A 70112-nucleotide genomic window follows, 5' to 3' on the forward strand; every position below is an offset into this window, starting at 1 on the left:
TAGAGTTTTCTTAACTTTGGGCATAGAGATGTCGCCTAGATGTGGATTAGATATCACTTGTTCATGACAACACACGAAGGTTTTTTGAGTGATCCCACATGTTAGGTCTTAAGGCTTGTTCTCTTAATCAAGCCAACGTATCAAAGACAAATTTCAAACCCATGTCACGGTGGAGTCCATTTAGATGATCCCTCAAGGAGTTGACCTTCCTCTTGCAAGTAGTTTATGACATCAAAATCATACAAAAGCAACAGAAACAGTTACTCTCGATGTGATTATTATAGCATAGATCTCTAATTTGACTAATTTAATTGATTACCCAATCTTTTAACTATAAAATAAAAATCCCAGCGGCAAGCGATGACTGTTTTACGTAGAACCGCTCTCAGACTGTAAGGCGGGAACAAAATCCAATTTCCCTCCATAAATCTCTTTCCTCTCTCCAGATAACGTTTTATTTTACACTTTCACTCTCCCACGCTGGCGATGAAAAAAAGTCCTAAACTATAACAACCGAAAGATTTAAGAAAACCCTAATTGTGCGAAATTATAGAATGGATCGATTAGCTGAAGAAGGCAAGCTTGAGTCTGGAAGAAGGAACGTTCGGCGGCGGTTCGTTCAGTCGACTCTGTTTCCGCAGAAATCACCCAAACAAGAATGTGACGGCGGAGATCAGATTGCCTACAAGGAATGTGATGTAGAGGGTGATAATGAAGATGATCAGGAATTCTGTTGTAGTAGTCAGGGCAAGAAGAGTAGAAAGCGAAAGGGAAAGGCAACGCCTCCAGCGACTAAATCTTCTAAAAAGGCAAGTTTATATGCAATTATAAATCATGTTGTCATTTCATTAGATCAATTAAAAAAATAATGGATTAATTACTTGAATTGTTGTTTCGTGTCTAATTTCAGTTGAATCGATGCTGCTAAGCAAAATAAAATTTTGCCTTTAATTTAATTTTTTTTATGTGTAGATGAAAGGTAAGTCTCCAAACAGCTCTACGCCGAAGAAAAACGGGGTTCGTAGTGGGAAAGTATTAAACAATGTCATGGAGAGTGAGGAGCCATCTCCTCCCGTCCCTAATTTAAGACTAGAAGCTAAATTGACTGCTGAGGTTGGTAACTGTGCATAGTTCTGTCCTATAGTTTAATTAATTGTTTCAAATATTGTTGCAGTCTCGATCCTTTTGGATGAATATTTATCCCTAGTTATTTTATATATTCATTATGTGCGTAGGTTGTGTGCTGAATGTTGTGTATGTTTATCATCAAATTATCAGTCAAATTAGAAGTAATTATTGGAAATTGAGTAACATAAAGACTTTGTTTTATGGTGTAATGTGTTAGTATGGAATTTGTATTGCCTGGCTATAGTGAGAAAAAACAAAAGAAAAAAATAATGGATGAGATTATGCAGTATTTTACCTTGTAAAAATCTTAACATTTGCTTGCTTTATGATTGAAGGATGTAATACTAGCTTACAAACTTTGTCACATCTTTGATTAGGAAAATTTGCGGATTTTTGCTGGAAAGCAGATACATCCTTTTTTTGCTGTAAGGAAACAGGAAAGAAAAATCTGGAGATGACCGAAGTAGACAGTAATTGTTGTTCAATTGAAAGAAAAGATAAAAACCTTAATATTGGTCCTATTCATGTATTTGAAAGGAGTCAGGATGAATTTGTGTCTATTAATTGGGGAAATTGGACCTTTTGTGAGAAAACATCTACCGGTGGAAGTTGTTATATGGAGGGCACAATCTCCACTGTGTTTGAAAGCTCTGTTGAGTCCTTAAATTTAGAAAAGCTTCCCCATGATTCACATCCCGGAGATGAATCTCTTCTTCAAGACAGGATATTGTTGGATCAATGTTTTGTTCAAGGAGAACATGTGGTTGAAACATCACCAAAAGTCTCAGTCATGTTAGTTGATGAGCAGGAGGCATGCTGTCAGATCTTGAATGGATCAGATGCGGTACATATAACATCTTAGTTTACACATGTTCTTTCTTGACCAGTTCCTGTTTTTCTTAGAATTATGTCTGCAAGGCATTTTCCTTTAGCTCTTTTGAATCTTATGTTTTGTACTTCATATGTTATACTATGATCCTGAGTCATCCTAGTGATATCATTAGCAGGACCATCAGCTGGATGAAACTAGATTACCTGGAAATGCTCCTTCTGTTAGAAAATCTGATGTGGAAGAGAAATTTATATTTCCTCAAGAAAGGTACAGATTTTCTGGGTAACAAACTTACTGGAAATCATATTTGCGGCAACCTATTTTACCATCCATCTTTTATTTTTTCATCTCTGATATAAGAAACACATTCTATTTATCCGTTAGCTTGATTCTCACAAATACTTTCAAAGTTAGTCAGTACTTCTATTATTTACATGCAAACTGCTCTTAATATTTTTGTAGCTTACTTTGCATGTTCTGAAACATCCTACTTTTAAGATCAAGATAAGGTTTTTGTGCTTTCATGTTTTGTTTTATGTTTTTCACTTTACCAACAAATGCTACTACATGTCCTCATACTAGTCTCAAGTTTTGCTTAATACTAATTTGCACTGTGGTCATTCACTTAATGCATGTTTTTATTTAATATGTTTTTTTTTTCTGTTAGCAATCTCTAGTTGCACTGTTCAGTCCATTGATTATATTGTTGCACTGGCAGGTTAATGTCATGCTATAATGGTTGCGGTAGTCAGCTGAAGGATAGCCTATGGATAGACAAATACCGTCCGAAAAATGCCATGGAGGTTAGCTATATTTAATAAACTACTTCTTTTGATCCATTTTGGTGCTAAATCAAACAATTTCCTGCAGGTGTGTGGAAATAATGAATCAGTAAAGTTTATAAGTGACTGGCTGCAATTTTGGCATGAAAGAGAATTTCGGGTCATCAAAGATTCCTCTGGTAGTGACAAATGCAGTTCGCAAGGTGATTATGCAATTGAGTCTGATTCAGAAAATATAGATGAAGATGGCTTGAAGAATGTTCTTCTAGTTACAGGGCCTGTTGGGGTATGTTTTATTTTTTTGCTACTGTATTATCTTTAATCAATTACTGTTTGAAGTTTGTATTGTGCTGTTTTCTGTTTGTGAACTTACTTTGGGAACAGTCAAAATTTTATTTAATGAGTATCTTCTTTTCTTGTGTCACAATGGTCCAATGATACTTCTTTGGATATGTGATAAATTCATGTTCAATATTGTTTAAGTTCCTTGATAGTTGATTTTCGAATCTACGACATTCACAAAAGTGATGTCTTTTTCCATTTTCCTTTTTTTTTTCTCATTTGGTTTTGATTTCAAATTGAAAAATGTACTAATCTGAGAAACTGCTTTGTAGACAATCACCAATGGAATTGAGTAATTCAGATGGTTGGTTATGAAATACAAAACACTTTCCAATATTGTTCTATAATTTGCATTTCCATTGCTCAAGCAGTAATTCTCTTCGGTCTATATGCATTAGATGAGTGTGGGAAGGTTTGTCCACATTGCTGTCTTTTGGTAATCTACATTTAAAGTTCCTTCTTATTTTTTTAATGGACATAGTTGCACTATGGAGTGATATATAACTGGACTATTTTAATATATGTTCAATGCAATACTGTTTGGTTTATATATAGATGGTTAAAGTGTCTTCTTTGTTACAGAGTGGGAAATCTGCAGCTATTCACGCTTGTGCAATTGAGAAAGGATTTAAAGTTCTAGAGGTACTTTTAAACTTACAGAGTATTGTTGAATCATTTTTTTGCAATCTTCCTTGACCAGCTTAATGATCCTTACATGAATAAACTATTAATCAAAACGCAAAGATAGTTGGTCATGTGGTGGAACTTTTAAATGCTTATTGAATATTATGTTCTTCATCATAACCCCTCTCAGATCCCTTTTATTATGCATATTTTGAAACTGTACTTGAACCTGAAGTTTCAAGTACAGTAGGGGAAAGGAAATTGCAGAATTCTTGAGAAATCCAGTTTCTTTAGAAAATAGAATAATCTTTCATTCCTTTACATATCCAAATTAAGGGAAGCCATATTTGCAGTATTGCAAAAAAAGTCAGATATAACTGCTCTATCATTGTTCCATATGGTTTGGCGATATCCTATTTGGTATTCAGTGTGGACTCTTTCATTCTATCATTTGACTATCTAGTCGTTTCACTAAATAAAAGGAGTGCAATATGATTGTTTAATGTTATGACAATGATCTTTGACTGAAAGGTTAAATTTGAATTTGATTGATCTACTGTGTTTTATAGAACAATGCATCGGATTGTCGATTAGGAGCTGTTGTGAAGCAGAAATTTGGAGAAGCTTTAGAATCGCATTGCCTGAACAGGTTTTTCCCTTCGTGATCTGCTGTGATTCTTTTTACTTTTTCTTCCTGGTAGTTGTACGGGGCTATTTTTTATGAAAAATCGAAGCTCTTTCAAAAATCAATTATTAAGAATATAATTGTCTATCCTACATTATACAGTGTATTTCTTCCAGGTCAATGGGAAATCCTCTGGATTTGCAGAATAAGAATACCATGGAATCTACCAAAGTTCTGTGCAATGGTGAAGCACTGCAGCAAGTTGATGATGAGATGATCAAAGTGTTTCGCACATCAGATAAAGAAAATTCTCATGACGTCTTGGGAATGTCAGAGAAGTATGTCTGCAAAGAGAAAACTATCTATGATAGAGCAGATGTCAAACCCTTGATTCTTTTTGAGGATGTGGATATTGTTTTTGCTGAAGACCGTGGTTTCATATCTGCCATTAAACAAATTGCGGAAAAAGCTAAGGGGCCTGTAATACTGACTAGCAATAGTAAGAGGATGTTGTCTAAAATTATTTTTATTGTCTCTATACATTTTTTCTAGTAGATTCATGTTGTTGCTCATTGTTTGTGTTATTACCCAGGTAACGATGTCGTTTTGCCAGACAATTTGAACAGGTTTGAAATATCTTTCACCATGCCATCACCAAAAGATCTGCTTTCCCATTTGTTTAAGGTATGTGCTGCTACTGCTACTTTTTATTTAACTGTGCTTTCACTTGTGAAGTATATATTCACTTGACTTCATTCTGTTATTGCTCTATAGATCTGTGCTGCTGAGAAAGTGGACATTGAACGTCATTTACTAGAGCAGTTGATTGGATATTGTGATACAGATATCCGGAAAACCATTATGCATCTTCAGTTCTGGTACCAGAATAAAAGATCTAGAAAAGGTTATTCATGCAATTCATTTATGCATTATTCGATAGGACAGGCATTCATGCTTATTATTGTTGTGCTTTATTTTTTTGTTTCCCCAAATTATGAGATCTGGGAATTAGTTTCGGATATTGCTATTTCAAGAGATTTCATATAAACCGTTTTCAGTGGTATTCTTTGCTCTTCTGTTTAGGTTAGTTTGTGTCTGGGAGTATTTTGACTAGTAGATCAATCATAAAAGAATCCATTCTGTTTGTTTAATGGATTTGTGACTGCAAAGGCTTTTCCCAAACAGTTGGAATGTTTTTTTGTTATGCTTTTTTCAAATGCTGGCCTGTTGCATGAGAATCACAAAAATCTCTGATCAAGTACATGGTTTGCATGCATTTTTTTTTTCAGCCATTAACATTGCATAGGCTTCAGAGAAAAGGCCTCTAACCTTTAACATTAACTTATTCAATTTTCAGATAAAAGAATGCGGAATGTGTGTTGTCCACTACTATTTGATGCTGAGGCTGGTCATCAATTGCTTCCGAAGATAATCCCTTGGGATTTCCCATCTAGGCTATCTGAACTGGTTGAGAAGCAGATCTCCAAGTCACTATCCTTGATGGAAGAAAATGCTGTCTTGAGGGAGCTAGCAGAGGGGGGACACAAGGAAATGCTAAGTAGGCAAGATATGCATAATATTAAAACAGACAGCATAGAGGCCAAGAAGGAAGCAATGTTAAGCTTGAATTGCTCTGTTCTCACTAACAATGAATTTGGAGATCCTCTGAATACTGCTTGCGGGCTTTCCAGTTTCCCTGGTGCCCCAGTCTCATTTGCTCGGCGAGACATTAGGAGAAGAGTCAATGTAGTTACATCTTCTGATTCTGAAGATAATCTCTCCCTTGGTATATGTCCTCCAATGGCAGAGGAGAGTACTAACAAAGAAATATACCCTGAAGATTATGGTAGTTTTCAAATTTCAAATACACATAACTACGTAAAACCAACTGACAAGCTGCTCCATTCTGAAGCAGGAAACATTGAGGAAAAGCATTATCAATGTTCAGAAATATCAAACAGCTATATTAATGGTACATGCAAATTAGTTGATGTATCATGTGTCCCAGAATCAACGTTTGTTCCAGAAACTGAAACTGGAGTAGAGTTATCCGGGACAGTGTGTAGTGTGATGTTGCGGAAACTGTAGAAGTTTCTGTTGGAAATGGGTTCGATCTTAACCTTGTGCCTGTTGAAGCTTATGATGAATCTCCAGTCAGATTACATGATTTTTCAGATATATTGGGAAATATTTGTGATGTTGCAGAACCATCTCAAGGAGAAGATGTGGAAGATTCCCAAAACAAACACGGGGAGGCTGTGTCAAGAGGGTATCAAGTTTTGGATGAGTGTAGCCGCATAGATCTTGAAAAGAGATCTGATCCCGTGGAGAAGATTAGGTGCTGTGTGGCAGTTGATTTAGTGAAAGAATCATGGTATAGACTTCGTCAAAGTAAAACAGACCTAAAACAGTACGTCACCTCAGAAAAGACAGATGCTTTTCAAATAGTAAAACTTGCTAATGGGATGTGCAAACTAATTTCTGATTCTGACCTGTTACTTTCAAAGTGCCAAACTCTAGTAAGTTAAATTATGATACTATAAAGGAGCATTTCGTTTTTTTATTTTTTTGCATTTGTGGTTCATGTTAATAATTTGTTACTTCTGCAGGATTTTTTGGAACTGTCAAAGTTTCCTTGTGAGGAATCAGATCCATACAGCTGGCGTGATGAACACTCACAGATGACTTCCACAATAGCACAGCATGGATTTCACTTTACTGCAAAAAGTGTTTCAACTGTAGTATCAAATCTAGCCACAAATAGAATGAAGGATTTGAGTTGGGAAATGTTTTCTTGCACAACTGATATGAAGACATCCAGTAAATTACTCAGGTGGGGTGATGAAGTGGGTAGGGCATTACGTTTTGGTTGTGGTTTAGAGACAAACCCACACGAAAGTAAAGCATTGTTAGAAAGGTACGTACATTTACCATCACGCTTGTAATATCATTTGCATGATTTGAATGTTTTGACTTGGATGAACATGAATCCAATATCGTGTTTGTCCTACCTCGACAACTGAGAAACATTTTGGAGAACGGGGCTTAACTAATTTTTTTCTAACCTATGATATCATGTAATAGAAATAACAATAAAATTATATATATCCAGTTTTGAGTATCTAATTGAGTGTTATCATGTGATTGAGTGATTTCGAATTAAGGATAAAAAAACACTTAATTATATAATAACACAAACCGGATATTCAACTAAATACTCAAAACTGAATGTGTATAACATTATTCATGTAATAAAGCTGCACATATTGAGTGTTTCTTGAATGGAAATTACGCAGTTGAAGTTTACATACTAGTGGTAGTATATGCATTTTGGGGATACAATGCAATCACATCTGTAGCTTCTCTGGTGGTTTGCAATGCAGTGAGGTGAAGTCAAGTCTTTTCAATACAATTAAGTCCGTTGTTCCCAAGAAATCTTACTTAGCACTGAAAGGTAATGCATTTCATGAATATCTTTCTTCATTGGGCTGCATTTCAAGATCAGAAACTTCCCGTTTATCAGAACTCACGAGCAAGACTAAGAGACGGAGGTGCTTTTGATTTCTGATTGGCATTCTTTCGAATTCTAATAGATTATAAATTATTCATGTAAAATCTTGGCTGTTGCTTTCAATTTCATTAACTAAATTTGTATTACAGGGCTCGAGGTGCTCGGCATTACTTGAGTAGTGGTGCATTAACGTTATCTCCAGAAGATATTTCACTACTGGGTCAATCTTATACGGGAAGAATGGATCCCAATTAAAGGGATGATGGTAGTTTCAGATAGAGAATAATGAAGCTAATCTAACGGAATCGACTCACTAACCTTTCAAATTTTAGTGTGATTTAGTTGGTGCGGCCAAATATCCACCGGGGAGAAAAGAGAGCTGCACAGACCTCTATTCATTGTATAGCAACAGTTACAGGGTTCTCCTTGCATTGATAACAGTATTTAAAGCAAACTGATATTCAAATAAAAGGCATTTGATTCCATTTAACCTCACCGAGGATCCGGGTAGAGACCATAACACATACTGGAGTTTGAGGACTCAGCAAATTGCTCCCAATTCCAGTTGAACTTAAGCTGAATTTTCCCTTATTTGTTCTAGTTAGTCTAAAATGCAACAGTTACTATCTTCTGACCCATTTAGTAAAAAGGGATGGGTAAAGAGGAGCTATATTGAAAACTCTTTTTGTCTTTTTATTAATTCTAATCATGTTTATATTCAAATGAGATGTGATGTAGTCTCCCTGTTATCTATAAATATTCTTGTTTCAAAGGTTTTTAGTGAAAGGGGTTGATTTCACGCTCATTAGAAACAAAAATGCCTTCAATTTGAGAAATAATCAAATTGTCTTTATATATAAATCTTATATTTTCTATAGATTTATTGTTCAAATTCAGAGAAAATTTAGATCTCTTATGGGCATAATGAGTTTTTGTTTTTTCCGTTAATTTTTCATGTTTTTTGATAATCGAAAATGACAAATAAGGATAGTATATCATATTATTTCTTATTTGAATTAATTTATTGTTAGAAGTATTGAGATTTGAGAGAGGTTTTGTGGTTTAAATTTTTAGGGTTTCGATTTTGAATAATGCATAAAATGTTTTGATTCTTGATTATTTTGTTTGAATTTCTTGAGGGGTTTTATGTTATTGGATGTGTAGATTTGATTTGTGTTAAAATTAGAGACTGAAGTGATGATTTTTGTCTGGATAATAGATTAGATTTGTTGACGTTACGATAATCTCTCACAAACGCCTGTGGGGTGGAGAGAAATTTAACGTTTTCAAAATTTTAGGGGAAGGGGGAACAGTGGGAGATCTACAGGGGTCGGTGGAAAATTTTACACTAAACCGTGAGGCAGTCCGTGAAAACCGGGTTGGATGAAAATTAACGCTTTTAACACTATAGGGTCTATATGAGACAGACTTTGAACGACCATAACTTTTTATCCGGGAGGAGTTACGGGCTTGTAATATATCAACGCGAAGCTCGTTTCGAGCTCTATAACGACAACCAGCTTTGCTGGTTGCGTCGAATTTGGAGGCCAAAATCAAACAAGAAGTGAGATGATGTATTAACCTCAAAATTCACTTTTTTCTCTTGAAATCTAACCACTTTCTCTGGCGACGGTTGACCACTAATGGAGGAGTTTTCATCCAGAGGTCGACCTCTGAACGATGATCGTCGTTTAGTGAAAGTCGATGAGCATTGTTCAAATCTAGACAACATTTGTCACTCTCTCTCTAACCATATCATCGTTAGTCGTCGAAGGGAGAGTGAAAACAAATTAGAGATTTAGGAGGGTAAAAGTCACTTTTTAAAATTTAGATATGAGAGTAAAATATTAATTTTTAAAATTAAAAAGAGAAAATATGATAAAATTATATAATTTTAATATAAAAGATAAAATATTATATTTAATAAAAATTTAATAGTTATTTAGAGATGGATGAATATTTAAATTTTTTATCTATTATGAATATATTTTTAGCGTAGGAAATAGTTCTTTTCCCTTGGGTACTACCAACTGCATAGTTACGAGACTTGAAACTAACAAAAAGCTGGCGACGAATGCCATTTCGTCTCTTTTCTCTGTTAAGTCTCGTCTTTTCCTGTCCATATTTAAATAGACGCAATGGATTTTTAAACAGTGTTCATAGTTTGGCCTTTTCTATGGCCTGCTCCGTCTCAAGTTGCGCAAAAATCTATGACCCAATAAAAAAAAAAGGAAACGCATTTGGATTGTCAGATGATTCCGTGATGCCTCGGACTTTCATTTTGTGTTGTTAAGCCTTGTCAATCAACTCACTCACACAACCCTTAAACCATTTTTGCCGGAATGGTCTATTATTCCACAGTCAACACTCTACTTATTCCTTTTCAAAGCCTGCTCTTCCCAGTGTAAGATTACAAATTTTAATTTTAGACCATTTATAATGTGGGGGTGGACAAAGGAAATAAATGTTATTCGCAGTTGCTAGTCAAACTCAAAAGGACAATGAAAAAAATATGATTCATTATGTACTTTCATAATAATTAGATATGATTTTATCTTAAAAAAAATTAATTATTATTTTTAATTTAATTTATAAAGACTTTTAGGCCATACTAAACTAATCGTACACACCCTCCCAAGCAAAGAATTTATGCAAAATATATAATTATTTATATAGAATTTAAAACAACTCCTTTATCACTTGTAATTTAGATGCAAGTTCTTGTTGAAGCCACCAGACGGATCAAATTTATTTCGAGTGAAGCAGGAAAGAGGATAAAAAAAGGATATAATGGTAATTTCGGCGAAGTATCAGGAGCAATTATTTGCGTGTACGACTAGCCCAAGAAGCCCAATTCACGAGGGACCCAATTCTGACATTTCCCAAAATTTACATTTACCATTAATTAATTAATTAATGTACATAAAATAATAATAAATTGATGTAATTATAGACTGTCTGTCTCTGTCATCTCTGTGGGTCTGATTTTTCTGTGCAGTCAAGTCACTGTGACTAAGGAGAAGCAAAGCTGAGTGGGGGAAAAAAATCCGACGGATAATAATAAAATTTATAATAATAATAATATTTTATTTTTAATTTAAAATTATCTAATTATTTAATAATATAAATTAAATATATATTTATTAATTTTATTTATTTTTTAAATATATAACAGTTAAAATTTTTATATATAAATCAAATAGGAAAATTTTCTTTTTAAGAATCAATATTATGTTGGTAGCTGCTTTTGGGGAATCTTAATAGGGCAGACGCAATCACAAATTCAGTTAAATTTCTCTGTTCTTTCTTTCACCTCCCATTCTAAATTGGGCATGATTTGGAAGAGTTTCAAGGCTGTGGTTCCTTTTGCATAGCATAAAAGGGAACCCATTTTCAGCGACTCTTAATCTAAAGACTAGGAACCATCAATCACAAGTTGCATAAGCCGCCTGAAAAGTAACTGATCAACTTCAATGGAATAGCCGCCACTAGTTGGTCCGCCGGCTGTGGCCGAACCCCAAAGCCTGCCTAGAATGTTGTTACGGGCTAAAATTTTCCCTTGCCCGCACAACATCTTTGGTACCATATTTTGGATAATCTATCTTATAACCGCAGCCTATATTATAGTTTAAAATCATTAGTTTTGTTATGTTTTAGATTTCTTAGGTTCGATTAGTTTATATAAAGATGACTTAATCCTCTTTTAATGTACCTTCGATTAGATTACGTATGTCTTAGGATTAGAACACCTCCAACAAATAATAATTCATCAACAAAACCAACAATTACATACACACTCTTACATATACACCAATCAACTTGAGCCCCTCACTCACTTTGTATATAGGTTATTTATTATTTTAAAGAAATCATTTGTACATTTTCTATCATGACCTCGTTAATAAAAACATAAATTATTCGAGTTTAATTTATATTTTAAACATGTTATTTTAAAGTTTTTAATCTAAAACTTATTAAACACATGTTTTATATATATTTTTTATTAAACATGCATTTGTGTCAATTTTTTATTATTTTTTTAAAGTGAAAAAATAACTTTTATATTTTTAATTAATTATTATAGTATTATAATTATATAAAATAAAAAATCAATTTTTTTGTAATTTAAATCTCTAATCACTTCATATATTTTTTTAATAATAATTGAATATTAATTATATATTATATTATATTAGTTTTAAAAATGATTAAATATTTTATATTTTAAATATTAGCTAAAAATTTATTAAAAAATATTTAAATGGTAAATTTTTAATGACATTTTATTAAAAATATATTATATTAAATTTATATATTTATATATATATAATTTATATTTTTTATATAAATTTTATAATTTTATTTATAAATATATTTTTACACTTTATTATATTATATATATATATATATTTCATTCACGTATTTATTTACTATGTCCATGAATATATATATTAATTTAAAGGATTCGTACAAAAGAAATCTAATCATGAATTTATGTAAAGTACTGAGATTCCTCTCTTTCATCATAAAAAACTGAAGACGGATTATTTACTATTTTTTTCTCTCAACTCGTGCCACAATTTATCTTGCAGTGATTCCCGTGAACTGAAGCCTGCACAAAGATAAAAGGTCTTGGCTTTGCATCATCACCTTACCTCCCTATTCATCGCTCTTTTTGTCCTCTCTGATCTCATCTGTTTTCATTTTCGTTTCATCGCTGTCTGCACTATTAAAACTCACAACTTCCCAGCACAACCAACTCAAAACACTCTCACTTTTACTCCCTCTTCAGTGCTTGCACATGCATGGTAGTTTACACCTGTGAAGCATTAAATTTTCTCTCCACATTTGGTCTAACTGTGTAGGAAAATGTCAACTTCTGTTTCGTCTTTGAGGCGACTTAGCGGAAAAGAAGATTCGAGATCATCTTCTTGGAGATGGGGAATAGGTGGTGGTGGTGGTGGTAGCAACAACTACTGTGGAGAAAATAGGGACTGCGGGGAGGGAAGTTTGAAGCAAATGGAAGGGCTGAACATTTACGGCGGTGGAGATAATGGTGGGTTGGTGATGAGGAAGAGAGTGATGGTTTTAGTGGATCAAACTTCTCACTCCAAGCATGCAATGATGTGGGCTCTTACTCATGTAACCAACAAGGGTGATTTACTCACACTTCTTCATGTCATACTTCCTTCCGATCACCATGACTCTTCTTCTAATTATTCTCCTTGCCTCGCTAACTCCCTTGGCTCTCTCTGCAAGGCCTGCAAATCTGAGGTATGCAAAATCTTTGTTTATTCATGTCAGAGTTTCTTGGTTAATCAAGATAGTAAGCACTTTTCTTGAATTTTTTGTGCTTTTGTTTGATAGATCCAACATTATAATTAGAGAGGTCCATTTGGGTTACTCTTTTTGCCTTGGAGTCTTACTAATATTCTTCCACGGGAGAAGAGCAAACATGTTCACCCGCCACATTAGTTTGTTCAGCCTTATCTTTTTCTTTCTAGGATCCAGGATAGGAATCTGGGATTTCTTTTTCAGTCGCTTTTATCTCTTTTTATTTCTTCTTTTTTTCATTCTACATTTGGTTTTCCATGAAAAAGAGCGATAGCATGCATTTCTGTCTCTTTGTTTAAAGTGGTGTTGTGTTTTCTCTACCTTTGGGGGCAAATATACAGGTGGAAATTGAAGCACTGGTGATCCAGGGACCAAAACTGGCCACAGTGATAAACCAAGTTAAAAAGCTAGAGGTATCTGTGCTAGTACTGGGTCAAAAGAAGCCTTCTCCACTCATTAACTGGTGGGTGTAAACCTAACTAAAGTGACCCACTTCCTACTTGCTTTGATCTATAATTCTTTATGATCTTAATCTCTGATTTAGATCCATCTGACGGTGGTGGGTTTGTTTTGTAGCTTCTGTGGCACGAGCAGAACTGAGGAGTTTGTGGAGCAGTGCATAAAAAATGCTGAGTGCTTGACTGTTGGTGTGAGGAAGCAAAGCAAAGGGATGGGTGGATACCTTATCAGCACTAGATGGCAGAAGAATTTCTGGCTGCTGGCCTAAACTCGTCAAGGCTCTACTGGATAATGTATTAAATTATAAATCCTGAGTCTTAAAATATTAGGCCTATATATCAACTAAGCATATGGGAGTCTGTAATAATAATAGAACATCTAATCCAATATTAATATCTGAATCTACTTTCAACTTTGGCTGTTCTCTCTTGAAAATGTTAGAACGAAAACTGATTGACAGCAATGATATGTTTGCGTGGAGGTGCTGGCCTTTTTGCTTGATTTTGGGGTTACTATGTGGGGAATTTTCTGTCCCAATAGGCCTAAGGACTTATTCCTGCCGGTACGGTGTAATCTCAAATTGATACTTGCCCATATTTTTAAACTAAAGTAGTATTTATGGGATAATTTTTATTAAAATTTTTAATTAAGGTTAAATATAAAATTATTATTTTGATGATAATATTAAAAAAAATTTTAATTTTAAAAATTCATCATTTTTCTTTTAAAAGTTGGGGGTGTTTTTTTCTTTGGTGAGTTCCATAAAACTTTATAATTCATTTTTGACTCTAGATTCGTATAGATTGAATAAATTTAGATGATCTAGATGATAAAGATATCGACAGTTGATGCTTTGATTGTCCAAACTAAGCATTGGTTAGAAAAATCTTTCCCTAGCTAATGCCTAGTTGGACGATGAAAGCATTGCTAGATGAAGGTGAACGATGTTTTTGTTGTTTAGATTGTCTAGATTCTTTTATTCTTTTAACTTATACAAAGGCAATGGTTAAAGATGGGTAAAAGAATTTTATGGATGTCATCGATTGTCAAAGATATCGTCAAAGAAAAATGAAAAGAAAATTTTATATTTTAAGATAAATAAAAAGATTTTTAAAATTTAAAAATATAAATATAATAAATCTTATATATATTTAATATATTTTAAAAATAATAATTTTATTGTTACCCATATATTAAAATTTTGAGGGTTATCATGTATCATTACGGGGTTACAATATACAGCTTGCGTGGGAATAAGTCTTTTGGCCGTCCCTATATGCCATGGAGCCGTGTGCATCGGTTATGTGTCTGGTCTCGGATTAACAAGTAACCGGGTTTTGTACTTTTATCTGAAAAAAAAAAAAAAAAGGCCCAAAATGCTTATACAATGAATATAAAATGTTGTTTTACTCAATCAAAATTTAATCAGATTGCACAAAATTCTCCTAGTATATTATAATTAACATAAATTATTCGCTCTTCGAGATTTTATGGGATATTAATTAAAATCGATAAAAAATTTTGTGTATAAATATTTTTAGGTAAATATATAATAGTTTTACTTTTATAAGCAAATTTTTTTGTAACTCCAAAAATACCGTCTGACTTATTACGTCATTTTCAATCATTCCGTGTGTGAAATATCAAGGGTCGTACAAGATACGTGAGTGCGTGAATGTGTGCGGGTGCCTACAGAGTGCGTGGGTGCATAGGGAGTACGTACAGAGTGTATAAGTGCGTGCGGGATGCATGAGTACGTGCGAAGTGCGTGAGTATGTGCAGGGTGCGTATGCACCCTCATATATATATATAACAAAACAGAGTGCGAGGGTGCACGCACTCTCGCACTGTTTTTTTTATTTATATATATTATTAAATAATATAATATATATTTAAATATTATTATTTATATATATTATATTAAATATTATAGGTATATTATATATTATATTAAATAATGATGCCTATAATTTTACTCCGTACACACCGCGCACTCCGCACCCACTTAAGCATTCATTCATGCGCCTACGCACCCTGTATGACACCTACAGAGCTAGGAGGGTATTTTTGAAATTACAAATAAATTTACTTATAAAAGTAAAATGACTGTACGTTTGCCTAAAAAGGTTTAAGCAGATAAAATTTTACATATTTTAATTAATATCTCATATTTTATAGTAGAAATTTTTTTATATTACTACAAGGAGAAATTTTCGGTACTAACTTTTACCTCAAAGTGATTATTGTGATCAAAACCATTATAATAATAATAATAATAATTTTATTATTATATATTAAAATTAATAAAATTTATTAATATTATAAGTATGATTATTATTTAATTAATAATATTAAAAATAATTTATTTTATTTGTCTACTTTAGTTTTAACAATTAATAATTTTCTCATTCTAAATTTTGAAAACTTACTTTTTTTTTGTTAAGATTTTATTTCTTTCATCCTTTCTCCGATTGGCAACCCATCTTATTTTTTTGCCTACACTCCCTCTTGCCTCTCAAAGACAGGCAAATCAAAGATGGCTCAATGGAATCGATCGAAGACAAGCGGATATTTAGATTTTTAAAATTTAAAAATTTGACAATAAGGTAAATCTTGGATGAGAATAAGTCCTTTGCCCCAGGAATATGGAGTAAATAAAAGGAGCAATGTTATATTTACCCCTTTTTAATGCACAAATGTGTACATATACGGATATTTCATTATATGATTTTATGTTATTTTATTATTTAATAAAATAATATATACTTATTTTAGATACATAAATAAATACATATTTTATGTGTATTATCATATGATGGATTGATTACGAATTAAAAATAAAATAATACAAAATCATCTAATGACATATATAAATATGTATATATTTATATATATAATAGATACGTATAATATTATTTTTTATTATTAATTTAAAATTACATAATTATTTTATAACACATTAATATATATACACATTTATATAAAAAAAGAAGGTGTAAATATAGTTTTATTGAAATAAAAGGATTCACACATAATTTTGAATTATGATTGGGGGAACACAGTGTTTTTGTCTCGGAATATCTTCTTCCAAATTTAACAATCCACCCGCCTAATTTCAACGAACCCTCGTAAATTAAACCACAACAACTGCCACTTTTCACCACCCTAACAGCAACCCAAACCGAAACATCTTAAACCAGCCGTCCTACCGTCCCAGAGGAAGAGAAGGATCTTCGAAAAGGTCCCTAATTCGCGAGACCTTTCAATAATATGCTCTAATACCACTACACCTGTAGACTCGTATAGCCTTTCACCGTTTCTTTTATCCAATTCAACAACTTTCATCATTTTTTTAATTTCAGATCCAGGGAGATATAGCTTAAAAAACTATTCTCGGGGTCTCTAATTCAACAAAACGGAATTCAGGGGTTCCCGCTTGATGAATGCGACGTCGTGAAGTAGCTGAGTCTTCGACGTCGACATTGGAGAGCGGTGACGTGGCGAGTTGTAAAAAAAAGTCGTTTCGATATTGAAGTTGCAGTTCTAGGTTTTTGAATCTTCCGTCTTATTATATTTTTTATTTTATTTCTTGTAATTTTTAAATTTTCTTCTTTTAAAATTTTTTAAACGAGGGAAAAGTCGGATGTATTTTCGCTCCGTTATTTAGCTAACGTCTGTCAGGGTAAATGAGGATTTTTAAAGTAAACTATTAATGTGTCCTCCTCTAGTGAACCAAAAGTATTGATTTTAACCCTTAATTTGATTTCACTTTTTGAGCGAAGCATGGAGGATCACAAGTCAAATGAGCTGCTGATACTATACGCCTCGCAAACCGGCAACGCATTGGACGCCGCCGAACGTGTTGGCCGTGAAGCCGAGCGCAGGGGTTGCTCCGTTGTTATTCGTTCCATGGACGACTTTGATGCTGTAAGTCTCAATTTAAATTTTAGATTTCTCGGATTCGTTGAGAAAATTTTAGGAAAAGGTGATTTATCTTTTCTCTTTTGTTTCTAGAATTTTAGTAACTAAAGTGTTTTTGTATTTTGTTACATAAACTTTCACTTCGTTTCATTGGATTTAGCTACAGCAAAGCCTGTCCATTGTATATTGTACTAGACAGCTTATTGAATTAGGTTTTCATCTTACCGTCTTTTGAGCTAATCACTCTGCTTGCAACAATATGTTCGAAATTTTCCATCCGGTCACAAAAGAACTATGATACTGAGATAGTGATACGAGCTAAACCTTAAGAATTTACTGGAACCAATAGTCCTACACGATTGTTTCTGATAAGACATGCCCCATAAGATTATTATCAAACTAGAGAAGAAAGAGGATGTTATATTTTGCACAGGTTGGGGTTAATATTTTATATTCATCGAGGATGTATAACTTTATACAAATTCTATTTTTGTTTAATTTAATTCAATTATTGAATTTTGTGCCTGTCACACATTTCATGATGTCTAGGACTCTACATAGAAGTTGTTAGAAGGTTATAGTTCCTCATGGTAAACAATCTACTAGTTGGATTCTTACAAGTGTCATCTATTACTAACAGTGTCATGAACTTTAATTTTTCTTTTTGGCTAATGATTGCATGATAGGTTTTCAGTCCTTTTATTTACACATTACGCATTTCCTTTTGTCTTAGGGATCCTTGCCTCAAGAGGACACTGTAATCTTTGTTGTTTCTACCACAGGCCAGGGAGATACTCCAGATTCAATGAAGGTTGGGTAGAATTATATCATGAATGCAAGTTGCTTATGCTTCCTTTTCTGCTGCATGCCACCCAAATGTTTGATGCCTTTCTATCATATGGATAGGTGTTTTGGAGGTTTCTTCTGCAAAAGACCTTGAGTAAGCAATGGCTGAAAGGTGTTCATTATGCTGTATTTGGATTGGGTGATTCTGGCTACCAGAAATATAATGTAATAATTGCTTGAATTATGTTTGTGCTTAGGAAATTTTTGTTATTTTCTTGTGTAGGATTTTGAGAACTATAATTAAACCTGCCTAGGATATATGTTTCTGGCTTCTCCTCACATTTCAGTTTTATATTACAAAGACAGTTTTTTTTTTCTAAAGAAAAAAGGAAAGGCTATGTATATCTGATTTCTCAATATCACACTCATCTGTTTTCTGCATCATGAGAGGAATTCGTTGTTATACCAATTCTTTGTACATTCTTTATTATTATTTTGTGAAATGTTTAATTGTCTGTTGAATGGGGTTTCCTTTATGTCAAAAATACTTGGATTGTATGTTTTCCATTCTATGAAAGTCTAATGTCTTAAATATTGATGCTTAATGCTATACATTCCAAGTTCTTTCACAAACTTTTATATTGTTAAGTAATGTGGCACAAGTCAATCATCTTCATATCCTTTCTCATATTATTTCATCATCTATGTGGCCCTAAACAATTAATTGCATATCTCTTTGGATCTTTGAAATCATGATACAAACATGGAATAAATATTACTATTCAATTTGGAAAATTTTGGTTGACATAACATTTCAATTCTGATAAACTTGCTTGTTGGTGCTGCAGTTTGCTGCAAAAAAGCTTGATAATAGACTTTCAGATCTTGGAGCTATGGCTGTCGTTGAACGAGGTTTAGGAGATGATCAGCATCCTTCTGGGTATGGTACCAGTTTACTTTATTTTAAGGAAGATATTGCTTGATTGACAAGGTTCAGGACTATTTTCCATCTTTCAATTTTTTTCCTGATTTGAATTTGTTTACATGATACAGGATTTAGTGATTATGATTAGCTGACACTTATGTTTGATAATACAATTTGTCATTTGGAACATGGGGAATTTATCTTTTATTGATCAATTGTATTGAAACCTTATGTGTGTGCCCTTATGATGATAATTACATGGAATTGGGTGATCTTTATGATTAATTATCAACATATAAAACTTTGTTTCAATTTTCATGAAAGTTATCCTTTTGCTGCAATGACTAAGCCCATCAATTTGCATAGAACAGTTCTCACAAAGGCTAATTTTGGTACAAAGCAACTAGTAGTTTCTTGATTGACTACTATATCTGACTATTAATTGTTAGAGAACTTTTAAAATGCCAAATGTTGGGCTGAGAATGGTTAAATTTTGAATGAGATGATAGTCATTTACGTGATCTGGGCAAATTTTGGACCTGTGTATTTTTTTACTTGTTTCTTACTATTGCATTCCAATGTAACCGTATAGAAGTTAAAATGCACAGGTATGATCTATAATATTATTTCTTGTGAATTATCTGATATAGAGATCAAAGTGAATTTTATTTTTTTGATGTAAATTGAAGTGGTGATATCCGCACTTAAAAGCAGCTCTTTTAATTTGAATATATATCTTGTTATTTAGCTTTCGGGTCTCTAGCATGTGGTCGGCACTATTTTACTTGCAAAGGGAGCGGATATGTCATAAATTCCATTTCTTCTTTTTTTCCAACATTTGCTGCAACAAAAATGTGTTTGATTATTCTTTTCCCAAGTTAATTACAACTTCTGGGATGAAAAAAATTTTTGAGAAGTGTTTTTTCCTTCCATAGCTATGAAGGTGCTTTGGATCCATGGATGCTATCTTTGTGGAGTAGGTTGTATCAAGTCAATTCCTCATTCTTCCCACAAGGTCCAGATTTTGCGGTACCAGACACAAAATTAATTGATCGACGAAAAGTTTACATCACATATCATAACATTAGCAATGCAGATTCCCATATATCTATTGCCTCAGGTAACTAAAATTTTTAGAGTTTCTTGGTGATTGCCAACTACATTATATTATATATAATGTGATTTGTTTCTTGTTTATAATAATTTGGTCACCTATTCTTATGAGAGTGGGCTGCTTCATTTATTCTTTCCGGTAAATGATGTGTGTTTCAAAGTCATTACACTTGTAAGGAGAAGTATTATGGTTTTTTATATGCATGTGTTGTTTTGAAGAAAGCAAAGAAATATTACGCTTTGAGGTTCTGTTTTTTTAGCATTGTGCATCATTTTATTTTTGCGGCAACACAAATTTACCACCTTAATTTTGTGTGTCAATTTGTCATCTAGCTACATTCTTTTAAATTTGGCATCTTATTTTGTTTCTCATTAGTTTATTTTCTTCTTCCCTATTTTGCTTGGATGGTCAGTTGTTTAATTTTAAGTGAAAAAATTTGATTAGACTGTTTAGCTGTCACACCATGTTATGACTGTCACTTTGTGTTGGGAAGAGTTGTGATTAGATGTCAACTTCCTTTGTCATAGCCTTTCGTCAATATCTGTGAAGCTATTTTCTGAATTTGAGCAATGGTTTTTTATTTGTAAAAATGTTTATATTCATTTTAGAATATTTAACTTCTAAGTTATATTAGAGTAACTATTTACTTTGAACTCCCTGTTTTTATCTCAGATTTGAAAGGTATTCAGACAAAAATTGAGGCCGCGCGTTCCATGTCTTCTGGAAATCTCTCCAGTTACAAGAATAGGCCTGATTGCTTTCTTAAAATGGTATTGCTTGTATGATCTATTTTGGTTATTCAACAGTGTGGTGTCATATTCTAGTCACTCTCAACTGTGTTATACTATACATGGCGTTATGTTTTTGTTTCTGAATTTGTGCGATGTTTTATGTAACACCTTAATTTTGAGTATTATTCTTCTTGTTTACTTTGTCGTGTGCATCATGAACATCTTTGTATATATTTTAAAGTCTAGTTATGTATATATTTGCAACGTGTTTGCTCTCTATCTTTCTTTCCACTTCTTAAATCAACTAACCAAATTATTTTCTCATATCTTTTTTGTTTTTAATTTTCATCTTTTAGGTTAAAAATCAACAATTGACTAGAGAAGGGTGTGGAAAGGACGTGCGTCACTTTGAATTTGAATTTGTTTCAGAGGTAAGTTATTTGTCATGTGGTCAATTTAATTTCACAACTTCTCACCCGTTAGGTCAAGCCTTTCTATACCGCTTGATGTTGAATAAAGAAAGTTTATTGTTTGTTTCTTTGCAATTGATTCTTCATTCTATTTTTCAGGTTATTGAATATGAAGTTGGTGATGTTGTTGAGGTTCTCCCTTCTCAGGACCCTGCTGCAGTCAATGCTTTCATACAGCGTTGTAACTTGGATGCAGAAGCATTTATCACCGTAAATAGTACTTTCCTGTTTGATTAATTTTCTTTCTTTTTCTTTTTGTGAGGACGGGATCAATATAAGTATTTATGCATGTTTCAGCTTTTGGCTTCAGTGCAATTGCTGCAATGAACTTTCACGGAAATGTATTTTAGGAGAACAAAAAAGTTACCTGACATTTTGAATCTCGTTCATGCATTCATATTCTCATGTAATGAAAAATTCTGTCTTCTATTATACTGTACTAATCATACTGCAACATAGAAGTAAGTCTTTACATTGACATCCATCTACAGTGAATTCAGTAGCCTTCTTAGGTTCCTGTTTTCATTTACATGCCCTTAGAGATTATTCTATGTTTTCATTTGGCCATTAAGTGACTGTTTACTCAGTTACAGAATCTACATGTATATTATACTCCTCCAGCAATTAAGTGGGATTTGTCACTGCCATGTCTGTTTGTCTTTCTCTTTGACACATACATAACATCTGCATATGCTTTTCCATTTTTCCTGGGTCATGATGCGTAACACATGCGCAGTCTGCTTATTATGAATCTAACAAATACTCATAAATGTATGTGCTGGCATGTGTGTTACCATTCTGATTACATAGCCAAAACTCATATATGTACATTAGTGCATTTGTGTGCACATTTATTATTTATCTCTTTTGCCTCCTTGATGGGACTAATCTTTTGGTATTCTGAATTTTTTATATATAAAGAAACTGAGTGAAGTTGTTTTGCACTGTGCTAACCTGTATATGTTGACTCACGCATGTTTCAGGTTCATTATAGAGAGAGAAATAACAATCTTCCTACTATAGAAATCCCTATAAAATTAAAAACTTTTGTGGAATTGACTATGGATGTGGCATCAGCTTCCCCTAGACGCTATTTCTTTGAGGCGAGAATCCTTGATATTTTTTATTTCATTCTAATCATGTCTATTCTTGTTCATGCCTTTTGAATTCCTGTTTACTTACTAGTTTTCCATACTGAATTTTATTTTTCAGGTTATGAGTTTTTTCGCAACAGCTGAACATGAAAAGGAAAGACTTCAATATTTTGCCTCACCTGAAGGAAGAGATGATCTGTACAAATACAACCAGAAGGAAAGAAGAACTGTTCTGGAGGTAAAATTGAGAATGTAGTTGATGCTTTAAACTGTTTCCTGCCTTTGAGAATGTAGTTGACGCTTTAAGCTGTTTCCATCCTTTTTTTATTCATATGTTGTTTCATTGATCCTTGTTTAATGCTTAAGAGGAAATCCTTCACACGGCAAATATAGCTTATTCTAATTGCTGACAGCATATTTTCTCCTTTTCAGTATTTGATTTTCTTACCTTGTAATGTAGGTATTAGAGGATTTCCCGTCGGTGCAAATGCCATTTTATTGGCTAGTGCAGTTGGTTCCTCCATTAAAAACAAGGGCTTTCTCCATTTCTTCTTCCCTTTTGGCTCACCCCAATCAAGTGCACTTGACTGTCAGTGTCGTGTCATGGATGACACCTTATAAGAGGAAGCGGAGGGGTCTCTGCTCAACGTGGCTTGCAAGTCTTGATCCTCAACAAGGTATGGACACAGTTAAATAATTAATCTTGCCTATGAAGATTATTTCAGTGATTCAATTATTTATCTTATCTGTGGATTTGCAAAACTTTATTTTGCTGTAAGCAGGAACATACATTCCATCATGGTTTCATAAAGGTTGTCTTCCACGGCCAGCACAATCAACTCCCCTCATTCTTGTTGGGCCTGGAACTGGATGTGCGCCATTTCGTGGATTTGTAGAGGAAAGAGCCATTCAATCTCTGACTGGTCCAACTGCTCCAATTATCTTCTTCTTTGGTTGCCGAAACAACGAGAATGACTTTTTGTACAGAGATTTTTGGTTGTCTCATTCAGAAAACAATGGGGTACTTTCAGAAGCAAAGGGTGGAGGATTTTATGTTGCCTTCTCAAGAGACCAAGCAAAGAAAATTTATGTTCAGCATAAGATGCAGGAACATGGTCTGAGAATTTGGAATTTGCTGCTTGAGGGGGCATCTATATATATTGCCGGCTCATCAACCAAAATGCCCTCCGATGTTTGGGCAGCCTTTGAGAAAATTGGATCGGAAGAAAGTGGCGCTCCAAAGGACTCTGCTGCAATCTGGCTTAAGTCTTTGCAAAGGGCCGGTAGATACCATGTTGAAGCATGGTCCTGAACTATGCTTTTATTTATATATTTTCTTTAGGTTATCGGCTATCCTTCGAATGTGAAAGTGAAAGGTAAAGGAGATATTATAGAGTATCGTAGAAAGGTTGGGTAATAATAATAGGTAAATATTGTAAAATGGCGAAAACAAACAGTGCAGATTTGTCATGGGCTAGAATTTTCGACCGGCCGTGCAGAACCTTGAGCTGTGACAGGAGTCTTCTCGGAGGGAATATTTATTTGTCCATTGCTAAGATTAGGCTTTTAAGTTTTATTGTTGTAAGCCTGAACTCAGGTTCGTTATTCAGTTTTCATTATTCAGTTCAGAAATTGTTAAAGTTATATTTTGGACTGATATGGAAGATTCTGTCTTTTTTATCATTATTTAAAGACACCAAAATGTTCTCATGATTAATTTTTATTTCTTTAATTCCAGTGACAATTGTAATAAAATAATAATTATTTTAAATTTCTTTTATAATTTAAGAAAAACAAAGAGTACATCGAAATCAACTTATTCTTTTCCTACCAAAAATACCAGCAAATTTAAAATTTAAAAGGCTCCACGTATTCATCACACCCAATAAAGCAGCCCTCAGCTTTTCTCCTTACTGGATGTTAGTCCTTTTGGTGCTGCAGCTGAGAAACAGAGAGAGACGTTGAACTTGAGCTTTTGCTAAAGATATATTAGCCTGCTACTTTCATGACATCAAAAAAATTGCAGGGGGCAACGGCAAATGCGAAGCTCTTGCACATTAAATCTCAAGAACCTCAATTCTTTTTTTCTTTTTTTTCCTATTGCTAAACAAGTGAAAAAATATATAGTAAAAATTCTCAGGTGATCTAATGTATGGTCAAACAAACAAAGCTCTGGTATCTGGTTTTCTGAATTTTCTCTATTGTGTAATACCCCATTTCCATCAGCTTAGAACCTCATGTATGCCCTGTTAAATTAGACCTTATCATCTAATTTATCATTTACAAGGGGAAGTAGTTGTTCCATCCTATTCCTTGGTGTTCGGGGTGTACGTGGAGTTCCGGGTGCATGCTGCTGTGTAATCAAGTGTCTCACATATCCATAGAATGTACATCCGACAAGTGTAATAGCACATCCAACAGCATTCAAACCTGAGATCGGATTCCTGAATATCAACCAGGAAACCAAGACAGCAACTGCAACCTGTACAGAATAAGAAATACTCATAATGTAACATCATAATCGGCATTCACAACATTAAAAATCATTAGCATCATCTAGAAGCACAAGTCTTAATGCTATCCAACAACTTATAGGTTTGCACAGAATAATGAATGGAAACAAAGAATGTGAGAAAGTCAATGAATGTGAAGAAAAGTTAGAAACAAACTAAAAAAAGTTAAGGAGTTCCGTAGGTAAGCTGGGAACACAAGCAAGTTTGGGAAATGAAATTTAAGGATGGATATTTATATGTATGGCTAACTTCAGGGGCAGTTAAAATTTTCAGAAACAAAGTAATCAGAAAAGGTTATATATATTAAGCAATGAATCAGTACGACATAAAGAATGATCACACCCTTCCAATTCATCTTACCTTCAGATTTCCAGCAACATTAAATGTAACGGCAGTTGTGGAGTGAATCACGTAAAAGATGGAGAAATTAAGACAGAACGCCAGCACCCCAGAGCTAAAAATGATTATGAAAGAAGACAAAGAAGATGGATGGGTGTTGAGCCAATCCAAAACCCCATTACCTTCAAGTAACAATGCTGGAATTCCCAAGATCATCGTGGCAAATGGTGCCATGTAGTACACTGTGTTTATGCTTAAGTGCATCAAAAAGAGAGAGGGATAAAGGAAATCAGCATAAATTGTACAACGATTAATCATGACAGAGAGCTTTAAGCAAGCACAGAAATCCACACAGTATTATAAAATAGAATGATCTCAGATAAACATTTTGAGTAATCAGCAACTGCATAGTTATCTTAAGTATCAAAAAGAATCTAAGTAAGCACCTGCGACAAACAAGTATGATTTCCGCACGAATAAGACTATCTTTAAAAAAAATCTTGATTTCATTATACTTCCTCCTAACTGTAAGCATATTTGATCAGCCCAGGAACATATACTTTAATGGTGAAATTTAAGTAGAAGGTTTAATGGCATATTACTACACAGGCAATATTTGACAGATAATACAGTCCACAATCGCACAACATTACACAGTCATATAAATAAAATAATAGGGGCTTGAACATCTTGATCTAAACAAAGTGAAAAAATTTCAGAGGTAGCTTCCCCAAGCAGCAAAAGAGGCAGAAGGATGATAAAGGACAGACATTTGTGAAAGCAAAAGTAAAAGACACTACCTGTCAAACTTATATCCGTGAAGCAGAGATTCTGCAAGGATAGTCTTTGTAGATGTGGCCAAACATCCAAACAATGCAGCGCAAAATCCAAGCATATTAAAACTCAGCTCTGTGACGGATGTGAGAAGTATTCCTCCAACTATGGGTATCAAAGAAGCCCAAATTCGCCAATCAAAATACTTTCTCCAAACCATCCACTGTAAAACAACTGTAGTCCATCGAGATCAGGTACTATTATAGAGCAACCATACGAAATTTACTAGAATGCGTAGAAGAGAGATAATAATTCATGATACACATTTTAGAATCAGACCTGTAGTGGCCGGAGTAAACGACTTAATTGTCTGCATAAAAGAAACCGGAATGTAGCGTAAACTCACATTCCCCAACACAATGTTGATACAAAACACAAATGACATGGGAAAAATCCTTCTCCATCTATCTTCAGGGTCAACCACTATCAAGGGTTTAAGTTTCAACACCTTGATTACAATATACGCTCCAAGGGAAGAGCATATGAAGTGAACACATGACACTGTTAGAGGAAATTTGAAGTCCAATTTCTGCAAAAGAACCAAATCAAGAAAAAGGATACCATTGTCAAATTAATGTAGGTCCAACAAACTTCATACATAATAAGCAATCCCTTGACCTAACAATCAACATTTCGAAGCTATACTTTAACTCTGAAATTCTCTTCCCAGACAAACTTCTCATAAGCGAACAAAACAAACATCCCAGCCGTGAGTTGTTTTCCTCCGCATAGAGAACAGTGATTCCCGGGCATCAAGATCCCATAAGCAAATATAAAAGAAATTCAACGATATGAAATATAATTATAAACCATGAACAGATCAACCAAAACTCAAAGCACCAATAGAAATGAAGGAATAAATTCTTCGATGGATCCAAACAAATAAACAGTGTCTACTTGTACGGGTTCAAAGCTTTCAGTCTTAAATTGAGAGGAAATGAACACGCCATCCCTCTTTTTTTTAAATATATATATATATAACAGCTAATCCCATGAATTTCAAATTCCGTGCAGACAAACACAGCCTTAGATGAATTACCAAATTTAGAGATCAAAACCAACAAAAAAGGAGCTTAAACATGATGACATACACACACCAAAAATCGAGATCACTGTACAATAACAAGATAAACTGATCAATCAAAAGAATCACTTGAGAATTACAACAAAATCAATCTGAGGCACGAAAAAAACTCCACAAATGAAGAAAAGTAAAGAATTCACACAAAATTAAACATGGAGAGTCAGAAAAACAAACCTGAAAGATCCACTTGTTCATGATAATCACGGTAACGTTGAAAAACCACCACTGAAGAATGGCCAACAGAGATCTGAACACACTCCACTGACACAAACCCTCCTCCATATCTCTCTCAAACTCAAAACGCAGAAAGCAGATCAACCCAGAAATAAAATAAAAAAATCAGGGCAAATATATTATGTAAGCGCAGCTACAGGCAACTGCTGCAATAATAAGAAAGAGAGAGAGAGAGAGAGAGAGAGGAGTGCAAATAGAGAGACAGATGCAGGTGATTTTATATTAATTAGAATAATTAACATTGATTTCAAATTAGGGAAAAAAAACAAAAACCCAAAGAAAAATTAAAGAGATATGTGGGGTCCACTAACTGTTTAGGCAAATCGCCTTCTTCCACGTAATATTGTTTGTTGTTAATCAACCCGGCCCGCTCTCACAGTGTGTTATTGGATATGATTTACACCGTTATAAACGTTTTTGAAAGCATTTCTTTCGTATAAAATATTTAAAACTTATTATTATTATTAGTAGGATGGCAAAGAACTTATTCCCACCCAAGGTTTGTTGACATCTCCATGCGGTACCTATAAGTATTAAAATGACAAATTCTCACTCATGTGCTATTAAAATTAACAAAATCAATTAATTTTAAGAGTAAAATCACCATTTAACCAATAATATATAAAAAAATAATAAAATTTTATCTCATTTTATTTTTTATTTGAAAAACTAACAAATTTTTTCAAAGATTAAACTTTGAAAAGTTATATTTTCTTCTATTAGGTTTCTATTTCTCCAATGACTCCCCTTTTCTCGGACCTCCCCCTTCTCTACAAGCAAAGATGATACGTCTTTGTCTCTAACAAAGACATCAAAAAATAATTGATGGTAGATTCAAGAGAGATTACATCAAGAGGTAGATCGTTGATGGCAAAGAAAGAGAAGTCATGATTGGATTTCAATCACCGGATAATAATGTTTTAAAAATAAAACTCTAGAGAAGGAAATATAATTTTTTAAAGTTTAATTATAAAAAAAAAAATTGTTAATTTTATAAACAAATAAAAAATATAATACAAACTTTTATATTTTTTAATATTAATAATTAAATAATAATTTTACTTGTAAAACTAACTAATTTTATTAATTTTAATAGTATATAGGTTGGGGTTTGTCATTTCAATACTTAATATATATCAATTTGAAAGTTCAACAAACCTGGGGTGGGAATATGTATTTTAGCCTTATTATTATTATTATTATTATTATGTAGGTGGCTGGGGAAGCGACGAGAGTTAGAAGCGAGCCGTGTGTAGTGGGGTATTTGGGAAGGGTGTGTAGTGGGGTCGGAAAATCGTAGCCGTTGATGAAATGTAGCAATTTTAGACATTGAGCGTTGAATAGACTTTTCTAAAATCCCGATGGCTGGGGAAGGTGGTTATGGACAGTCATATATGTCGTTATAGACTTGTCAAAAAGGAGTAAATGTAGGATTACTGTAGAACTTAACAAATAATTATTTAATTTAATCACCTATAATACTAAGATCTTCTAACATAAATTAATTAAAACGGTTTATGCGACTTTATCTAACACTTTAACGGTTTAGTGCAACTATTTATACAAATAATCTACATACTTTTATATATAAATAATATATAAAATTGAGTGGTAAAGTTATTCCTAGGTGAGAAAACCTTATTTATCATGGTGCTTCCCTAGGAAACCAAATTCTGTCTCATTGTATTTGAAAAAACATAGAGTGAAGTTTTATATCAACATATGTTATAGTTAGATTCAAATCGAGCTCTTTGAGTTTAGTTTAAACAAATCCAAAACGAGTTCGAGTTTAAGTTTGTAACTTCAATATTTTTGAGCTCGAGCTTTGGAATGTTTAGCTTGTCAAGTTCATGCGATAAAAATTTTGATACAAAATAATATCGTTTTGATTAATATATATTGAAATGACATCGTTTTAATAATAAATTCGAATTAAGTTTGAACTAAACTCGAGCTTGAAATGATTTGAATTTGAGCTTATTTGAAGCGATCCAACCCACATGATCTACCAACCAAGTTTGCTTTTTGTATAGGAGGTGATAAACAAAATTTGTATGAATCAAAAACCACACCCACATGATGTAGTTGCTTCTCTTAAGGGACATTGTTTTTGGTCCATATAAATTTCGTATATTAATTGTTCTGCAAAATGTGAAAGAGGGAGATGTTGACTCGAATCAAACATGTTAATATAGAATTTTAATAAGAGTTAATTGGAATATTATATATTTATAAAAGATTAATGTCATTAATAATGAGCACAACAATATTATTGGTCATCCCTCCCACAATAACAATGAAAAAATCAGTAAGAGCCAAAGCTCTTAAATAAGGTATCTTTCAATTATTTTTGTGTTCACGAGCTGCGCTGCCACATCACTACCCCAAACTCATGGCGAATCTCTTCAATAAATTATAAATATTTTTTATAGTGATTTTTTAATGTTTTTTATTCTATACAGGTTTGAAAAATTCGTTATAAAATAAATATGTTTTCACTGTAAATCATTTTTTGTATGAAAATACTTATAAAATGCGCTCCCATTACAAATTGATTTTGATATTATAATAATGGAATTAATTACACATGAATTAAATATTATATTTTGATAAATAATTAAAAATAATAAATCCCCTAAAAATGTGCGGTTGGCATTGGAGTCCTTTGTTAGTTCATTCATGAAATGAAAGTATTGTTGTCCGACCCGATCCAAAAACTGCGGCTTTAATAGCTGCCCACGTTAGTAATACTAAAATTGATGGCCAATTTTAAGGTCATCCCTGTTATTATTAGCATCATAAAAATTTCAAAGACTTATTTTGAATCAACATTATTAATAAGGCACTTTGGAGCCATTTGTTAAGTGACCGTAGGAATGCCATATGATTCCAACAGCGGCCAACAGACTTATCCCCACCCAAGGTTTGGTGAAATTTCAAAGTCGTATTTATTAACTTTTCAAAACTCAATTATTAAGATTAAAGATAAAAATATTAAAAAATAAAAAAATTATTATATTTTTCTTCTTAGTTTAAAACTATAATAATTTTTTTTAATTAAAGTTTAAAAAGTGATAATTTCTCTCTTAAGATTTTGAAACTGTCATGAAAGACAGGTGAACTTTGTCGTCTCTGACTGTATTCTCTCTCCCTTCTAGTCTATAACCTTGAACCTCAATCGACTCCAACAAAGATGATTTATTATATGAAGTATGGTAATACTCTTTAAGTCTAAATGATTATATCTCACTCTAACTTTGATGAAATTATGTACTTCCACTCTGTAAGATTTAAAAGTCCACTGGATCACTTATCATCCATTTCTATGAATAAAATTTGTTACATGAAATGGTATGAAGGTCATTTTCCTTTTCTTCTTCTATTCTTCTTCTTTCTTTCCCCTCCCTCCTTCCAAACAAATCTCTCTTCCAATAACACAATTCTCCTCGCCTTTTGCTTCTCCATTGCCTCAAACCATCTCTATCACCCAATAATGAAAACCATCTCCGTCACCCTCCTCATCGACTTTTCTCCACCAACTTAATCTTTCTGTTTTCACCAAAATAAAATCATGCAAGAATTTATAAAATGTTTCACAAGCTGTCCAAAACCTTTTCTCTTCTCCAATTTGAAGCCATTTTTGTAGCTTTTACAACTTTTTGGCATGGCATCCTTAAAAAGAAGCCTCCTTTAACTTGTCATAATGCTATTAATACTCATTTGGTAGGCCTCCAATAGATAAGGAAGCTGGATCGAATCCTAAAAGAATTCGTAGATATTATTGACGGTGAAACTCTAAAACACCCTTGCAAATCCAATTTTTTTTCAGTTTGAGGCATGGTCAAGAACTGTGAATGGTGCAAGAACTGAAGCTGAATAAACCTTGATTAATGAAGTACTTTCCTATGAATTTTCCACATTTTGCTGTCGATATTGAAAATACTATCTCTCAGGGGAGTCTCCCTGAATTCAAGGTTGGTTGATGGGAATGGTTTTCATTATCGGGTGACGGAGATAGTTCAAACTTTGAAACAAAGAAGAAGAGAAGAAAAAAGAAAAAATGACCTTTCTATCTTTTTCACAAAGGGCGTTTGATTGGATATTATTTTGAAAATTTATCTTTTATTATTTATATTATTTTATTTAATTTGTAATAATAAAATATTATGATAATCTTTTAGTACCAACACTGATATGATAGATAATATAAATGATAATTTGATTATTATTTTCATTTTAAATAGTAAAATATTATCAAAGTAATCTTGATTTTATTATAATTATATTATTATTTATTAATTTTTTAAGATAAAAATAAATTTATTTTTAATTAATATAACAAATAAAATAAAAAATATTTAAAAATAATTATATTCAAAAGATATTTAAATAAAATAATTTATTAGTATTTTTTTATTACTTTAAATAAACACAATAATTATTTATATTTATTAAATATAATAATAATTTATATTTAATAATCTTTTAAATAATTTATTTTTAAGATAATATTTTTATTTAATAATAAAATATTATTTAAACTAAATATTTTTTAATAATTTTTATTAATAAAAGTAAACAATTGATTGATAAACTTTTTAAACTTCAAACGATTTCACGAAGGTTTGGGTGGGCGGCATAGTGTTAATATATAAGCCAATAGTTATAATCTTTTCTGTCTTATTAACATCATTGCTACTGTCAATTGACCAAAAGTCAAAAAGGGCATTTTAATGGTAGGACACAAATTAAAAATTAATAATCCAACATGAGAAATAAAAAAGAGTCAATAAATAAACATTTTACAAACCAAGTGCAGGGTGACAGCAAAACGTTGGTTGGATTTTAAATTTCATCATCCACATAGTTTATTAGGTAATGGAAGATAACTCTATAGTTTAATTTTTCTATTTATATAATAAAATACAATGCATGACATAGGAAAAAGAAAAAGAAGAAGGCGGTTGGGTTCACATGGATTGCAACCAATCACAACACAGCACATCAGAATCCACATGACCGCACAGCAAACTGGTAATGAAAGCAACTTTGTTCATTTCTGGGCCACTTTGTCTTGCTTGTCAGCCCAACTTAGTGTTTATTTTGTACCACTGAAGGGTAAACTCACTTTAAATGAAATGTTTTTAAAACCGAAATAATTCTCGTATCACTCTTGATTTAATTATTATAATTTTTTTAAATAATACTAAATATTTATTATTTTTATAAAATATAAAATTTATAAAATATAATTTTAAATATGTATTATATAAATCTGATTTTATCAATTTAATATAATTCATTCAATTAAACGGTTTTATGTAATTTAATCAAATTTTAAATAAGTTAATAATTATATATGGATTAGATCGAATTGTAGATAAATTTACAATGTAACTAGTAGAATTAACCAATCCGATCAGCTTTAAAAACACTGAAAATAACAGTAAAAACCAAGTGAAATTTCAAATCAATAGATGATAAGGGGAAAGTAGATCTGAAGTAGGAAATGACCAGACATGAATTCAACATCTAAAATGAAAACGAAAACAACATGTTCAATTTCCTTTGCAATAAAAAGCAATTTTGAAATCATATAATAATGGAAAATGGATATAGTCAACGTGAACACTTGTTTTGTCAACTCAAAGTGGCAATATAAATCATGGCTAATAGATTTTGCAGTATCACGAACTTATGATTATGTCTTGTGATTAAGTGATATAATTATTTTTTTTATTTTACCGTTTAAATCAAACTAAATATTAAGTTCAAACTAAATCAAATCTAATTATTTTTATTTTGAATTCAATCTAATTTCAAAAATAAATTGAATTTCCAAATTTAAACTTGAGCCCAATAAATTTGAACCAAATCTAACCAAGCTGAGCTAGCTTTTGAGCTTGGACCTACTTGGTTCAGGGCCAGCCTTACCACATGGTCTTTCTCATGGCTTTGTCGGCGTTTACTAGCGACTCCATTTAGGATTGCAGAGCATCTATGTGTTTTTGCTGATTCGTTGATCTCGCGACCAAGGCCACCAACTGCACGCCAGGCAGGTGTTGACTACTGCGTTCTGTTCACGGCTTTAATCGCTGCATTGGCTCCATTCTTGAGCGTTGGATGCATCGTCTTTGTCAAGGGTTTTCTAGAAGAAGAGAATATGTTTTGCTGAAAGGGATAGACAGATGGAGATAGTAATGGGCTTGGAACGCAATCTTTCACAAGTAGGCCTAGTTCAACACAAAAGTTAACAGTTGATAAATTTATTTTATTATAAAAAGTTTAAAGAAATTTTTGTAATTATATCTACTTTAAAAGGATTAACGCCAATAATTCTTAAGAAAAAAGAAATATTGTGTTTTAATTTTGATAATCACAAAATAAAATTCCATAAATGTTGTCGCCAATATTTTAAAACTTGGAGTAGTCTATTGAACTAGTTTGACTACGGCCTAACAATCAACAAACCAATTGAATTGTGATTGAACCAAATAAATTATACCAAGCTACGGGTGATGGAGAAGCAATAAGCTATAATAGACCTGGTGGACTAAGGGTGGTGGCATTGATAAAGATGAAGCAACCGCCAATATCAGTATGTGTTGAAACACCCTATGAGATGATAAAGCATGAGTGCATATTAACAGTCTACAAATGGTTCCTGTATCAATTTATGGCCTTTCGTGTACGTATATGTTTATATGAAAATTTGTGATTCTATGACCTTTTTAGTCATAAATTGACTTGCATTGGTATCAAACCTAGGTTTGAGTATTTATTATACAATAATTATGTTGTAAAATTAAATATTGGTATTCTTCATTCGATTGATGATTATATGAATATATGTCGTTTGATATGTAAAATTTTGTAATAGGCTTGATGATAAATATGGAGTTGCATATTATTCAATATTCATAGAATGCCAATGCAGAGTTAAATTATGGAGTTTTGTGCTTGTGATTTTGTTGATTTGATATTTTGCATATTTGTTGTGTGTGCTTTGATTTGTCGGGTGGTCATTGATTTTGCATTGTTGCTTGAAATCGCTTTCATTGTGTGTTGTTGTGCACAATGGAAGTTGTAATTGGGGTGAGATTGATTTTTATGTTGTGTCATCTCATCCTAGTGATGGCTCGCTAGAAAACATGGGGGTTTTTCAACATTTTGCCTCACCACAAAATGATAGAAGACACACCGTGCACGGTTGTGAACCATAAATGCATGCCTATACCCATGTATTTTCACAACGCATGGATTGTGACTTTCCTTCAATGATGTTTTGCATGGTCATACACCCTACATACACATGTTGGGGCATAGACTTACTTTTATAAATGTCTAGACTATGAACCCATCCTGTCTATTATTTTGGAATTTTAATGAATTTAAAAAAAAAATAAAATGAACTATTATATATAAAAAATGCACGTTCTAATATAAGGTCAAATTATAATTTTTACCTTGTTGTCTTATATGAGGACAAAAATGCAAATTATGAAACCTTCAGGGCCAAAAGTAATTAGGAAAATTAACAGTGCAAAATGTTATTTAACAATTGGGTAAATAATTTAAATTAATTTTGATTTTAATTGTTAAATGTATGTGTGAATGGTTGTAATTGCACAGTACCCGGTACATGGGCCTTAAGGCCTATGGATGTTTATTTAATTTTGGGTATGTATGCTTAGGGAAGGAAATGAATCGGGTGAGCACGAACATCCATTGTTGCAAGTTTGGTTCATGTGATAATAGCTTAGTTTGGTTTTAGTTTGGATTCGTTGAGCTAAAATTAAAGATGACTCAAGTTTTATTTGAATAAAAAATGATTCAATTTAATTTAACTCGAATTTTACTTTAATTCATAGTTCTAATCAATAGTTTGAATTCATTGTTTGGTTTGATTTGAATTAATGATTCAAATTTGTGATTTAGATTTTTAACTTAAATTTGTAACTCATTAACAAAATAATATCGTTTTACTCAAATAATATACAAATTTACTAAATTGAGCCAGCAAATTACACTATTAATTTGAACTATAAATTTAAGCTGATCTTAATTACAAATTTAAATTAAATCTGAGTTAAACATCTTCTAACTTGAGTTAAACTCAGTTTTAAAACAAATCAAATTTTTCATTTAGATTTGATTTAAATTCAAATCAAATAAATGTAAATTTAACTGAATCAAATTAAATTAACTTTTGAGACCAAATTAGCTTAAATTAGACCCAACCCTATATATGTTTGTAATTTTACAAAGTAAAACTTACGCATGATGCCTTCTCTAAGGATTCTCACTTTCCCTCAGTAAACTTAACATGTGAAGACAAGGTACAATTATAATAAATCAAAGATAAGGGGCTGTAAACTAATGCTAGAGAAAAATTGTGATAAATCAAAAGCTATTGATTGGAAATTCTATGAAATTACCTACTGTTGATCAAAAATTTCAAAACAACTGTTTAGACCGCAAATGGCACAAGAACAAAAGATTGACACTATGGCCAGCTTCAACTCTCGTTGTCATTTTTACAGGCCGACGAGATCTACTTATTTTTGCTTTCTTTGCATGATGATGGTTGGTTGTGTTAGGCAATAAATGTATATATAATTTAAAATAATGTCTAAAGAGTAATTCTCATTTAAGTTTTAATACAAAAAAATAAATATATTTATAAAGTTTTAAAAACTTAAATATTCATTTTATAAATTAATAACTATTTAATGTTAAAAAAAAGAATAAAAGTTTTATTTTATCAATAATATTAAAAAAATAAAATTTATTATATTTTTTCTCATAATTTGTAAGTACTAACAATTTTACTTATATATAAAATTTTTTAACTTTGAAAAATAATATTTTCCTCTCTCCTTAAACTTAGGTTTTATTTTCTTCTCCTCTTTAGTGACCGATGATAATGTTTTTAATTCACGAAATTCCGATCACCAAATCTTCATTTCTCTTATGCTATTTTTTATTAACAAAGATATATGTTCATCAATTTAGACTAATTGATATGTTTTTATCGATGAAAAATAGTATTAGAGAGATGAAAATCTGATAGCCAGAGTTTCATAAATTGAAAGTGTCATCATTATTTGAATTTAAAACAAAATGTTCATTTTAATTGATGAGAAATTACATCAAAGAGAGAAGATTTGGTGGTTAGAATTTCATAAGTTGCATAAGGAGGAGAAGTAAATAAACTTTTGATTTAAAAAAAAAAAAATGTTGGTTTCCAAAATTAAAAAAATTTAAACAGTTATAAAGTTATCGAAAAATCTTTTAATACTTAAATATTAAATTATATTATACGGAGCGAAAGCGAAGCATTCCAACCTCATTTGTGCGCGTGAACACGCGCACAAAAGGCGGGATCCTGCCCGCTTATAGCGCACTCCCTCTTTAAAATCTCACTTAATTCATGTCTCTGCTCTCACACTATTTCTTGCTAATTCAAACACAAATCAACACACCACACTTCCAGAACTCCTCTCACTCTACTGAAATCAGTAATTGCGCAACCACTGACTTTAAAATTATAATTGGGGTTCGTCAATTCTTCATTGCAAAAGAATTGAATGGCCGAGTCGCCTTTGCAACTCGTCTCCGAAATCGGTACCGAACTCCTTCAACTCACTCGCTTCAACAAGAGCGTATTCCTCAAATTGCTCAAAGTGAGCCATTCTTCCTCATATTAATTATTTTTTATTTGTAGAATGCGTGAAAATTAATGCAGTTTTGACATAATTTTGGAGTTATTAAACTTCGCGACTCTTGATGATTCTTGTTTGATCATTTTTAATGCCGGTTCATATGTAGTTGAGGGTTCTTAAATTTTGAATGGTTTAATCTGGAGTGGGTTACCGTGCAATTGTGTTCGTCACATGCTGTTTACATTTGTAAAAATACGATAGACAGCTGATTAAATTGAGTGGAATGGATATCGTTGGTGACTAAGGCTTGCCATTGTAAGCTATTAATCGATTCAACAATAGTCTACCACATATGTATTGTGGTGGTATTGGTTTGATTGATGACGAAAATGGTTGCATATCATGCACGTGTAACTAGTTACGCGCATCGGAGTGGACTAGATTTTGAATTCCTTTAAGCTGAACATGTGGAATTTGTAACCACCTATTGTTCCCAGGAGATTAGTGCTCATACTGCAGATAACTAATGTTTACTCTTATTGGGATGTTTTTATGGTGTCTTTAAGGTGAATTGAAATTGTTTTGGTGGCAACTTGTGATGTTACTATTTTTCTAGTTATCTATTCTTATAGAATTTTCTGTGCAGCAAGCTGCCAGTGTTTTGTCAGAAATCGAACAGCCTGCAACACCGGAAACTTCCAGAAAGCAAAAGGCTCTAAAGGAGTTAGAAAATGCCACAAAGCCTTTGAGAAAATCTATCCTCAAGCATGGCCTGATTCAAAAAAATGATAAAGATGTTAGACTCTTTGTGGTCATATGTGTCAGTGAAATTTTTCGGATCCTGGCACCTGAACCACCTTTTGAAGACAAATATCTTAGGGTACAAGTTTTTAAGCAATAGCGTGTTTAGTTTGCTTTCATATGCCTAAGTAGCAAAGTTATTGTTTATTCTCCTTTGCTATCTGCAACTTTTTTTTTTTAATTTTTAATTTAAATTTCAGGAAGTCTTTGAAGTTATTGTTGGAATTTTTAAGGAGCTGGGTGATATTACGTGCCCTTTTTTTTCAAGGAGAGTTAAAATATTAGAGACTGTTGCTCGATGTAAATGTTTTGTGATAATGCTGGATATTGACTGCAATGATTTAGTTCTGGAAATGTTTAACAACTTTTTCTCAATTGTGAGGTCGGTTATCTTTCTCTCTCTATATTTCAAGCATCGAATTACCTTTGTGTATTTTTTATGCTTGTTTTGTCAGTTGATCATTTGTTGCTGCTGTTCATTTTGTTCACTTGATCTCTTTCAATCTTGATGCATTGGACTTGGGCATACCCAGAATTTGACATTAAGAACCAGCTTAATTGTATTAATTCCTTGAATTCTTAGTTCGTTGCTTTTATTGGATGGTAGTCCTCACTGAATTTGTTCCAGATTTACAAATATTTTAGCATAAAGCTTTGTACAAATTTTATTTTATTGGCTTAATTTTAATCACTTCATCTTTACTGTTGCATTTCATGTACTACTGGTACCTTTTCTAGCTTTGTTGCAGTCCAATTTGTACTTAATTGTGTCCTTATCATTTTGAATTTAAAACAATCATATTGCCTTATGTTTCATTCTCTGCAGTGAACGCCATCAACCAGGTTTGGTTAGTGATATCTTGTCTATAATGGTGCATACTTTGAATGAGGAACCTTCTCTGCAACTTCTGGAAGTAGTTTTGCAAAATCTTGTAAGGCAGGAAAAGGTAAAAGAGTCCATCTACATTGTACCTTGGAGTGCATTACCAACATAAACTTTCCTTTGATCCGATTTTATGGACTTGTTTATATACATAATTTTCCTGCTTTTTTATCTTGTTGTGTTTGTTGATTCATGTTAGTGAGAGTATTTGACACATTGTTTTATGCAAATTACTTGAAATTTCATTTTGTTGGGTTGAAATTTTAATACATTCTTTTTGTTGTTTCCCTCCATCACAGGGTGCACCTTCTGCTGCCTCACAGCTTGCTGTTACTGTCATTCAAAGTTGTGCAGAAAAACTTCAGCCCTTTGTTTGTGGGTTCTTAACATCTTGTTTTTTGGACAGAGATGCTACATTGAGTGAACTCAGAGAATTATATCATGAAATTATGTTTAAAATTTTTCAATGTGCTCCTCAGATGCTTCTTGCTGTCATCCCAAACTTGATTCAAGAATTATCTGTATGGCTACCCTCTTTTCTGTTTTCAACTTTTTTCCTGCTTATTAATCAGCATGGGTTGAGCATTGTGGGTCTCACGTACTTGTTTTCAAACTACATTTTATGCTTCACTTTCTTGTACTATAAATTATGTCCTTGTTAAATCTTTGAATTTTCATGCAGATTGATCAGGTTGATATCCGGATAAAAGCCCTTAGTCTAATTGCAAAACTCTTTGCTTTACCAAAAAATGGTGTTGCAGAAAGATATCGTGATCTTTTTGTGGAGTTCTTGAAAAGGTTCTCTGACAAATCTCCTGAAGTTAGAATGAAAGCTCTGCAATGTGCTAAAGCTTACTACTTGGCCAATCCATTTGGGGCAGAATCTCATGAAGTTCTGTGTAAGCCATTTAGGATGCCTGTTTATTCTTGAGTCCAGTTTCCTAATCCTAGAGTTTTGACATCTATTTTTATAACTTTATGAGCAGCTGCCCTTGAAAGTCGACTATTAGACTTTGATGACAAAGTGAGAACGGAGGCAGTGATTATTGCTTGTGATCTTGCCAAGTCGAACCTGAAATTTCCACCTGACCTAATATTTAACGTTACTGAAAGACTTCGGGATAAGAGGGTAACCATGCTCTTGAACATTTGTGGTTTCACAACAGTACTGAAACTGTTTGACACTTATTATGGTTTCTCATTGTTTTATTTTATAAATGAAGATAACAGTTAGAAAAAAGGCCTTGCAAAAGTTGCTGGAAGTATATCAAGATTATTGCAGAAAGTGTTATGAAGGCCGCATGACAATATGTGATCCTTATGAAGAAATTCCATGTAAAGTTATGATGCTTTGCTATGATAAAGATTGCAAGGAGTTCAGGTATGCTTATTTGCTGCCTATGGTTGACTAAAATCAGTGTTTATAATATCAAATGTAGTTAATATGCACATATCCAGGTCTCAAAACGTTGAGCGGATTCTTCTGGAGGAATTGTTTCCTATTCTTGACATTGAGGAGAGGACAAGGCACTGGGTTCATTTGTTTTCTCTTTTTGAGCCACTTCACATGAAGGCACTAAACTCTATTTTATCTCAGAAACAAAGGTATTGGTATAAGGTTATTGCTATGATCTGGCCGAAATGTGATCATTTCTCACTAGCTGTAATGTTTTCAGGTTACGAACTGAAATGCGACTTTATTTGTCTCTACGGAAGAAAGAGAAGGTATAGTTTAACTTTTTACTTTTAATGGGAGAACAATATGCGTGCTTCATTTTATAACTGCCATTTAGCTGTTACTCTGTTAACAACTGTTGGCAAACCCTTAGCCATATGGTGATGTTTGTGTCTGTAAAGCCATATGCCTAAGCAATAAAATTAATGTTACCTGCAAGAGTTTGCCTTTTTCACCAACCTGATTTTTCTTACTTGGTGAATATTAAGGTTTTTTGGAGATTTATTCTTTGTAATATACGTTTGTATTTTCATTTTTCCCAATGATAGTGTATAACAAATACTCAGCGTTAATTGGTTATGCTCTAATAGTTTTGAGGGCTGCAACTTTGTGGGTTTTAGTTTGTTCTTGGTTGTTTTGATTAATGAAGCATCATATATATGTTGCAGGAAAAATCTCCAGAAGAAACGCAGAAGAGAATTAAGAGTTTATTTACAAAAATGTCAGCTTCCTTTGTGGATTCTTTTAAAGCAGAAGAGTGCTTTCAGAGGTTAAACAAGTTGAAAGATAATAACATTTTCAATGCTCTGGATGAATTATTGGATGAACTAACAATTGAAAATGCCAAGGCTACTAGAGTGCGTTATCTACTTGTTCCCTTCTTTAGTTTAATCAAATAATTTCATGTACTTCTCACTTAGCCTTTCAGACATTTATCTGGTCACCTGCAGAGCACATTTAAACTTTCCATATTGTAGTACATGCTTCAAGTTCTTTTCATTTCGCAGTTTTCGTCATTAGATAGAGTGGTCCAAGTATTATATGGATTTAGAAATCTTATTTGACTTATGTCTTATTGCGTTCTTGAAATTTTGTTGGACCTATATTTGATATTTGCCTAAAAGAAAAATTTTATTGTAAATGATATGAGTAATATGTAATCCTCCATGTTTTTGGAAATTGATGAACCCAAAAAGTTCTTATGAATGTTTGTAATATGTAATCCTCCATGTTTTTTCATTTCACTCAAATCTGCTTTATTTTATACTTAAATTTCATGTTGTTTCTCTTTCAGGTTAAGCTTCTAAAATTGGTGGGAGAAAAACATCCAGATTTTGATTTTTTGCAACTACTCTCCTCAAAATGCATGTATATTTTTGATTCAGATCATGTCCGTTGCATTGTGGATGGTCTTTCCAGTAACAAATTTAGAGATAAGCAGTTGGAGGCTTCTGTTAATCTTCTTTTGGTAAGAAGAATTGCTTGGTAGGTCTAATTAGGTTCTTCCTTTCAGTTTTTAAACAACATCATGGTTTATACTGAGCATGGGATTCAACATTTATTCAAAGTACTGGATTCAAAATATTTCTAGCCTTCACAATGCTAGGTTATATTGGAAGAGGGCAAAATATTTAAATTTCTTTTGAACATGAATGAGAAGAACAAGACTGGATTTTGACAAAAGTATGTAGGAGTTCTGAGTTATGATAGAAAAAAAAAACTCCTCAAGCCGGTGCAAAAATATCCACCATTCCCAGCTTGGACATTAGGTTATCAAAACTTTGTCTTGGTAGTCCCTTGGTCAAATACAACTTTTTGTTGAATAGTAGGCAAATAAACAACACACTCAAGCTTCTCCTCTATCTCCTCTTTGAAAAATGCAGTGTGACTTCTACATTTTGGTTCAGTCATGATGCACTGGATTCTTTTTTAATATTATATTCTACCATAAGCCTTCACAGCCATATCAACTCATATACACCCTATGCCATTGCCCGAAATTCAGCCTTTGCTCCTAGCTACCATAGTCTGCTTCTTTCTTTGGCAGGTTACTAAATTCCTTTAAACAAAGGTGCAGTAGCATGAGGTTAACCTTCTATCATTTATCTAGTCAACATATGTGAATGTTTCAATCTTACGCTCAGTGTTCTTCCCAAAAAAATAGATCCTTAGTCATTTTCAGATGTTACAAGATCTGGTTCACAACCTCCAAATGCTTCTCTTGTGGATTATACATGTGCTGATTCGCCACTCTAGCGAAACTCACTAGCTCCCTAGTCCCAAGTCTTATTCTTCTCTAATACTTTCATTTCCTCTGTTACAACCTCCTTCCACTTAGGATGACCTAAAGCTTCCTATATTGTCTTAGGCAATTCTACACTTGATACATAAAGAACAATTGCATGAAACCTTGAAGATAGCTTATCATAGGATACATACTTGGAATTAGGGTGTTTTATCTTGTTTTTGATATGGATTTATCCTAATTGGTAATCATCTAATTATGTAGGAGAATTATATATATTAGCTAGCATTGTATCGCAGTGAAATATATCAGAAATAATGAAAAAATTACAGTAAGCTTTCACTTACTGCCTTTAAAATATAATCTTAAATATTTTAATTAAGATAAGAGTGTAGAACAGAACATTGAGAAATGAAGCAGCAGTAATCTGATGTAATATGCTCCTCATGGGGCAGCCCTCAATGCTGTAATGGTGTTTCAACAAATTTAAGTATACTCTGTATGAAAGTTACTCCGGAAGCAGTATTAAAATTTTTGTTTGATTTGCTTGCTGTTGCTGTTATTTTACCTGATGTAGGCTATTGTCAGTATGTTTCCTTTGCTTCTGAGAGGTTCTGAAGAGAAGTTCCTAAAGTTGCTAAAGGGGAATGACATGGTTAATGATAAGCTGATCGAAGTTTTGGCAAAAGCCGGCTCTCATATTTCTCTCAAATTTAGGTAAAATTCTGGAGCCTTCTTTGTATTGTTTGTGGCACTTATTTTGTTAGAATGGTATACCGTGAAGTCTGACTATGAAGGAACTTAGTTGTATATGCTTTTTCTTCTAAATATTTTTGTTTAAGCCAAGGCTTGAATGGATGCTCAAATCTGGACTTCCATTTTAGTTATTTATTTTTTCATCTTCTGAGAAGTATTTATCTTTTTAATTTGTAATAAGAGTTTATCATACTGCTATTTTCCTTCTTGGTTCATTTTTTAGCAACCAAAATTATTGGGGAATAGGTTTCAGTGACACTTTTTCAGTACACTTAACCTGCTCCCATCCCTTGAATGCCTACCGGGAGGCAGGATTCAATTCCACTTCCTTGATATGACATTAAGAATCTTTTAATTTCTAAGTTATAGATGAAGTTTTGAATGATCACATGTGTTTTTATTATGTTTCTTTTAGGGGAACCTTTTTCACATTTTGTTTCCTTGAAGCTCATTTTGGTTTTGGTTTTATTTTTTTACAAGGCTCTTATTTACTGTATGATTGAACATCTCTTTTGTTTCTGTGTAGTGACATTTACCCTTTGTTGGAGGGATTGTGTCTTGAGGGAACTCGAGTGCAGTCCAAATCTGCTGTTTCTGCAATTTCTTCATTAAGTGGCACTTCTCAGCAACTTGTTTTCTCAAACTTATGCAAGGTGTACTATTCTCAACTTTGAATTAATTGCTGCTGTATGCAATTCTATCTATATATTTTCCACTCTGCTCATAAAATCTCAATGCTTTACACTTCTATTTAATATGTTTTGCTTAGTGTTGATTTGGCTGTACCATTGCCTAATTGGCTAGTTTGCTATCTGTTCAGTGCCCTTTTTTTTTAAATATTTTTGAATGGTGTTGTGATTGTTGTGAAATATTTATTATGTGTTTACATGCTACCTGTTGTGCTACTAAAAAAGGACTGAGATTTGCTTCCTTTAATTGCAGTTTTTAGTTGATGGCAGTTTTAGTGGTTTAGGCAAGCTGTTGGTGATCTGCGTCACATGGACTTATTTAATTATTTTGCTGATTAATGATAATCCGACTTGATTTCTGTCTATCTCTTCAGAGACTTGTGGAGTCCCTACACAGGGGGTGGAAAATTCCAACTGTCTTGCAATCATTGGGTTGCATTGCACAATATTCTGTCTCGACTTTTGAAACTCAAGATGAAGATATCACACCATATATATATAAAAACATCATTCAAGTAAGATATGCCAGCTGCACTAGATTTCTGCTTCTATGTTTTCTGCTTTGCTAGACCTGTGGATGGATAGATTTGTGCATTTTTTTTTTGTGTGCGTCATATGCCTGTGATTCTGTGAATATATGTATGCTGAACAGTGTGAATTTTATTTGTCCAGGTGGAACTCTTAGATGATCTAGCCTCATTCAATCAGACTTGTCAGTCTGATGCTTCTTGTGATTTGAAGGTCAGTTTTGGATTACAGAAATTTAAATAATAAATTATTAGTTTATGTTTTTTTTTGAGATATGTTGATTTTTTTAATCTGGAATTGATTATACCTATCAAGCTTGGACTATCATGTGTATGGTTGGACATAATATGGTAAAAACTGATAAAGTGAATGAACATGAGGCCTATGATATCCAAGCAAGTTAAAAATTTGTCAGCATATGATATTCAAGCAAGTTAAATTTTTTTAAATAAATGGGAAGACATTGATTCACAATGAAAGCTATACAATGATCTGTAAAAAGATGAACAGTTTTTTGGGTGTTAACAAGTAGTATCTCTTTACATGGTTATTTTAGTTTTGTTTGTGCTTGGCAGATTTTTGGGCTCAAAACTCTTGTCAAGAGTTTCTTGCCACATCGAGGATCTCATGTCAAGAGGAAGATTGATGAATTGCTAAATGTTTTGTCTAAGATGCTCCCAAGAGCTGACACTTCTGATGATCTCCTTTTATGGTATGATTATATAAATATTTGTGGGTTTTAGTCACCTTGACTTCTGCTGACAGAGCCTTTATTTTTCAAACACTTTTCACTTAGTATTTACTGGATCTTAATTTTATTTAAGTTTGTAGTTGGAGCTCTATTTATATTTTGATGCTTGAACACCAGAGTTAATTTGTCAGAGAAAAATGTCTTGTCAATGCTGGTCTAGAGTTTGGTTATATACTAATCTATGTCATGAGAAGTTTTTATGCCTGAGTGTCTCCTGTTGCGCATTTATAAGGCAATTAAATATATGATATTCATGAACTTTGAGTTGATAAAACTATTAAAGGAGGGTGTAATATTTACTGTCAATTATGCATGATTCTGAACTCCATGGACAGTTTTTCTTGGGAAAAGATAGTGGAAAACATATGTTCCTCATCTTCTCATTTGTGATTAATTGCATTATATACAATAATCAAAGGCATTTAGCTGCTTGTGAGAAAAAGAAAAGGAAAATTTTAGCGTAAATAAGGCATTGCACTTCTAAAGATGCCTCACTTTTGAAAGTTGTGCATTTTTTAGTGTTGTTAGCATTATGGCTTAAGTTTTTCAATATATTAGTAGACTTATTTACTGCTTATGCTTGTTATTATCATGGGTTATGCAGTGAAAGTATAAGATTAGCTGCCGCAAAATCTGTTCTCCGGCTTTCGAGAAGATGGGACTTGCATATTTCACCAGAGGTTTTCTCTTCTACAATTTCAGTGGTCAAGGTAAGCATGTTCAGTTGTGCATGAATAGATCAGCAGGCTAAAATGGCTGTAAATACTAGTCTGAAGCTTCAGTTTTATTGGCTTGTGCTTAGCAGTGATGAGCATTTTAAAACTAGTATTAAGTTTATCTCAGATTGACATATGGATTTGTGAATTTATAGTCTATATGGTGAACACTTCACAACAACTAAATGTTTTCAGATATAGATTGTTTGATAAAAGGTAAGAGAAACACATTCCAGTAGGACTATGTTCGGGCAGCAGTAATGGAGGTTTAATGCTTAGCTTTTTTCTGGTTGTTATTTCATTTTCTTTCAAAGGTTCCATCTTCTAATCTTTTTCGTTTGGTAGTTTATTCCTTAAAGTTGTTTGTTGATGTCTGTGATGGTACATGTAAGTTTAATGTTGAAGTAAATTCTTGATCTAAAGAAAATGTCTCAAAGGGCTTGAAATATCTGTATGTCTTGAAAGTAATTTTTATGAATGTCTCTAAGAAAACCATTGTAAATTAAGTTAACTTACTAAGACTATTACCTCTTGCTAGAAATTTGCATTGATCGCCTTTGATTTTCTTTTCTACTTGGCCTCTCTTGTATACTTTTTTTATTCAGTTCGCTCTCTTATAATATACTTTATCATTCTGATCATTCCTGTCATGTTCCAGGACCTGTCTGCATCTGCTCGTAAATCATATCTTCATAAAACGTACAAGTTGTTAAAGGCACATCTTCTACCCAGTAGATATGCATGTGCTTTTGCATTTGCTGCCTCTGATTGCCCAAAGGATATGCGAGATGATGTTGTATGTTTATATCTCTTATATTATACTTAGTTATTCTAGCTATTGCTTCTATTAGATTTGTATTCTGACACTTCTCTTTTAGTCCAATTATATGGAAAAATTCATCAAGCAATACAGTATAGAAGCTCGAATTCGCCAGAATTCTGCAGCACAAGGGGTGTCAATTACTGATTACCCAGCATATGTAGTGGTATTCTTGATCCATGTTCTTGCACATGATAAGAACTTCCTACTTGAAAACTTTCAAGATGAAGGGAAGATTGCTAAGTTTTTTTGGTAAGTTCACTTCTGCAGACAGTTTCTGTTTTGAAGGATGAATTAACTAGTTTGTCATGGTAATATAATTACTAATAAGGTGATGCTACCTGGATTTTTCCCTATCTGCAGTCCACTTTTTTCAATACTGAAGGCATTAGTCAATGCATGTATTGTTGATGGTGACATGGATCTTGTTAAAGATGCTATCTTATATTTGTTTTGTATCTTTCGTGCTATTAAAAGAGCTGAGGATGCTGTTGATGCTCAGAAAACTCCTGTAAGCATTGCATTTCCTCGGATGTCTTTTTCCGCCATGATTTTTTGCTTTATCTTATGTTTGATTGTGAGGTTCTTGCACAATGCAGAATTTGCATGTTCTAGCAAACATTGGAATAGCCATTGTGAATGAATTAAATCATAATGGCATGCCTTCCTCACGTGCCCCTGGACTGATTCTTTTGCCATCATCATTATATCAAATTAGTGTTGCTAGGAAGAGTGAAGAGGCAAGTTTTCAAATTGATCAAATTGTGAAACAATTTACATTATAATATGTTCTTATTTAGTTGTTGTGTGCAGGTTAGTTTAAAACTTTTTCCTCAAGTCAGTTTTGAACAAAGTTTTGTTGAGCGAGTAGTTCATATTTTCAAATCTAATTTTTCCCTGGTATGTTAGTTGAAGCTGCCTTTCACTGAGTTGATCATATATTTATCATTCTGAATCATTGTCTGAATATTCTTGTTGGGGAAAATTGTCTCTGCTATATTTCAGACTGCAAGGAATTTTTTTCCTAAACGTAGCCAAAGGCGTCAAGTAGATAGCACAAAGCCAGCTATCACTTACAGTGAAATGGACATGGTAGTAGGCAAGCAACATGATTTGCCAACATTTAGTGCAATGGAGTCCAAAAATAAACATGTTAGGAAGGAAACCAGTGCAAGATGTAACCAGAAAATGGTTCATTCCTCTACTGCGCATGTAACAAGTGGATTGCTCAATAAGTGTTTTACTGCAGAGGAGTGCAAAAATGGTGCAATTAATAGTTCAGCATTAATTCTGGAGAAAGGGCTACTTTCTTCCTGTGATTCTGTAGCTATGGAAAGTATTACTGAATCACAAGTTTCATCTCAGAATAATGAAATAAGAGCTGATTCTTTGAAAGAGAATGTTGAGCTGTATAGTAGTATTCCTGCTGAACCTTCGAAATACTCCACAGCTAAGTTCAAGGATCCTTGCAGTTCAAAGGTACGATTTAATGAATTAGATAATGGATCAGGAGGCATGCAATTCTACTCCAACAATCTTCCATCCCAGAATTTGTTTCTGATTATGTATATCTATCTTTTGAATTTGTCAAAGTGAATCATCATTTGACAGACCAGTATAAATCTTTTGTTTTACTTGATCATATATAGTGCTTTTATATATATTAAGAAACCACTTGAAAGTTTAAGCTATACGGTGAGTCTAACACATCGTTTCACATGAAATTTAAATACGATTTTAAGGCCTTGTAGTATTCAATGAGAGACATGCATGTTTAGACTTTCCTTCTCTGTGTATTTGGCCCTGACTTATATTTTAATATTGCATTTGTGAATTTTCAGACCTCATATGATAGTCGGGAGGTTCAGTTATTATGCTTGGACAGTGAGGACTGTGAGACTATTGGTGGTGACTCCTTGTCAGAAAGAGTAAGAGTAAAAACCAAAGACTTTTTTATTGGTTTGCAACTCTGGATTTTTATTATGGTTGCATGGGATTCAGTGGAATTGGATCTGTTGTGAAATTTATGAAATCCTAATTCTTAATTTTAAATTATTATTCAATTTATCTCTTATTTTTTATTGTTTCATCAATTTCAATTTCAATGAGGCTATGCTTGTTTTTTAATTACCGATCTTGTATGCAGTCCACTGTTTTATTGATTTCTCTTGTTAATTATATTCTCTGTTATCTTTCTATTTTAAGGACGTTTTGTTGCAAGAGGATTCAAAGACCATTCATTTACGGAATGGGTGAGTTCTTAGCAGTCTCTCACTAAATGTTACTGGCATTTTAATGCACTTTTTTAATTTCATTATTTTTGTCTTACTCTTGTTACTTCCTTTCCTTGTTCTGGTTCATTTTTGTTTAATTTATTGACTTCTCTTAGGTTTCTTCTGTTTACCTGTCTAACTAGGTTGGAGCTACTCTCAGGTCTTTTTGTAAATTTAATTTTCTCATAAAATTATTCCTTTTCAAGCTGAACATATTTAGTTTTTCTGCTACTTTCTGGCTTTGTGGACATTTGTTCTTTAGTGGGGATTCTTCTCACACTAATTCTGACTCTTTCCAAAGACATAAACACAACTCTTTATTTTCTAAATTTAGGTTTTTTTTTTTTGGGGGGGGTGGGTTGTGGTGTGGTGGTGCTGTTTTACTTAAGGGATCTCGGTAACCCTTTTTGGTCACATAAATGGTATGGGATTCTCTTTCTCCCTCTCTATCTATCTATGCCTGTGCTTTTGTGTGTGTGTGTATTATTCTTGTAATTTTTGTCACATTTCTCTCTTCTCCCACAGTTAAAAGGAGAGATTTTTCATTTTTGTTGTTTTCCCTGTGACTTCTATTTGTCAAGCTTGCTGTTCTCATAGTTATGGGAATTTACCATCCCTTCCCTGTGTTCAGGTGATCACCAATTAGTGCTTGTTGCTTTTCATTATACTAATTTATTTGTTTTAGAGAATTCTTTCATCTTTAACCACATTAGAAACTTTGATCATATATGACCTAAGGACGTCTATTTGATCTCTGTGGGTAAACATAATAAGAGCCTTACACCTTCACCATCAAAGTCATTTTTATTGTCTGTATATATCATTCATTGCACTTGGTTATCCATAAGCTCAGGTATACCTGTTCCAGTGATTGTGTGTCACTTTCATGTTTCAGTAATCTGAAGAAATGGGTTGATACATTTGGAGAACCTGCTGGCCAAGAGCAAAAAACTTCATCAAAACAGGAGTGTGGAAAGTTTTCTGGCAGAACAGTTCCTTTGGCTGGTAATAATTTGTTGATTTATTTATGTACCTTAAATTTCCAATGTGGCAAATTAGATTGCTTCTTGTATGGTAATTTATTTAGCTATCTATTTTTTATATGGATGTGCTATGATCATATAAGTTTTTATTTGGTTGTAAAGAGGTATTCACTGGACTTATAGCCCTATAACAGGATTCAAAATCTGCATGTATCACCATTATTCATCTTTATTGTAAAGCTACACCAACATAATTTAGTGGTTTTTACATCTCACACATTTGGATTTATTTTTATTGGGACAAAACATTTGGTTTTGCGGAAAATTTTATTGCTGTGGACCTCAGCTTAAACCTCAGCCTAATGTAAAAGTCACTTAGGCAACTTCTGGTTGTCACTTTATGGTAGTGACATGATTTCAAATTCAGAATGGGGATTCCAAAGAAGCATTATTGAGACTTCAACTGTACTCTTCTGTGGTATGACAGCACATTGCCTCATTACCTGTTGGGATGGTTGATATCTAAAAACCTCTGTAGAACACAAACGCAGTTGTTAGGCACCATTGATAATAAATAGATTTTTGACTTAGGCTCCTTTACAAGCTTTTCGTTTTCAATATTTTATATAATGTTATGAATATCTTACTCTGGTTTGCAAGCCAAATTATTAATACAGGTTTTGATGGATTTAACATTGGCCTATATTGTTCGTTGATATTTTAGTGGTTACCATGGTAGTTTTCCTCAACATATTGCTCTCACCTATTACAGGAACTGATAGTAGTTCCTTCAAATCATGGAAGCATAATCCAGTTGTTTGTTATGGTTTAATTTGCGAGAGTACATTCTGCACATTTCCACATTATCTGTATGTCACCTCAGTTTTTAAGTTGATAATGATGTTTCTAATCTCATGAATTTTTTGTAATGGGTTAACTTCTGCAGTTAAGGGAAAGAGGGGACGAAAAACTTTGGAAGAGATGTCAGTCTCAGAAGTCATCAATTTAAATGACGACGTTGTAAGCCTTTCTCTTATTATCTTACCTTTCTTCATGCTTTGAGGAAATCAACCAAAAATGCTTGATTTGAAAAGTCAATCCTAATGAAAACCTTATCATTTGCAATATTAAACCTGTTATTAGAAGCATTATTTTGAATTAATCTTTGTTCACTTCTTTTGCATAGAGATGCTACTCATAATTACTGACCATTTTTTATATTGAATAACTCCGTGGTTTTGGTTGTATGGGTAAAACCGTAAAAATATCCTTCGTATGTAAGAACCCTCTCGCACAATATGCAATCTGAAAACAATGTTTCATTCATTTCAGGGTCTCAGAAGAAGTCAGAGACAGAAAGTTAAAGCGGCTGCCATGGTATAATTTAGTTTTACTTCTATCAGAAAACTACTTCTGGTAATTGTGACAACACAAAAAATTGTTTAAGTTAGGATTAAAACTAGCTGAGATGTCAAATATATCTACTCTTAGCTGTCTTCAGAGTAGTTTGTAGTTGACTGAATTCGTGGATTTCAATGGAGGCAACATTGCGTATTAAAATTCCACTTTCTTATTGGAGTTACCATCCATTTTTCTGTAGTTTATTTTTGGTTTTGCATGTGATCCATTTAATTCTAATTAAATCTATTGGCAGCGATTTTTCACCTGAAGTCTGGAAAATCCTTAATTCAATAGATTGAGAAGAGGGCAGGGTAGCAGCGTGCATTGTATTTTATTTTTAAAATTTTTGTGGATAGGACATGAAAAAGTTTATCCCTAACAATGTTTCCAGTGATCGGGAATTAACTTATCAATCGGTATTATTTAAATAAACATTAGATATAACTTTTATATATTTAAATATTATGTTTTAAATACAATTAATTAGGGTCCCATTTATATAATGATAATTTAGTAATATATATATATATATAAATATTTTAAAAATGTGTTTGATCAGAGTAATTTTTTATTATTTAAAACAAAGTATTATCATATTTAATTAGCGAGATAATAAGAGAATATTAATCTATTATTTTATTTTGTTTAAATCTTTTTTAATATAATTATTTTAAAATATTTTTTATTTTGTTTGTTATATTAATTAAAAATAAATATATTTTTATCTTATATAATTATAATAAAATTAAAATTATTTTAATAATCTTTTAATACTTATGATAGATATGTAATCAATTGTCTTTTTTATTACATATTATATCATTTTTAATAATATATTATTTGTCATATCATTATTATTAATAAAAAATATATAAATGTTTTATTATTTGACAACTAAACAAAATAATTTTAGTAATAAAAGGTTGAGTATTAGAGTAATTTTTAGGCCAAACGACTATTTCCCACCCAATAGTTTTTTCAAATGTTTTAACTATATAGATTTAACCAAACCCTAACTCGTCATTTTTGCTATAATATTAAAAATAAACTAAAATAGAATCTAATTTTGCCCCCCTAAACTTTAAAAACTAAAATTTTCTAAGTTTTAAAAAATCACAGTTTCACCCTAGTTTTGAAATCTACGATCCCAAAGCAGCCTCTCCTTCCGGCGAATACTTTCCTCCCATTTGGAGGCTCGATCGGCTTACTTCGTAGTTCTTCGTCTCCCCAGACGAAGACGAAGCCGTCGTCTTCGTCTGGGAAGACGATCGTCGTCCCAGTGGGAGGACGATCGTCTTCCCAGACGAAGACGACGGCTTCGTCTTCGTCTGGGGAGACGAAGAACTTCGTCTTCCCCGACGAAGTTCTTCGTCCCTCTTCCCGTTTCCGACGCGATCGAGCCTCCAAATGGGAGGAAAGTATTCGCCGGAAGGAGATGCTTTTATTTTAGGGTGAAATTGCGATTTTTAAAACAAGCTTTTAAAGTTTACAAAAGGAGATAAAATTTTTAGGCGTTAGTTAAATCTAATAAAAGGTACATTTGAGACGCTAGAAATAGTCGTTTGGCCGTAATTTTTAATACATCGAAGCAAATGCCCTCCAAGATATAACATACATTTCCTCTTGCTATTTCTTGAGTAGTTAAGTAGGGACGAGAAAAAAAAAAGATAAATTATATAGATATAACAAATGATGACAAATATGTATGCAAAAATATATTTATAAAATTTAAATACGGAAAAAAATATTAAACTCATATAACAAATTTAAATAAGAGTAATGTTATATGTATATATTTTTGGGAGAATGACTATTTCTCACCCATCTTTTGATGCTTTCTCAAAATGCCACCCACGACAGATGAAAATCCAGTTTTCCTACCTATGAGCTGTTAAAATGGATGATATTTGTTTGCATAAGGGTAAAATGCCCATTTTACCTTTGTTAGATGAAATGACAAAAATACCCCTCAATTTTATTTCTCAAAATTGATGTGAGGGTTTTACCATTCACCCCCCTTAGGTTTTAGAAACTAACATTTTCATCTTACCTAAAGTTTTTAAACTTTAAAAACTAACATTTTCACTCTCAAACCTAGGGTTTCCATAATTTTCAAAATACAGCCGCCCCCCATAACTTTCAAAACTAGCATTTCACCCCCATTCTTCAACTTCATCTCCCGACGTCTTCTCCGACGTTGTCACTGACCTCCTCCTTCTCCTGGTGCGACGGCGGTGGTGCGACGAAGAGATGGAGATCTTTTCGTCGCACGATGCGACGAAGAAACCTCTCTTCGTCCAGATCTAGGTGATCGGTTTCAAACTTCGCTCGTCGTCCAGATCTGGGAGATCGCTCGATGAAGGTCTCTCTTCGTGGCTCGTCGCATCTGGAAGAGGCGACGACGAAGGACGATGAAGCGTCGTCCTTCGTCTGTTCTTCCAGATCTGGACGACGCTTCGTCGTCCAGATCTGGGCGACGAAGGGTCGTCCTTCGTCGTCCTTTGTAGTCGGAGATGGGAGATTGGTCGAATGCATCGGCCGTCGATGGTGGCCAGAGAAGGAGCAAACCCTAGGGGTGAAATCTAAACTTTTCAAACTTTGAGGATGGGTTAGTTATTAGTTTTTAAAACCTGGAGAGGGGAAACGGTAAAATTTAAAAGTTTTAAGGTTTTAAATAGCAAATAACGATTTTGCCCCTGTCCCTAATTGAAAAATTGGACGACAGTTTGGTCACGGGTGGGAAAACTGGATTTTCATCTGCCGTGGGTGGCAATGTGAGAACGCATCAAAAGTTGGGTGGGAAATAGTCCTTCTCCCTATATTTTTTATACATAATTTAGATATATAAATAATATATTATTATATGATTAAATATTATTTTATTTTTAATTTAAAATTATTTAATTATATAATAATATATTATATATACTTAAATAATTTTATTATTTATATAATAAATACTGAATAATGTAAAAAAAAAAGTCATTAAAAATATTAAGTTTAATGGAATTGAAATATAAACCATAGAAAAACAAATTTAACCGTTTAACCAAACACCACCTCCAAACAAGAGCAAAGACTTTGCTGACTGAGAAAGATAAACACAAAGCAAAATCGTCAGTTGTCTCCCCTCGTCTCTGGAGTACGCCGTTCCTCCTCAATCTGTTTAAACTGATAACATGCTCAGCTTCAACTGAATTACTCTTCTTCAAATGGCTAACTCCGACTCTCCTCTCTCTCGCCGCATCGTTCGCTCCTTCCTCCACTTCCTCGACTCTGGTCCCGCTCTTTCCCTCTTCCTCATTCATCTATTATTATTATTATTCGTTTATAAAATTTTCTTCACATTCTCATGTATCTTGGTTTCTTATTACAGTCAATTGATGTGCTCTGGATTGACTAGGGTTGATTTTAATTTTTTATTTCATTAGTAAAATTTTAACTTTTTTTATTTGGTTCTTGGTAGTTGAACCTGCTCCCGGGGTTGATATTGAAGGTCTTGAAGTTGCTAAGGAATGCTTGACTGAGGTGTTTAAGCTTCATTCGTATCCTGTTGAAGCTCAATCAAAACCGGAGTCTTTGATTCAAATTTTTAATTCTTTGCAAGATGATGATCATAGCAACAGTGTAGCACCAGTTGATGCTCCCAATTCATCCTTTGCCCACAATGACGATCATTCCAAGTTTCCAGATGCTTCAAAATCTATGGTTATTTAACTCCGATCTTCATCCTATGAAAAACATTGTTTTTGTGATATATGTGTCGATTTTTATTTTTGACTTCAGTTCTTGATGATATAATTGGCCAGGGTGAAGATTGGACTAAAGAACCTTGCTCTATAGGTAGGTTTCTGCTCTTTTCTTGCAGCTAGTTGGTCCTGGATATCTCTCTTATATATTTTTGTTTTATTATCTTTCTAGCTGTTGGTTTTGTCTAAAAAGATACTATTTTTGACATTTATTTTCCCGAGTGTTGCTATCTTTTACAATCATTTCGTTAAATGATTTCAAGGATTGCATCTATATCACTTTTCTTTTAATAAATTGTTTCAGTACTTTGTTAGCCTCAGATTTTGAAAATATGCCATTTGAGTAAAGGTCTTGTTTACAGAATGGAAACTTAAGATTTTCTGGATTTTGTTTGCTTTGGAACTAATTGGTTGATTCATTGTTTAATTTATATACAAAGCGGAGAGACTTTCTTGGCATCTGTGAAGATAAATAAACTAAATTAGCTGTTGATTCAGTTTACTGGAACATTTTGTACCATAGATGTTTGGAGTTGGAAACTCTCTGAGGCAATTGATTTTAAATACTTGAAATTGCATTATAAGTTTAAACTGGTAAATATTTCCATATCTTTTAGCCCAATTTTTTCCCTGGCCAAATTTTGTTGAAAGAAGTGGATAACTAACTAAATTTTCAGATCTTTTATATGTAGTGAATCGGCCTTGTAATGGTCATTTCTTTTTCTGGTTTTGAATAACTTTTTGAAATTGCTTAAAAGTTATCATCTCAAAATTTCTTGAAGATGTTGGATGGTAGATGTTTACTCACTTTTTAACTGTTTGGAATTGTTATGGACATTTTGAGTATCAATTTCTCTGCAGGGGTCTCTAAAGATGAACTCTTTGGGCAATTCTTTGGCGCACTTGAGAAAATTCACTATTTTAAGACGCTGCCTGATGGAAGTGATGACTTTTCCCAATTCGATAAAGCATCACATATATTTCATGATGCCCTAAATGTATGATCTATTGTCTTGCTTATTTACATTTTATAATTTTTGTCCAATGATTTTTTAGTTAATTAGCTTTAATGAGTACAAAAGTATCACTCTCATTTGCCCTTCTCTACCTTTTAGTTTTAAAGTATTATTATCCACTTTGGGTGATATTAGTATCTCCAAAGTGCTTGAAAATTGTATAGCTGGATGAAATGGGATACACTGTCAGGGCAATGAAACTCCTCTCTTTTTAGAATTATTTTATGAAGCTTGGTGATACAAAAACTCTCTCTTTAGATTGAAAGGTTGGGAAACTCTACTATTCAAATCTTTCTGGTTATAATATAAACACTCTTGAAAAAGTAGCTTAACTATTTGTTTTAAGATAAAGTTAGTTGAGTTGTGGCTTTGAACCTGAAAGAAAGGTGAGGATTGGAGAATTGAGAGAGAGAAAGTCTTGGGCCAGTGTTTTGTTTGAGCATTTCTCTTGAAGTGTAGGGAATAGTATGATAGATCACCGAAAATAGTTCTGCAAAGCTCAACCAAACAGACACAATATGCATGCGATTATACAGCCAAATTCACAAACACGGATAGTTGTATAAGGAAATTTAGTATTATTTATGGTGTGAGTTGCTGGTTACACAATTTAAATGTTACTTCGGCTATTCAAGGTGTAGATACCCTCCCCAATACTAAGTTTTGTTAACAGTAATCATATCCCCAAAAACCCCACTCCCTTCATACATTCTTCCCAATTCATCACACTATTCCCTTTTCCTCCCCTGTTGCCACGTAGCCTTTCCTTATAACTGGTTTACCCTTTAATTCTTTTTCTCCTTCACGTGCTCCTTTCCTTCTTCTTGTATATACCTTGAGAGGTCTATCATAGAGCATGCTTTAAATTTTTATTACACTGTATTGTTCTTCTGAGATTAGCTGCTTAGATATTTTGCTGGATGGTGAATATTTAACTGTTGTTTCTAATCTCAGTATATTTTCCTTTATTATAGGACAGGCACTTGTTATTGTCTTTTTTCTTGTACCTTGTCCTGTGTATGGACATTGTAGAGAAACTAGAACATTGTTGTAATTGATTACTTTCAAGCTTTTCTGTTTTCTTTATTGTTCGATATTTTCTTATTGGATTTGTATAATACTTGCAAATGCAACATGGAAAATGTTGTTGCTATATGCTATTAATGCGAAGATTGTATGTTGGTTTTATGTTACCATTGAAAATCTTGTTATTTATGTATCATTAAGAACCTTCTTTGACAAGTTAATATGCTGAATTATACCAGGAGATGGAAAGATCTGGATCTCAGGAATACAACCAGAAGAACTTGGCTGAGACCTTAAAGAGTCAAGGTATAACCGTAGTGCTTTGATTGGTTGGAATTTGACTTGGAGATATCATATTTCCTAAATAATAACAGAACAACATGCATTACTGTGGCTAGAAGCATCTAGATCTTACTTATGGAATGTGCATGTATTCCTTCATACTAATGAAGTCATGGCTAGTTGAGCATTTATACAATCTAATTTGTCTGTTTGTTTGATAAACAAGCTAATTCTGCTGTGAAATTATCTTCTTGTCTTATAGGTAACAAGGCCATGCAGTCAAAGCAGTACTCCGATGCAATAGATCTGTATTCTTTTTCTATTGCACTTTGTAAAAATAATGCTGTTTACTACTGTAACAGGTGTTGTACACTGGTACTGACTTCTACGTATTTATCATATGCTGTCTAGGATAATTAGATGAGCTTCATTTTATTTTCAGTTGAATGACTTTAGAATCTTACTACAGTTATGTAGAAAAACAGTACAGTGGGTGCTTTAAATGTGTCTTTTCTTTTTCACAAGTTAAGTTGTGAGAGGTCTTTTTTTTCCTTTAATTTTTTTATTCTTTTATCACATTCCTATGTACCATGTCAGCATGGTTTCAACTGGTTTCGCTGAACAGCCCAACATGTGATATAGATTTGACCTCTCTAGACTAGGGTTTGTGTTTGCTAAATTATGTGTTGACTACTGGCTATTTGAATTTGAAAGATTCTTCTCAACATTTATGATTTCTTGTTTATTGGTAATATGTAATACATTGGACCATAGGTATTTCAGAAGTTTAAATTAAAGCAATCTCTAATTATTTTTGCATTTGATTTCATTTTTTAAAAATGGCATATTAAAGAAGGAGGAAACCCTATCTTATGAACTCTGATATTTCATGCGAGGAAACAATGATTAAAGTATAGTTCTTGTTTGCTGTATAGTATTGGTGATAAATTGTCATCTAAATTTTTTAGGAAAGGCTGTTGTTGCAATTAATTTGTGTTTTTGCCTTGTAATTGTTCTTTTTTATTCTTTCCTTCTAGTTGCAGTAATATCATACTTTTTGGTTCATGAAATTGTTAACTGTATTTTTTCTGTCTGGTGATTATTATTAGGGCAGCTGCTTACACACAGATTCACAAATACACTGAAGCGATCAGAGACTGTCTCAAGTCCATTGAAATTGATCCAAATTATAGTAAGGCGTACAGTCGCTTGGGCTTAGCATATTATGCACAAGGCAACTACAGTGATGCTATTGAAAAAGGATTCAACAAAGGTTTGTGAGGAAATTAACATGATCTTTTCACTCCATTTATGCATACATTGGCTATTTTACATCCTTTGCTGAATGCAGTAAGGTAGGCTTTGTCTATGACAAATTACTGCAGTGCCAAGCTAATCTGTGATATTTGAGATTTTACCTTGCAGCATTGCTATTGGATCCAAATAATGAATCTGTCAAAGAGAATATTCAGGTTGGTTCTGTTTTACTGTTGCTGTTGTTGTTGTCAATATTATGTTCATCTATTGTCATTTTATGATTACATTGGCACTTTGCAACATAGGTGGCTACACAGAAATTGAGAGAAGAGATGCAACGGACAGGACAGGATCAGGTAATATGTGCTTGACAGAGGAGCTGTCCTGTAATGATATTAGATGACAAGTCATTCAAGTCACTAGCTTTATGTTATGGAAGAATGAGAATGTTTGTTTCAAGAGGGAGCATGTTTAGAGAAAATAAATTGCAAAAGATGAAAAATGCTAATTTTAGGTCTAAAATACATATAAATTTTCTACTTCTTGAAACTTTTCATCTTAGCTCTGCCACTGAAGAAAGTAATCTAATCATAATAGTTATATACTTTCTTGGTTTTCACATTACTTTTTTTCTTTCCTAAATATTGCTTTCAATTGTTCATGATTTGTTTGACTTTTAAAAATCAAACATATTGCTTTTACTTTCTTGATGTTCAAACTTTACATCTTTATTCTTTATTGAAGAATAACACGTTCGACCTTATTCCTTTCTTCAATTTTGAAAAGTCCAGTCTTATCCCAATTAAGGGATAATAATAAAAAAAACTTATTGCATTCTCTCCCTTTACAGAATACCAGTTCCAGTCATAACCATCAAGAACCGAACCAGTCAACAGGAGGTTTCAGAAGTCATGGAACATCATCTTCCTTTACAATGCCTTTTAATGCTAATGCTCTGCCAGGTGATTTGGCGGGCATGCTTATGAACATGGCTGCGAATATGCAGCAGGGGCAGTCTTCTCAGAACAGACAAGAGGAAGATGGTAACACTGGTGGAACTGATGAGCCAGGCATAAGACTTGGTGGGAACATCAATTTGAATTTTGGAGAAAACATGCCTGAGGAGGTAACAGGGGCGTTGAGATCAATGATGGAAATGTTTTCAGGTGCATCAGACCCCGGAAATCCTCAAGACACTGATACCACACATGGAAGAACATCAACAAGCTAAAATAATGTACAACCTTGTACTTCCACCTTGCTAGAGAGGATTTTGTTTGGAAAATTTTACAATATTTGTGGGGTCACAGATGATCATCAACAACCTTAAACAAGAACAGGAATTGTAACATATTGGATCTTTTAGCCATGATTTTTTGTTTTCGAAGTGATGAATTTGATGAATCATTGCAGGTGTTAAAGACTATGTCAACTACTAGTCCTGCAGTAGCTTATTTGATCTTTGGTTTGAAACATTGTGGATTATTGATGTCAAAATGCCAACTAAGGCAACAAGAGATAAGTTTGGACATTTTCAAAGTAATTTACCTTTGTCTTTGCATTTTTGTCATTGAATAATTTTGCGCATACTTTTATCAGGCATGAATATTCTCACAATTTTCATTTGCTTCTTCTGTCTTGTGTTTCTATTTTGGTCTCAGCTACGTATTAAAAAATCTGATGGTGCATCATGTGATTTAGATATATCCAGTGATCTAGTTCGACATTCACATTATATTTTAGTTTGATTATTTTGAAGAGTATTTTCGATAAATAGGGTGATGTGTGCGTTTTTTGAATTTTTATTCCAATTCCTTTATTTAAAAAAAAAAAAATTGTACCAAGTTAATGGTACACTTTACTTAAACAATAAAACTATGTGTACTTAATTTTACAAATACTTGATTGAATATGTGATTAAATAATTTTGAATTAAGAATAAAATATAATTTAGTCACAAATAACATTAGAGATGACACGGGTCGAATATAGGTTTAATATCTTAATCTCCGTATCCATTATCACAAGAGAAACCTGTCTTTGTTCTTGTCTTGTCCCCAATATGGGGGATGATAAAGATTTCCTATCTTCTTCCTTGTAGACAAAATTTATCTTCTTCTTCTACTTTCTATTCTTGTGAAAAAAAATTTTCACACTTTTTTCTCTTTATTATTGTTAGAAAAATAATGAAATATTTATTAGATGTCAATGTATATTTATAATAATTCCAAACTTTAAAAAATAATTTAATATACAAGATTTTAACAAATATGTAGAGGAGGGGACAAGTTAGAATTATATTTATCTCCTTCTTTGTCTTGTCCTTAGCTAAAAGGATTTTAATTATTCTCGTTTCTTTCGCCATCCCCTTTTTCATCGAAGAATTTCTTCTCTGTTCAAGGAGGGGCAAGCCGAAGACCCGGTTTTATAAATCGAATTGTTATCTCTAAATAACACATAATTTAAATACCTAATTAAATATTCAAGATTGAATACATATATCTTCCTCAAATACATTTCATGCCAACCTCATATTTGAAAATGGATTATTTTATATCAATAAAATTATATGGACAAATAATAATATATTATCATATAATTGAGTGTTATTTTATTTTTAATTTAAAAATACTTAATAATATATTAATATATCATTTTATAAAGTTGTACACATAATAATGCTCTTTTTATATTTCTAGGAATCTATCTACCCAAAATTCTATAAATTTTTTTAAATAATACTATGTACATAATTTTATACATAAATGATAATATATATCATATAATTGAATAATTTTAAATTAGAGATAAAATAATATATAATTATATAATAATATATTATTATTTATATTTAAAACAATACGTATTATCCATACATATGATTTCATGGTTATTTTTTTTACTTTTGGGAATCGGCACCAAATTTTGTATTGTTGTGATCCACAGGACAAGGGCCACCTTGCATGGCATGGCATTTGGGCCGCATGCACCACATCCACCATTTTCAGCTACGCTCCTGATTTATTAACGACTTGAACACTCAAATAGTCCACGTCTGTGGGTCATACCAATTCAATTGTTGTCGTTACCTGTCTGTCTGTCCCACTCCTTCCCCCACCCCCCAAAGCGGCCCCGCCGCGCCCGCCCCCACCCCCCCCCCCCCCCCCCCCCCTTGCATTAAACAAAAAACAATAACACGAAAAATGCCGCCAGCAGGTGCTGCGTTTTTGTTTCTCTTCAGGGCATTACATTGCTCATCTGGGTTCATTTTTGCTGGTATTTTTTTCTGTCACTTCAAGTTTGTTTTTCCTTGAGATGGGTTCTTTTGGATTTTTGTTTATTTTGTTGGCTGTGAATCTTTTGGTAATCTGTGAGACTGTTAAAGCTTTTGTATTAGTGCACATGAAGCATTTTTTTTAATTTTTGGGATTTAGGTGTAGTTTGTGTAAATTGAAGTATCTTGAGAAATGAATTCTTCATTTGATGCCGCGGTGAAAGAATAAAGAGTCGTAGAGATTGGTCCGGTTACTGTTAAACATGTTTGATGTGATGGGAAGTTATGTTTTTCCACTTTTTCTTTCTTACTATAATTACTGACTGAATAAATATGCTGCATTTGTTTAGAAAGATATTTGACTGAGAGAAAGTTTCGACTTCAATTTCTTCTTCTTCTTTCAATTACTCACTGATGAAATCAGCTGAACTTCTTGTCGAAAAGATGATCCGCCATGGCTATGAGTTTCTGACGTTTACACCGGTTCTACACTCAATATTCATAACTATATTTTACTTCTTGAAAGCTGATTGTCTAGGAGTGTGGTAGCTGGTTTATATTATATTGTCTATCTCGTCATCAAGTGTTAATTTTACTTATGTTTCATAGAAAAAAAAGATGGTTATTGTTTTGTAGTAAAAAGATGAAAAAATAAAAAGAATTATGACCTGTCCATTTTATCTCAATTTTTAATTTTGGCAGCTCCAGCTCCACTATAAAGCTTAAAATTCAGTTGACATTTGGTTTCATCTAATGTTATCGTCGTTAGACTCACTTACCATTTTTTCCAATAATATTTTGAATAAATGGCTAAATGTGATTCTGTTTCTAGTATTTAAACTGGTATATTTTTCTGGGGCCATAAAATCCTAGAAAGATGACTCCCTATGTTGTTGGAGTCCTTGTTCCTCTAGTTTTCACTTTTCTATTTCGGAACTCCAAGAATTCAAAGAAACGAGGAGTGCTGTTGATGTTGGTGGAGAACCTGGTTATGCAATAAGAAACTCTCAGTTTCCTTCCCCAGTAATTACAGCTTGGGAAGGTATTTATACTCTTGCAGAACGTTTTGAACTTTCATGAAAGCAGCATCATAATAAACGCTTGCTTGGAACTCGAAAATTAATTTCAAGGGAGAATGAAGTCACTGAAGATGGAAGATCCTTTGAGAAGCTTCATTTGGGAGATTATGAGTGGCTAACCTATGGTAAAGCGTTTGAAACTGTGTGCAACTTTGCTTCTGGCTTAGCTCAACTTGGGCACAGAAAGGAGGAATTTTTGCTGCTACATGAGAAGAATGGTTTCTTGCATTGCAGGTATTACCCTATTTATCACTGAATATCATAATTTGCTGAAATTTTTTGAGAACTTATTAGTCATTAGTTCTACAGATATACTTATTGTCGCATTTGCTTGCTGTGGCTTTTTGATATAACTGATGTGGTTTTCTTGTATTATGGTTGCTTTAGACGCAATGTCACTGTGGTGACTATTTATGCATCTTTGGGAGAGGAGGCTCTGTGCCATTCATTAAGTGAGGTTCTCTCTCTATCTCTTGCTCTATTTGTTCAAAATGTTGTCAACAGAAGTGAATGCTGAAACCACTGTTTGTGTACTTATTTAAACAGTTAGTTGTGATCTAAGGGACCAGATCAATATCTTTGTTATCTATTTACTTACTGAAAAAAAAAAAAAATCTATATCTTTGTTCTTTGAATACTTACATGTATTTTGTTTTAGCAACTAAGCCTGACTCACTACTTTGAAAAACTATGCCATGGTTATTCAGATTTCTTTACCTTGTTTCCTTCTTGCTGGTTAATTTTACCAGCACAGTCTTATTTAGATAGATTATAGGAGTTTGAGGCTGATCCCTTAAATACAGTATCTCATATCATAGAATATGTATTGGGTCCATCATTAAGTTATTTTGTAATACATAAAGCAGTAAAAATGTTCCCTTTCCTTATTTGCTTCTAATTTTTTGAATTTTGAAATTTTCATCTTTTGTTTAGGTTTCATCTTTCCTGTTTAGACACATAGATCTTGGTTTTTAGCTAGCTAACTACACTAGTTTAGGGTTATTCAGTTGGTAAAGCTATGCTAGTTTAGTTTAATCAAATAACCAAAAAATTAATCATGGAATATGTATTGGGTCCTACTTGTTGGAACATTTAATTGGATGAAAATGGAACGAGACTTGCCTTATAGACTACTGGATTTAGCATGGAGGCCTTTTATTTGTGTTCCTTTTATACAATGTCTAATTTTATTTTTCATTCTTTTTCTTTAGACAGAGGTTACAACTGTTATTTGTGGGAATAAAGAACTGAAAAAGCTTGCTGATATAAGTGGACAACTTGACACTGTGAAGCTTGTGATATGTATGGATGTTGACATCTTATCTAATGCCTCATCAATTGAGCAAAGTGGTTGGTGGAAGATCATTTCTTTTGCTGGTGTACAGAGTCTTGGCAGAGAAAATCCTATTGTTGCTGAGTTACCTGCTCCAGCTGATATTGTTGTTATAATGTATACAAGTGGGAGTACTGGATTGCCTAAGGTTAAGCAACTTTATCTGTTATGAATCTTGTACTTCCTCATAAGCTCAAGGCTTGGAATTGATTTCTAAATGATTAACTAATTTCTAGATCCAATAGACCAATTTGGTCTTGGTGCTTCAATCCAATCTCAAGTGTGAAAAATCATTTTATTCCAAATCCTTTCTCTTTGAGATCTCCACATTCTTGGAACTGCATTGTTATCCTTGGGCAAACTGTTGCTTTCATTTATGACATATATTCATAGTAACTAAAATGCTAAATATAGTTTTTTTTGTTAAATGTCTAACTTATAAATCCTTCCCATATTAATATTGGAATAGTTTTTCATTTTGGATTTTTTACTGCTAGCAACAATTTTTCTGCGAGATGTTTGAATTTTATGATATTTTTGGGAGTTAATGAGTTTGAATTTCTATAGTATCAATAACATCCACAGTATCAAATTTGTGCAGGGTGTGATGATGACACATGCCAATGTCCTATCTGTAGTTTCTGCAGTTATGACACTTGTCCCTAATCTGGCAAACAAGGATGTTTATATGGCATACCTTCCTCTGGCTTATATTCTTGAATTGGCAGCTGAGGTATATAACATATAGTATGATTTGTTTGTTTTTATTCCATTCATTTTTATTTTCGTAAAAGTTAATCTGTTTTTTATTTTTTGTGAGTTAACTTTTTCCAATTCTTTGTGTACTGTAGAATGTAATTTCTGCTGTTGGAAGTGCCATAGGATATGGTGCCCCCTTTGACTCTAACTGATACATCAAACAAAATAAAGAGAGGAACAAAGGTGGATGCCACTGTATTAAGGACAACTCTCATGGCGGCTGTCCTGGCAATACTTGACTGTGTTCGAGATGGTGTGTGGAAGAATGTTAGTTAGTAACTTAATTAAAATATATTTGTTTGTGTTATCCTGGTTTCTGAAGGTCTCTTCCATTTATGCTGAAATCTTTCAAACACTTTAGGTAGATGCAGAAGGTGGACCTGCCAAGAAATTGATTGACTTGGCAATTCTTGTAGGATGTCTGCAATAAATGTAGCTGGCTAGGATTTTGGGGCCTGGAAAGGCTTCTATGGAACTTTCCTGTGTTTAGAAAGGTACGAGCAATTCTTGGAGGTCAGGTGCGTTTTGTGCTTTCAGGAGGTGCTCCGCTTTCTGGTGATACTCAAAGATTCATCAACATTTGTCTTGGGTGTGTGTACCTTGAGTGTATTTTAGCTGATCTTTACTAAGGTTATGAGCACGCTGAGTTTTGTCTTGCCATTCTTATACACTTAAAACTTAGATATCTGTCTGCTAAATTTGACTATGATATAAAAGCACTGAAAGCCAGTAAACTAGTTTGTACCAAACAAGGACTAATAGGGTGGTTGCGTTTCACCTTCTTGGAATCATAATAGATAGCAGATCCTGATGATGATAAGGTTCCAGGACTTGTCTGTTCTTTACAAGTCAGTGATTTTAAGACATATTACAATATAATATTTGTGGATATTCATTTTAGTTTTATCAGATATCTGTTGCACTTACGTCCTCAATCCCCCATAAATGTTTTTATATTCCTCCTAAAAGAAGTTTTGTCTTTAACTCTGTTATTGATTCAATCAAACTATAAAATTAGAAGTTGGTGTAAATATCATTGGGGCAGAAGGTTCTCTAAGATGTTAATATAGAAAACAGTGCCTTGACATACCACTGCAGCCACTAATTTGCTCCATTTATGCTTTTAATGTTGCTGACCATGGAGCTGGTCCATTAGTCTCTTCCCTTACTGGTTTATTGTATATTATAGATACGAGATTTAATTATCCAATATTTGGAATCTTTGCAACTCTCCTGGGTATATGTTTTAGTTTTTAATGGAGAATTAGGTTGATGCCTTTGTTATCAGTGACCCCTGGCTGTATAATTAGTTAATATGAGCAGATTCCAGAACTGAGGAGGCTTTGAAATGGATCTGTGCTAAGGTGAAAGCTGATATCATAAAATTGGCAATCCTGATTGTGGCCCATCACTGTTCAATTCAAGCTATTTAGATGTAGTTCTAGCTCAAGTAGGACATAATGGTACTTGGACAGAACCGGGCAACAGTTTTCAATTATAATAGCGTGTACTTTTAGGATAATTTTATAGGCAATGCTGTAATAGTTATTTAAGATATATCTTCTGGAGCATAATTTCAATTTGATTTTCGTTTTTATATATGAGCTTCACATTATTTGAATGTTATATTCCAGTGCTCCAATATGCCAAGGATGTGGTCTTACTGAGACTTGTGCTGGTGGTACCTTCTCTGAGGTTGATGATACGTCTGTTGGTCGAGCTGGTGCTCCACTTGCTTGCTCATTTATTAAGGTAACAAAGTGATTGATGATAATCCTTCCTCCATGCATTTTAAGGGAAAGTGATGGACAAATACGTGGCACTTTTCTTGGGGAACTTTGCTAGTGATCAGTTTCTAAGAGCAGCTCCTGTTCAATGTTAATATTTCAACTTCATGTGGATGATTTCATGGCACAAACTATACTGCTCCACCTTTTTCCTCATTTCTCTGCCTCTCCATTTCTTTATGTTCCTTTGCATGCACATGCACTCATGTTCCTCCTTGCTTGTGTTTCCCGTAGGTGCATACCTCTGCTTGTGCTGAACCTTACAGTTTCTCCTTGCTCTCTGTCTCTAACGTTTAAATACCCATCTACTGTGGTAAAACTTGATCCATTCTCTTCATTTGAGACTCACTAGTGATCCTATGCTTCTCTTATAAGGATTTCTCCTTTAAGATGATTTATTGTACTTGCAGTATGGTTGTCTCATTGTGTGATGGTTTATCAGTGGTCATATTATCAATAATCACATAATGTCTCTCTGTCTCAGTAGTAGATTGGTCTGAAGGTGGTTATTTAACTACTGACTTGCCAATGGCTCGAGGAGAAATAGTAATTGGTGGTCCAAATGTTACATATGGATACTTCAAAAATGAATAGAAAACAAAGGAAGTGTACAAGGTATGAGTTTCATAGTTTTATATAATGACTTTTCCACTAAAGAAAGAAACATGGGAATTTTTAATATGGCAATCTTTTATGTGTTGAAGGTCAATGAGAGAGGAGTGAGGTGGTTCTATACAGGTGACATAGGGCAGTTCCATGCTGATGATTGTCTTGAGATAATTGACCGTAAGAAAGATATAGTCAAACTTCAGCATGGAGAATATGTTTCCTTAGGAAAGGTAAAAATATTGCTTCTAAAAATTTTGTCATCAGATGCATTCAATGTCTAATATGATTTTTTGGGCAGGTTGACGCAGCTCTGATGGTGAGCCCGTACATAGACAACTTAATGTTGTATGCCGATCCCTTTCATGGTTACTGTGTTGCTCTTGTGGTGGCTGCACAGCCTACTCTGGAAGCTTGGGCTGCCAAGCAAAGCATTAATTATAATGATTTTGCTACATTGTGTGAAAAAGAAGAATCAGTGAAGGAAGTGTATGCATCTCTTGCAAGGGTATGTATTAGGAATTCATATTTAACATGATGTACAGAGTCTTATTTTCAAGTTTTCAAAAGTGTCTTCATGTGCTTATTATGAACTCTTCTCATCATTTATGGTACAAATACTTAAGACCACTTGTAACATGCTGTTGACAGTTTTGATTTTTCTTGCCTTATAATTGACTTTTCCACCATGATTTTCTCTGGCGAATGCATTAACTTGCTTTGTATAAATGCTCCGCTGAGCTGTGGTGATGCTCATTATTGAACAATTATGAATACTTTCCATTCAACTCTTGTGAACATAATGTACAACCTGAAAGAAATCAATGTGTGCTTCACATAAAATAACCTACAGGCAGCTGAGAAATTAACTGTGTTTTGGTTCTTTTGTAACTTACAGGCAGCTAAGAATGCACGTTTGGAGAAGTTTGAGATTCCTGCAAAGATAAAATTGCTTTTTGAGCCATGGACACCTAAATCTGGTTTGGTCACTGCAGCTCTCAAGCTTAAAAGAGAGATTATTAGGAAGACATTTGGCGACGACCTTGCAAGATTATATGATGATGAAAAAATTTGGTTTTCTGCCAAACTGTCTTGGTGCTACTTATCTTCACTTAACCCAAATCTTTCTCTTGCTCTTGTACTCCTGAAGTTATTTTTCTTTTGTGTGTGATTATTTATTTTGTTTGTTTGGAATAATCTATAGGAAAATATGAGAAAACATAATCAGATTTTTGCATCCTCTGCTTTCCAAATGAATATAGACCATAAAAAGTCACAATGTGTCATTGGAACTAACCAATTTTAAAAAATATTATTAAAAATGAATCTAATCAATTACATTAGCATTTAAACTGACACTCAGCAGTAATTATCCCCTAATGATGATGGATAATGATAACATTTGCCTTGAAACGCAGGGGTACTTTTAGCTTGATGGTTAGAATTGAGTTATCAAGTAGCTTGCATAGACTAAAAGCTAGCAAATAAGACAACTGTTTGAAACCCAGATAGGGATTGGGACCCCTCATCTATGGAGCAGAATACAACACAACAGAATGCCACTGTTTATTTCACTGCCCATTTTTCCTATTTTGTTTTGATGTGAGACAGAGCCCATAAAAACAGCAGTAAACTCCATTTTTCCGCAGCAAAACTACAAAATTTTTAAAATTTGCTTCCACTTTGACCCAGTTTAGGTGACCTGAAAGTAGGTGAAATTTTGTTAGACATTAATATCTATCTTATTCAACCATATTTTACCTCTCTAGTAAGTTGGCAATTCCCTTGTATTAGTTGTCTGCTGAAATTATTATGAGTAAAGGACCAAGTCTTGTCATTCAATTTGCCTTGACTTACTGGCACCTAATAAGATAAACTATGCTAAATAGGATTTATAGGCTCGAAGGTGACACCTACTTGCTTTTACTAGTGACATTTTAACCAACTCTCCTCTTCATTATTTAATAGGAGAAATTTCTAGACGACATTGAAAGCCTACAATCCAATTTGAAAAACTGTCGAACACCCCAGATAAATTTATCTTGTTAGGTGATTGATTTGCCCCAAAAAACGGGTGCCCATTTATCTGGAGTTAAAAATTAGAGACGGAGATGTTAGTTAAGCTTGGAGAAGACCCATTGGGAAAATGAGACCCACAACGGCTGCACAATTCCTTTGGTCCATGATATAAACTTGACTTAAAGCCAATGAAAATGGAAACACCCTCTCTTCTTCCCATGTGAACATCAGTTTGTTTGTTTCAATCACTTTACACCTTTTTAATTTGTAATTCCA

At 33.1% G+C, this 70112-nt stretch overlaps 7 protein-coding genes across 13 annotated transcripts; 6 read left to right on the forward strand and 1 right to left on the reverse strand.

The window, feature by feature from the left end:
* The first annotated feature begins 333 nt into the window (after window positions 1-333).
* Window positions 334-8567, forward strand: LOC123230043. The gene is given in 17 exon segments (XM_044656143.1): window positions 334-809; window positions 973-1113; window positions 1506-1560; window positions 1563-1972; window positions 2133-2227; window positions 2679-2763; window positions 2831-3028; window positions 3667-3726; window positions 4278-4357; window positions 4510-4832; window positions 4926-5017; window positions 5108-5237; window positions 5691-6423; window positions 6426-6852; window positions 6943-7250; window positions 7717-7884; window positions 7994-8567. Coding segments are annotated over 17 exon segments (3666 nt in total). The 5' UTR covers window positions 334-554; the 3' UTR covers window positions 8100-8567.
* Window positions 8568-12439: 3872 nt separating this feature from the next.
* On the forward strand, window positions 12440-14049 carry LOC123229218. The gene is made up of 3 exons (XM_044654874.1): window positions 12440-13118; window positions 13520-13641; window positions 13755-14049. Exons 1-3 carry the CDS (start codon window positions 12714-12716, stop codon window positions 13903-13905), a joined length of 678 nt encoding a protein of 225 aa, XP_044510809.1. The 5' UTR covers window positions 12440-12713; the 3' UTR covers window positions 13906-14049.
* Window positions 14050-16724: 2675 nt separating this feature from the next.
* LOC123229268 (NADPH-dependent diflavin oxidoreductase 1) lies at window positions 16725-24364 on the forward strand. 5 transcript variants are annotated; one of them, XM_044654931.1, is made up of 13 exons: window positions 16725-17184; window positions 17420-17564; window positions 18292-18369; window positions 18465-18569; window positions 19193-19284; window positions 20205-20389; window positions 21056-21153; window positions 21471-21545; window positions 21684-21794; window positions 22568-22687; window positions 22797-22916; window positions 23139-23355; window positions 23461-24364. In XM_044654931.1, the coding sequence occupies exons 2-13, from the start codon at window positions 17421-17423 to the stop codon at window positions 23988-23990; spliced, it is 1875 nt and encodes a 624-aa protein (XP_044510866.1). In that variant the 5' UTR covers window positions 16725-17184; window position 17420; the 3' UTR covers window positions 23991-24364. The 5 variants fall into 5 exon arrangements, with proteins under 5 accessions (XP_044510866.1, XP_044510867.1, XP_044510868.1 ...); XM_044654932.1 differs by lacking the exon at window positions 16725-17184 and having other exon boundaries at window positions 17321-17564; XM_044654933.1 differs by lacking the exon at window positions 16725-17184 and having other exon boundaries at window positions 17428-17564; window positions 18341-18369.
* Window positions 24365-24428: 64 nt separating this feature from the next.
* On the reverse strand, window positions 24429-27877 carry LOC123229269 (UDP-galactose transporter 1). Of its 2 annotated transcripts, none has more exons than XM_044654937.1 (5): window positions 27623-27877; window positions 26644-26893; window positions 26331-26538; window positions 25552-25783; window positions 24429-25160 (listed from the first exon to the last, which is right to left on the reverse strand). In XM_044654937.1, exons 1-5 carry the CDS (start codon window positions 27728-27730, stop codon window positions 24933-24935), a joined length of 1026 nt encoding a protein of 341 aa, XP_044510872.1. In that variant the 5' UTR covers window positions 27731-27877; the 3' UTR covers window positions 24429-24932. The 2 variants fall into 2 exon arrangements, with proteins under 2 accessions (XP_044510872.1, XP_044510873.1); XM_044654938.1 differs by lacking the exon at window positions 27623-27877 and adding an exon at window positions 27010-27168.
* Window positions 27878-37109: 9232 nt separating this feature from the next.
* LOC123229912 (sister chromatid cohesion protein PDS5 homolog A) lies at window positions 37110-51837 on the forward strand. 2 transcript variants are annotated; one of them, XM_044655948.1, is made up of 29 exons: window positions 37110-37368; window positions 37994-38227; window positions 38349-38530; window positions 38975-39095; window positions 39331-39552; window positions 39714-39930; window positions 40018-40160; window positions 40255-40412; window positions 40490-40636; window positions 40708-40756; window positions 41156-41344; window positions 41782-41955; window positions 43310-43449; window positions 44015-44141; window positions 44552-44692; window positions 44850-44918; window positions 45281-45417; window positions 46061-46166; window positions 46831-46968; window positions 47051-47244; window positions 47356-47503; window positions 47592-47732; window positions 47806-47892; window positions 47998-48471; window positions 48834-48926; window positions 49198-49244; window positions 50161-50270; window positions 51195-51268; window positions 51581-51837. In XM_044655948.1, exons 1-29 carry the CDS (start codon window positions 37273-37275, stop codon window positions 51629-51631), a joined length of 4209 nt encoding a protein of 1402 aa, XP_044511883.1. In that variant the 5' UTR covers window positions 37110-37272; the 3' UTR covers window positions 51632-51837. The 2 variants fall into 2 exon arrangements, with proteins under 2 accessions (XP_044511883.1, XP_044511885.1); XM_044655950.1 differs by having other exon boundaries at window positions 37111-37368; window positions 48834-48920.
* A 2851-nt stretch (window positions 51838-54688) lies between these two features.
* Window positions 54689-60522, forward strand: LOC123229853 (small glutamine-rich tetratricopeptide repeat-containing protein). The gene is made up of 10 exons (XM_044655841.1): window positions 54689-54928; window positions 55116-55357; window positions 55459-55492; window positions 56260-56396; window positions 57680-57746; window positions 57985-58084; window positions 58832-58995; window positions 59148-59194; window positions 59285-59335; window positions 59830-60522. The coding sequence occupies exons 1-10, from the start codon at window positions 54862-54864 to the stop codon at window positions 60208-60210; spliced, it is 1290 nt and encodes a 429-aa protein (XP_044511776.1). The 5' UTR covers window positions 54689-54861; the 3' UTR covers window positions 60211-60522.
* A 1638-nt stretch (window positions 60523-62160) lies between these two features.
* Window positions 62161-69054, forward strand: LOC123229674 (long chain acyl-CoA synthetase 9, chloroplastic). Its single transcript, XM_044655593.1, is given in 16 exon segments — window positions 62161-63215; window positions 63218-63523; window positions 63526-63566; window positions 63709-63789; window positions 64544-64813; window positions 65267-65398; window positions 65517-65558; window positions 65560-65691; window positions 65786-65828; window positions 65831-65854; window positions 65857-66013; window positions 67059-67186; window positions 67696-67826; window positions 67916-68050; window positions 68119-68325; window positions 68716-69054. Coding segments are annotated over 16 exon segments (2187 nt in total). The 5' UTR covers window positions 62161-63130; the 3' UTR covers window positions 68989-69054.
* Window positions 69055-70112: the final 1058 nt, after the last annotated feature.

The sequence above is a fragment of the Mangifera indica genome, chromosome 11, assembly GCF_011075055.1.
Source record: "Mangifera indica cultivar Alphonso chromosome 11, CATAS_Mindica_2.1, whole genome shotgun sequence".
NCBI classification, from domain to species: Eukaryota; Viridiplantae; Streptophyta; class Magnoliopsida; order Sapindales; family Anacardiaceae; genus Mangifera; species Mangifera indica.

Coding starts and splice junctions, on each gene's coding strand:
- LOC123229218 (XM_044654874.1), top strand. CDS start 12,714: ATGTCAACTTCTGTTTCGTCTTTGAGGCGACTTAGCGGAAAAGAAGAT. Junction 13,119..13,519: donor GCAAGGCCTGCAAATCTGAG/GTATGCAAAATC, acceptor GCAAATATACAG/GTGGAAATTGAAGCACTGGT. Junction 13,642..13,754: donor CCTTCTCCACTCATTAACTG/GTGGGTGTAAAC, acceptor TTTGTTTTGTAG/CTTCTGTGGCACGAGCAGAA.
- LOC123229268 (XM_044654931.1), top strand. CDS start 17,421: ATGGAGGATCACAAGTCAAATGAGCTGCTGATACTATACGCCTCGCAA. Junction 21,154..21,470: donor CTGATTGCTTTCTTAAAATG/GTATTGCTTGTA, acceptor TTCATCTTTTAG/GTTAAAAATCAACAATTGAC. Junction 23,356..23,460: donor AAGTCTTGATCCTCAACAAG/GTATGGACACAG, acceptor TGCTGTAAGCAG/GAACATACATTCCATCATGG.
- LOC123229269 (XM_044654937.1), bottom strand. CDS start 27,730: ATGGAGGAGGGTTTGTGTCAGTGGAGTGTGTTCAGATCTCTGTTGGCC. Junction 26,894..27,622: donor TGAACAAGTGGATCTTTCAG/GTTTGTTTTTCT, acceptor GTTCTTTTGCAG/AAATTGGACTTCAAATTTCC. Junction 26,539..26,643: donor GTTTACTCCGGCCACTACAG/GTCTGATTCTAA, acceptor GATGGACTACAG/TTGTTTTACAGTGGATGGTT.
- LOC123229912 (XM_044655948.1), top strand. CDS start 37,273: ATGGCCGAGTCGCCTTTGCAACTCGTCTCCGAAATCGGTACCGAACTC. Junction 37,369..37,993: donor TATTCCTCAAATTGCTCAAA/GTGAGCCATTCT, acceptor TTTTCTGTGCAG/CAAGCTGCCAGTGTTTTGTC. Junction 40,413..40,489: donor AAAGATTGCAAGGAGTTCAG/GTATGCTTATTT, acceptor GCACATATCCAG/GTCTCAAAACGTTGAGCGGA.
- LOC123229853 (XM_044655841.1), top strand. CDS start 54,862: ATGGCTAACTCCGACTCTCCTCTCTCTCGCCGCATCGTTCGCTCCTTC. Junction 54,929..55,115: donor CCTCCACTTCCTCGACTCTG/GTCCCGCTCTTT, acceptor GGTTCTTGGTAG/TTGAACCTGCTCCCGGGGTT. Junction 59,336..59,829: donor AACGGACAGGACAGGATCAG/GTAATATGTGCT, acceptor CTCCCTTTACAG/AATACCAGTTCCAGTCATAA.